This window comes from Polypterus senegalus, chromosome 11 (genome assembly GCF_016835505.1).
Source record: "Polypterus senegalus isolate Bchr_013 chromosome 11, ASM1683550v1, whole genome shotgun sequence".
Classification (NCBI taxonomy): domain Eukaryota; kingdom Metazoa; phylum Chordata; class Cladistia; order Polypteriformes; family Polypteridae; genus Polypterus; species Polypterus senegalus.
The window spans coordinates 61075596-61147684 of NC_053164.1; the positions used below are offsets into that span (position 1 = coordinate 61075596).

Below are 72089 nucleotides of genomic sequence, written 5' to 3' on the forward strand. Positions count from 1 at the left end.
ACATAATAGAAGTCTGACTGAAGCTGATTCAGAAAATCTAAATTTGATGTCTCACAGATCTCATTAGAAAATTCATAGGCAGGCTTTTGAATATAAAACAGCAAGCAAACCTTGACCTAGTGACCAAAAAAGAAAGGAGCTAGACATTTATTAATAACAACCAATAGTTACAGAAAGTGTAAACTAAAACTGTCCACATAGGTGAAGAGACAGCTACATGTGAAGCACCCAGGAGTGCATTGTGTGATAATGCCAGATTATATAGAAACTCTTTACAAGAGGTTTGAATAATACTTGCTAAAATGTGGATTTAGTGAAAATGTAAGGTGCACAAAAATCAGTCTGTAAAATAGGTATAATGCCTTACAGAAGAGACAGTGTGTTTGGGTAGAAGAACAGTGTGTACATTTTATTCCTGCTAATCTGGTTGAGATGAATTCTGTCTTTGTGACTTGACTAAGGATTCTCAACAAGATATCCTCTGTTGTTAGAGAAAAGCCTTGCATCATAATTGCTTCCTTGAAGAATCACTTTTATCACTAAACACGTAGTGGAATTTGAGAAACTGCAAAAAAAGAAAAGACTTTTCAGCCAACAAAGGATCAAAAGAGCTGTTCAGATGGTAAAGGTGTAATCCAGACATTAACGGGGAGCTGTATGCTGAGAAATGTTAGTGTGGTGGAGGATACACTGATGGTATGGAAACAGGTCAAATGATTCAAAATTTATGAAGCTAATGTCTGTAATTTTGAAAATATCAAAAAGGTTATTAATGCTTCATATATCTGATGGAGGTAAGGAGAACCTCTAATTAGCCGGACAATAAACACTGTTTCAGTTTTCTGACCAGGGAAGATGTTTGTTTAGCTAGCTCCCATATTGCTACCCATAGCCAATCTGCTGTCAGGGTGATGAACGGGAGAACCAGTTCTCAAAACCTGCTGAAGGTGTGTGTTGGTGTGTGTAAGGGTCTAGGACATCATGTCTATTAATGGCGTTCATAAGTGCTATGAAGCTTTCAGCATGGGAAATTCCAGCATATAGAGAAGGAAGATTCATAGTGAAAACAAAGCAGTAAGGACAGTAAAACAGAAAGTTGTTACAGTCCCATAGAACATGATTAACATCCAAAGGAGTTATGGAATAAATTACAAGGTTGCTTGTTCAGTCCTTGACTCTGACTTACTGTGTGACCTTCAGTAAACTACCTCACCTGCTTAAGCAAAATACCTTTATATTCATAAACAGCCACGATAAAGAAAACCTAACGGTGTAGAAATTCTCTGAGGAAATTCTCCTGTTAGGTCCTGTTTTGGAGGAACATGAGACTGCAGGAGTCCCCTGTAATATCCAGTTCCTTATATCAGACCACTGTTAAAGCCTACTTTTTGAAAAATGCCCACATATATTTTAATTCCACTTACTTCCCAAGTCCCTTATGTATTACAAGTTTAATTTTGTCTTTCCTTGACACATACAGGATAACTTCAGAATTTTAGAAGTTAATATGATTTTCCCAAAGCTGTTGCTTACTCTTATTTGTTAAATGAAGCTGCATTCTCTCAATTTTATAAAATCATCCCTTTGATTGTCTTAAAATGGTAGCCAATATGACACAATTCCAAATGAGAAAATACCTTCAGAGAATCTTGTTCCATTTAGAAACCAAAATATTTGACAGAGTTGCTGCAGAAATGTTACGTTTTCTTTAAATGAAGAGTTGACGTCAGCATCTAGTTTTTCACTCACCAAGGAAACTAAGAGCAATTTGTTTTTGTGGCATCATACACACAATTAGGCTTATTATGAAATAAAATACAATGACCTTTCCTTGCGGTATGTGTCTGTGTCTTTTTAAAGAACCAAAAAACACTGAGTTGTGGAAATAAAATAAAAAAAAAAAAAAAAAGTGAATACCACAAAGAACAGGAAATGCAAAAAAGTCAGCATTCAATAAGACTGGCCTTGACAAGTCTGTTCATTAAATGAAAAAAGAACTGAGACTAAAGATTGCACAATAAATTCAGAATGTATGGTACCTTTTAAATGCATATTGGTTTCTCTTCATGCTATACCTTAAAACAATTTTCAACAAATGTATTTAATAGATGTATATTGATATTTTCTGTACAAACTGCTTAAAACTATAGTTATTCTGTCTTTCTTATATTTGCTGAGCTAGTTCCTCAGTATATTCTATCAATCATTTCATTTAGCTGATAGATAGATAGATAGATAGATAGATAGATAGATAGATAGATAGATAGATAGATAGATAGATAGATAGATAGATAGATAGATAGATAGATAGATAAATACTTTATTACTACTGAAAGAAATTGCAGGGTTACGGCAGCAGGCAAAAAAGTCACAGATATACATATATCAAGAATTGTAATAATCTCTTGTAACAAGATAAAAATACTGTATAACATGAAACATCTATAAGTAGATTAATAAAAAGGGTGTTTAGTAAGTGTAAAGTGATTAAAATTTAACATGCTTATAACTTACAAATAACTTATAATTAAAAGGAGAGAATTAAAAAGAAAAGTTGAAATATTAGGACTTCATTACTTATTTTTAAGTCTCTAAATTATTTTTCCAAAATCTTTCCAAAATTTAAGAGGCTTCCTGATATTTAGCATTAGGCTAAAGACAGTAATATAATTTAGGGGGCCAAATGTTTTCCTCTCCTTGCCCAACAGCAGCCCTGCTGTTAGTGCTCACAGCTTCACATGCTGGCCATGTCACAGTCAGTGTGTTGTTTGCATGCCCTCTGTATGTCTGTATTGTTTTCCAGTATTTTCTGCTGTAAGTTTCATATCCTAAAGAAAAAATATTGGCTTAAATGACAAGTCTATGTTTAGTGTGAGTGAATTCGTGGGTTTATGTCAGTGTACCCAGGGGTGACTAATGTCTCGATTAGTGCCTCACATCTGATGCTGCTGGAATAGGCTGCAGCCCCTACAGCTACATTAAGGGAGGAGGGTTCTGAAAATGGATATGAATTGTGGCAAAGTTATTACCTTTTTATTTACAGTAGAGGTTATTTAATTGTCCTTACATCAAAAAAGGGTACCTGTATATAGAACTCATAGAACTGTACATGCAGCTAAAAAGAGGGTTATTTTATAATACTTTTCGTATTCATTCATTCATTTTTTAATCACACTTACCCAGAGCAGGTTCACAGGAAAGCTGCAGCCTGTCCTAGCAAGGATAAGACGCAAGTTACACACAATCCCTGTATGGGGTGGCAGCCGAACATCAGGAGCCAATTTAGCATCACCAATCCACCTAACCCACACGTATTTGAACTATGGAGGGAGACTGGGGAACTCAGAGGAAATCCGTGTGGAAATGGGGGCCAGCATGCAAACTCTGTGCAGAGATCACCCACACTCTTAAAAATAAAGGTGCCAGAGTGGTTTTTCAGGGTGATGCCACAAAGGAACCATTGTTGGTTCTCTAAAGGCCTGTTCACATAAAGGTTCAAGAAAGAAACTTTAATTTATTTAGACCCATTAACTAACCATGACTAGATGGTAACTGATTTGTGAAAAACCAATGGGTCATGATTTTAAAAGGACACAATCACACAGTCTAAGTCCGGGTTTTCTTAATATCTTAGTGACCTGCTATACCATTATTTAAAAAAATCTGTTTTTTCCTACATAGCAGGAAGTTTTTCAAAGCACAAAACAACAACTGGCCCTTCTCAGAATGAAATGGTGCTTTGTCAAGCAATGGTTCCATACAACCCAGTAAAAAGCCAGTATTTTTAAGAGTGCAGGACAGGAACCCCAGTCTCCTTTTTGTGAGAAAGCAGAACTACCAGTGCACCACTCACTATCTTTCCTTGACTTTCTTAACTTGTACTGTCTAAATTTGGACCTTTTTGCTCTTTAGTTCACCAAGACATTTACTTTGCAACATTCCAGAACACACAACTGACTTTACATTATGACATTCTACACTTTATTCTATAAATTAGGAAAGTAACATTTTGAGTCACACATTATAAAGCAAACCCAAAAAGTGTGTTTAGGAAAGTATTAGGCTTGTATAAATCACTTGTACTTGAAAAATAAAGTCCTGAGCTAAGAGAGAGACACTTTAAGTAGAGTGAAAAGAAAACTGTTTTACTTCAGTACTTATGATTTTCCATTCTATAACAATTAAGACTGAAAAGCAGAAAGACTTTTTGCTCTACTTGTATCTTATTTAATGCTTATGGTGAGGCAGGGTTAATAACACGTCTTGTGGAATGTGCTCTCTTTGTTTTTCATTCAAAATGATTTTGTACAACTACCTGCCAATTTACCTTTTACTTTTATCCAAGCACATTTGCTCAAAGACTACTGAGTAATCACAAAATTATTACAGCAACTTGACACTCTAATCTAAACAGAGATAAGCAGACAATGTTTCACAACAGACAGACCAAAGCAATTTGTTGAAATGTACAGCATATCCAGGCAAGCCAAAAACAAAATAAGCCACCTAATAAGTTTTTAACAAACACCTTACAAGAAGCAGCATGAGTAACATGCATGAACCAGAATTTTAGCACTTGAGCACCGAGTTATAATATTGCACTCTTTAACTAAAAACTCATTTTCTTGGTTTCAAATCAATGTTTTTTGCAGCATACCAGCATAACTCTTCTCAAACTCAGTTCAGGAGTGTATCCTGGCAAGATCAGGAAGCAGACCCTCAGCTCAGTGCCAGTCCAACCCAATGACAATTTAGAATCACCAGGACACCTAACTGGGGTATGTCTGGGAAAACAAGAGTAACACAGAGATAGAGTGGGTAGAATGTGCAGACCAACGCAGACACTGAATGAGTGTGGGCTTTGAACCCAGGACAAAGGATCTGTGAAGCAGCAGTGCCAGCCATTGTGTCAGCATAACACTGCTCAATGCACTTAATGAAGTTATTTAATATTTAGTAATATTGTGCTGATATGTATTTTTTTCTAATTTTGTTAAGGTTTGGGAATTTCTTTACGTTGCTGTTTAACCCTTTAAACTCAGCCACATTATTTTGGAATAGTCGGCGGGCCCAAACAGTAAGGCAAAATTTAAAAAAAAAAAACACCTGCATAAAATCAATTATTTCATCATTGTTATAATTAAAGTACAGTATTTTGCCATTAAAATACCATATTACATACCCAACACCAAATTCCTTTCTACCCTCAAAGTAGGTCGAATTGCTTTATCGCAGGAACAACTGCCCAGGTTTGACTTTCTTCAACGTCCTGATTCAGTTGCATACGATTTGACACACAGACTATTATCTACAAAATGAAAGGGGGGTGGGAAGGGGTCTCAAAATTTCAAAATGACACCACATTTCAGTTTCTCTGTTTTCCACTTTCGAAATTTCATAGAAATTTTTTTGTATGGGCACAGTGGGAAGCGCTGCTGCCTCATAGTTAGGAGACCTGGGTTTAAAAAACTGCTGAAAACTCATTACTTTAACATGGCTTTCTCCTAACTTCACTTTAACTTAATACTGATACTCTGTATGTTCAATTCTTCATAATAACTATTCACAGTGGCTCCAAAATCCGTACTGACCCCAACTCTCTCTTCTGTTTCTTTTTCCGGTTTCTTTGTGGTGGCGGCCTGTGCCACCACCACCTACTCAAAGCATCATGATGCACCAACATTGATGGACTGAAAGCCAAAAGTCTACGTGACCATCATCATCAAGTCCTTCCATGAGAACCCTAAATACAAAGAGGACTGTTTGACTTATGTTAGGTAGATCGCCCAGAGGGGACTGGGCGGTCTCGTGGTCTGGAACACCTACAGATTTTTTTTTTTTCACCAACCGTCTGGAGTTTTTTTTTTTGTTTTGTTTTATCTGTCCACCCTGGCCATCGGACTTTACTTATTCTATGTTAATTAATGTTGACTTATTTTTATTGTGTCTTCTATTTTTCTATTCTTCATTTTGTAAAGCACTTTGAGCTACATTTTTTTTGTATGAAAATGTGCTATAAAAATAAATGTTGTTGTTGTTGTTGCCTCAATGTGCGGAGTTTGCATGTTCTTCCCGTGTCTGCGTTGGTTTCCTCCCACAGTCCAAAACATGCAGGTTAGGTGCACTGGCGATTGTAAATTGTCCCTAGTGTGTGCATGTGTGTGTGTGCCCTGCGGTGGGCTGGCGCCCTGCCCAGGGTTTGTTTCCTGCCTTGCACCCTGTGTTGGCTGGGATTGGCTCCAGTAGATCCCCGTGACCCTGTAGTTAGAATATAGCGGGTTGGATAATGGATGGATGGATTTTTTTGTATAGATATTTTTGAATCTTGCAACTATTGGTGTTGTAATTTGTATACAAAGCATAATTTCAATACCCACTATATGTGTTCTGATAGAGTAAAATGTTCCCTTTAAAATGTTACCTGGGCCATGGGTCTTCAGTAATGGATTTGTACGCTAATTATACTTATTTAAAAACAATAGAAGTGCAGGAAAAGAATCCTGTTTTTTATACTGCTTCAAAAACAGTAAAACAAGACATATTACTTGTGCAGACATTTTATAGCAATTTGTTTTTCTGGGTGTACCTGACACATTCACGGACAGTTTTATAGTGTTTGACAGCTCATTTCAACACCTATGGAAATAAGAATAACATTCAAAGTGCATTCTTTTGGTAAAACATTACTGAATTTTGTTACTTATTCTGCTGTAGCATATGTGCACAACATAAATTCACCAGCTATAAAAATTACTGAAGAGTAATGTCTGACCTTAATTCTAAGCAGTAGAACAAGCATATTGAGTGAAGGTTTTATGATCTTATCGCCAATTAAATCAAAGCAAAAAACAAACAAACAAAAAAAAAAACAAAAACGGAAAGAAATTAAGCTGAGTTTAAAGGGTTAATAATGAGGTAACTTTGATTATTAGTTACTTGTCAATAAAATATTATAAAGTGGATGACATATATCAGAGAAGAAAATTAATAGTTTTAAATATTTCGCTACAATATATTAATCAAAACTAGAATTTGATGAGACATAATTCCTTAAAGTTGTGTACACAACTTTGTCTTCTTTCGGCATTAGACTCTTATTTTGCATGTTTAAAGACAGATGAGCATATTGAAGATCACTGTGACTCGAAGATGCAGCCTGTGGATTGAAAAAGAGGGGAGGTAAATTTTGTAATCACATATGAAGATCATTTTTAAGATAGTTTAAAGATATAAGCAAAACTACAAAAGCACATTTACTGTGTTACATATTGCACCGTTCAGTCAAAATTAAAACACAGAAAATACAAGCAAAGATTTACTTGAGGAGATAGTTTCAAAAGAAATACCAGCAACAGGCAAGAAAGCAACACAAACTGGGTCAGACTGGTGCTCTTCATGTTTCTAACATAAACATAAATGGTTGCCTTTTACAACCCTTCTTATTTTTTAAAGTGTTGACAATGTGTTGTCAGTTAATGTTTAAAATCGAGCATTAGAAAAGCTGTTTTTATTTTGTAGTTTTCTTTTTTATTTTTCACAGGCCCCTTTCCCCTCAATCTCTCAACTGGGACCTATTTATGTTCCAAATGCTTGAGCCTTTTGTTGAGCTTGCAGTACCCTGGTTTTGTTATTCAGTTCCATTTGTGTGCTTCTCTCCATTCATTATTTTTTTGTTGTTGGTCTTTTTACATTTTTGATTGCTAATTGAGATTTTGATCATTTGGATTTCATGTTTTATTTATTCTCTTCACTTTGCACATTTGTTTTAATAATTTCTGGTTTCTTTTTTCTTTTTTTTTTCTGTTCTGGAAATTACGTTGTTTACTTTCAATGATTTGATTATTTAAATCATTTCCTTTGGAATTTGATTATTTGTCATGTTTTGCATTTTCACAGACTATTTTTTTTATTTATTTGTATTATATATATTTTTTCCATTATTGTATTTTTCTATTATGCATTTTAATAAGTAATTGCAAATCACCCAGATGCAGATCTTAGGTTTCAGATTATTTTTGAATGGTTAATCCCAGGGTGTTCTTAAAGTTTCAGGCTTTCTGTAGTTTCCCCTTTTTTAAGACTGAATCATAACAAATTGTAGGGATGTTATTGAAAAACAGTCGGCAGAAAAATTGACAAGAGCAAAGTTCTAAAGCCAGAAAGTATTTTACCAAAGGATTTGCATGCACATATAGCGATTTATTGGGAAACTTGGATGTGTTCTGCCAAAGCACAATGACTATTTATTTTGGGTTCAGAAGGTGAAATGCAAAGCAAAATGGATTATGTACTAGGGTCAAAACCAAAGATTTTTCACCAAGCCAGAAATGTGAGACCAGAATCAAAATCATAAGCCAGAAAATAAATCAGAAAAACGAGAACAAAAAAAGCACACTTGAAGTTTTTTTTAGAAATATCCAAACATTGATACTAAAATGGAACATAATATGACCTACCCAGTTTCCCCGAAAATAAGACAGTCATGTCAGTCAGTCAGTCATTATCCAATCCGCTATATACTAACACAGGGTGACGGGGGTATGCTGGAGCCAATCCCAGCCAACACAGGGCACAAGGCAGGAATAAATCCTGGGCAGGGTGCCAGCCCACCGCAGGGCACACACACATACACACCCACACAATAAGCACACACTACTCCGAAAATAAGCCCTAGGATGATTTTCAGGCTGCTCTGTAATATAAGCCCTACCCCAAATATAAGCCCTAGTCAAGATCGTCAGCTGAAAAGTAAGGTGCCTAAGGCGAGGTTTATACTTCACGTGATGAGACGCGTGTGCCCGAAACATTCATTAAATTCCAAGGACACCTTGCCACAATATCTCTGAAAAGGATGCTTAATGATTACATCCATCAATTTGGGGATGCGCCCAGTCCAGCAGCATCGGTGCAAGACAGAAACAAAATCTCTGGACGGGGCATCAGCTCATTGCAAGGTGAACACAAGCACACACATACGCTGGCGTCATTGTAGCTTCACTAAATCCCCAAACCTTCATGTCTTTGGATAGAGAACACTGTGGAAACCCACCAGGAAAACATGCAAACTCCAGGCAGAGATCACAAGGGACGCGACTCCCTGCGAGACAGCAGCGCTACCACTCTGCCACCCCCCATATGTGTAACTATTAACAGTATTTATTATTTAAACAAAGTTAATGATTTATCTGTAAAATGTAACATACATATTTTAATGCATTTCATCATAAAAGTGATATCAAGTATAAATCTAAGAATTCTAAATGTGCAAAGAGCTGGAATATCATAAATTTAATGTGTTCTGTGTGGCGATGCTGCTTGCCGCTACTGTCAGGTCAGGAGGAAGCCCCAGAAGTGCGTAGTGATTTATCAGCTGGGTGGGTTTTAAGATGACATTTACGATGGTCTGCTTTAATAATAAAGTAAACTACGAGGTTAAAGCCGAAATTTCCACTTCAATCATAGACTTTTTATTATGTCCTTATTTTTTTTCTCTGTGGCTCAGATACACCACCGTACAATTCTGATCGTATTGTAAACGTGCAAAAAAAAAAAAAAAAAGACAGCACAGAAGATGGTATGTGAGACTTTTAAAATGTATCGTGTCATTACTTTGGGGAATATGCAACGCTTGAATATCAAAGCACCACAAATGCATTTGTATGTTGGCATTTTGCTTCACCACATCAAACCATTCATCAAACATCAAAGCGCGAACCTCAACCCTGGAGGATCCTAAAAACAGCTGGAGTAGCAAGAAATTGAGGCTGAAATTCAGGGTTTGAATGTGGAGAGTTATGACGATATTCCAGAAGAAGAAGAAATGACAGTATTTGGATAAATCTATCTATCTATCTATCTATCTATCTATCTATCTATCTATCTATCTATCTATCTATCTATCTATCTATCTATTGTTGTACATGAATAAATATAAGATATCCCACGAAAATAAGCCCGAGTGCATCTTTTGGAGCAAAAATGAACATAAGACCCGGTCTTATTTTCGGGGAAACACAGTATGTAGGTTGCACCAATGATGACACGCAAGCCAGTTATAACAGGATGATCCAGAAATGTATGAGCCAACCTGCAAATGGACATTCCAGTGATGATAAATTCTGAATAATATCATTAGAAACTTCCAATGCAAAATGACCTCAAATGGCAGCACCCATACAGAAACAAACAAGATGCAATCAGAGTGTAATGCAAAACGTTTTTGACTTTTTCAAAATGCCTTTTAGAAAAAATAAATGTTATTTTCATAATCCTTTTGTGATCAAACACCTACACAAATGTATACTTCATTTAAAAGTGTTCAGGGATACCTCAAAAACTAAAATGCAGATCGTGCACACAGGTTTATTTACCAGGTGAGGAGTTTTTCATCCCACAATTGACAATAAAAAGTTTAGCTTAACAGAAATGCATGCTAGTGTCTAAAACCAGTAAAGAGTATACAAGCAGGAGGACCATATCCACCAAAAAACAAAGTATGCCTAAAAGATAAAATAACCAGATGTCACTGATTTCCATGAGCCTAATTGTTTTAATGAAGTTAATGCATAATGAGGCCATGGATAGTAAACTGGACAATGACAATTGTAAATAGAGTCTTAAAAGGCAGGAAGGAGTTAGAAGAAACTGTGCCCTAAAAGTTAACTAGCCTAATGGGGAATGGTGTCAATCAGATGACTAAAAGAAAGACAGTTAGTGGGTGTATTTTTGTGTAAATAGTTAATAAAATCTAATGGTCAATATAGTTAATGGAAAAAGCTAATACTAATGAAATCATTGGCCAGCAGAACGGGTCTGTTAACAGTTAATAAGAGTTAATTGACAATGTCTTAATGGGATGTGATGTAATGTCAGAAGGTGCTCCTATTTGATTGGTTAGATTTGGACAAAGAGACGGTTCGATAGGTACAAATAGCCGCATAGCTCAGTCACTCATTGAAGTCTTTCCTAAGGACATGCGATTGTCAAAGACCCAACTGAAACACTGCAAGACAATAGTACTGTCCTGTTGGCTTCCTCAGTTGTTATTAAGAGTAAATGCAATGCAGAATTTGAATGCAATTTTAATATATCCTTTCTTTTGTACCATAATTTGTAATATATCTGTCTTGGTTACTGGTAGGGATATAATGTTTGGAGAATGACTACAATATTAAAAGAATACATTCTCGGTGGTGCTCCCCTGATTTTTTTTTAACAAATACCCTACATGTTTCCTTGGCAAATATTTTACCTTTACATCTCTTGGTCCATTTTTTTATATTCTTTTTGCCAAGTTCATCTCTGGCAGAACACAGATGAATGAGCCCCACTGCAGGGAAGCTGAAACCTAACTCAGCAAGCACAGGGCATAAGGAAAGAGCAATCCCTGGACAGGGCGCCAGTTTATCACAGTTAAAACACACTCACACATGCACTCACCATGTACACATCACACACACTCACTGAGCATTTTCTAGCATCACCAATCCACCTAACATGAATGTCTTTAAAATCTGGAAGGAAACTACAGTAAATCCACATACATGAATTCATAAATATATATTACTAAATACAATAAGCTGGACCATAAAGCCTTATCTCAAATCCAAATTGAGAATAAGCATACTGTATATTTTGTATGTAAGAGAGTCCTCCATTTCTTAGAAGGTAATTCAATATAGGGATAATGGAATAAATTGTCAACTTCCTTACCTCAAAATTGTCCGAATGTTTTTTTCTTAAATTTCTCCCTGAAAGAACAGATAATTTGCATCATTCTCAGTCAATTATAATCCTATCTTAATCCCAGTCATTTTCGATGAAAATGTGGAATTTACACTGATAATGTCTGACATACATTTACAACTGATATTTGTTAATCACTAAATTATATGTAACATTATAATTCATAAAAACAGTGATGCTGTGTCAGTAGCAGAGTTCAATGTTCTTCAGCATGACTGATACACATCTGTATATGGACTGTACTGAGCTTTTAGTGAAGATACAAAATCCAGGATTCAATTTAAATTGCAATACTCTGTGATATTTTTGAATTATTACTTATTATGTATAAGTCTTTTTATCCATTTTCACAGATTGCCTGCCCAGGTCACTGTTATGGGTAACCAGAAACTTGTAACTGTGAAGTAACATTAGCATGGCAAGACGTCATTCCAGAACAGAAAGCAGTCAGTTTAAAATTTATTAAAATGAGTTTGATCAGACTTACTAGGCATTTGGTTGTTCTCATTCATGTTACCAGTCACTTTATGCCTACAAGTAGAATTAATAAAGGTCTGGTCAAGAAACAACAACAACAACAACCTTTATTTATATAGCACATTTTCATACAAATAATGTAGCTCAAAGTGCTTTACATGATGAAGAAAGAGAAAAAAGACAAAATAAATAAGAATTAAAATAAGGGAACACTAATTAACATAGAATAAAAGTAAGGTCCAGATGGCTGGAGAAACAAAAATAAAATCTGCAGGGGTTCCAGACCACGAGACCACTCAGCCCCCTCTAGGCATTCTATCTAACATAAATGACCTCAATCACTCCTCGTGGTAATCAGAGTTCTCATGGAAAAACTTGACAATGACGGTCATCAAGTAAAATAAATAAAAATATTTCAAAATATAAAAACCAATTTCTCTTAATAATGTCTAGCATTTCTTTGTGAAATATGATAGATGGGTCTATCTTTTGCTGAGCTCATAGTATTTGTTTAGTGTTAGGTTAATGTATGAGGTACAATTTAAGTTAAAATAAGGAGTAAGAAAGAAAGTTAAACAATATTTTTAAATTGATATGTTACACTAAGAGAGTTTTAGGCAGGCACATTTTTAGTAAATATCAATCAGTCACCATGATTACTGAACTCAGAACAAACAGTTCAGATATTAGAAAAGTCATTTAACAATTTCTTATCTAACTTATCAACAGACATTTTAAAGATGATGGGAAATGTGTATTTTCACAAAAGCAATAAAAAAAAAAACACCGAAATGAGCCTCTGCGACCTGTCGCCTTTCTGGGAGAAGATGTAGAAGTGGTGCAGAACTACAAGAAACCGGGGGCGGAGGTGAAACTGGGGGGCCTGACAGCACAGTGGTACTATATAAGAAGCACCAGAGCAGACTCTATTTCCTAAGAAGACTCCAGTCTTTTCATGTATGCAAATGTCCTATCACTCCATTGTAGACAGTATGTTGTACTATGTTGCTGGGGAAGCAACTTGAGCTCAAAAGAACCACAATGCCTGAGCAAACTTATCAGGAAAGCCTGCTCCATCACAGGGAAAAACTTTAGACACACTGGAAGCTGTTGGAAATGATGGTGGTGGATGGTGGAAATTGGATGCCATCATGAAAAATCCCCTTTTTCCCCTCGCTTCGAACACTTTTAGCCACAGGCTCATTCCACCATGATGTGCTAAGAAACACCTCTTTCCTGCTCATTGCTATCAAGCAATTCAGTGCTTCCTCTAGATAACCTCTTTAAGCTAATTTTGAAATTTCTGCACAATTTATTTTTTACTAATTTCTCAGCTGAATGCTTGATTGGCTGAATTATGTATCCTTGTTTTTCATGTTTCTGCTGCTGTATGCATCTGAATTTTCCCTTAGAATTAATAAAGGTTACCTTATCTTGTCTTGTCTCATCTGATCTTACTTTTTCTTTGCGACATCACACACTATATATGGACAATCATCAGTTGAGTGATCAATGAAAAAGTGGAATAAATGTACAGTTGTAAATGAAGCCTTCAGCCACACCTCAGTGCAGGCTGACACTTGCCTGTAGAAGCCTGACTTCCCTGTTATTTTGAATAATGTGCCTCAGGTAAATGCTCGGTCATCCATGAAAACCCCAAATAAGGCAACAGAAGAATAAAGGTATACAAAAATGCCTAAAACCTACAGAATTCCAACAAAATCAGAGTCAAAAACAGAGCATTTTGAAGGTAAGGTTAGGTCTTTGTTAGATGTTAGAAAGTTTGAATCTAGAGCTATATGTACGGTGGCAAATTTCAAAATGTTTTAAACCATGTCTAGGTTAGGTTAAGGAGAAAAACATTCTTATAATTGCTTTTATTGGGAATGATCCTGTTAAAAATCAAATGACCAAATAACCTAAATGAATCAAAGCCAGAGAATGGGCAGGGTTTTCAAAAGGTGAATGAGAAGAAGTTAGGAATAGCAGACTTTTGTACACTAAATGATCTAATAAGCACTAAACAAGAGAAATGCACAATACTAATTCAGAAGGTAAGCAAAATGTCAAAATTAAATGTAAAATAGAAACAAAATTGTTTGAGAAATTAGCCTTGCTATGTCAGTAAGATTTTCCTTTATTTACAGCAAACAGGAGATGCCTTCTGAGCCTAAGGTCCCCTCTGGCTGCTGTGATCCAATCAATAACTCTGAGCAACCTTTCTAAGGAATTGCTGCATGAAGACATCTAAAATAACTACAAACACAGTGAAAAGATAGAGCAAGGATAAAAAAAAAATAACAAAATGTTATTTTTACTGAATCATGATAGCCTTCACCTTCTTGACTGTGAACTAACTTCTTGTTTTAATAGTTTTAAAGGTTGTGTTTTTGTAGACTCTGACAAAATGGGGAAACGTCTTCTTTATTCAACATTGTTTAATAGTAATATTTCAAAAGTAGACAAAAAGGATAGTGTTGGCTACTGGGATGCAAGTAATAAAAAAAGACCTCTGTGACTTTACAATTCAGATGAACAACATTCATTACTCCCTTTTCCATTGCACAACAACAATAATTGTATTCATAATCATAATTCTTTCCTACCTTGAAGATGATGAACGAGGGCCAGACAAGTCTACAAAATAAATGCAAAAATTTTGACATGAAATTTTTGAAAATTTTTTACTTTCCAACTTCAACAACAAACGTAGGAATGATTTTTAATTTAACCTCGAAACAAATTGTGAAAAAGAAAAGAAACTTCAGAAAATACGATTTAAAATTCCATAGCAGAACAGATTGAGAATGTACTGTCAATTCATAATAGATGAAAAATCAGTAAACATTTGAATCCAAAAACTCCTGCTCATCTACAGCAAACACAGTTTTCCTGAATCATTACTGTGACTTTTAACATATGCTGATGAAAAGATACTGCTGCTGTGTCACAGCTCCAGACTCCTGCATTAGAATTCCACCTGGTCCATCTTTGTGTTCAGCTCTGTCTGGAAGGCAAATGAAGGCTGGTGCCTGGCAGCACATTTTGCAGATTAGGTCTAATACTGAGTACATGACATGATCTTTCTTTTTTGCATGTGTCATGTTTCACAGGGACATTTTATTCTGTGCAACTTTTGAGTGGTAGAGCTAAAAAAATTATGTTCTAAATAAATGTGATACATTGTCTTCCAGGTTGAAATACATCCTTCTATATAAAAGCGGTCGGGATTGCCCTTCCGTCCCGTGAGTGCTACGCAGACGCGGAGTTTTACACACGCCCCGTCCATTTTGCAATGCACGATGGGATTTGTAGTTTCGTTTTTCCAGGTAAATGATGATTTTCTACTCCAGACTGTGCAATATCTTCTTCTTCTTTCTTACTATATAAAAGCGGTCGGGATTGTCCTTCCGTCCCGTGAGTGGAAAGCGTAGCGGTATTCCGCTTATCACAGACTTACTACTTGCAGCTTGCGGTACGAAGCGACATGATGTGAGCAGAGTCCTGGTGCTCCCATCGTTCCCTTGTTTTTGTGCGCGATGCACTGGAAAAATAGACAAAATTATGTCTCTGGAAATAATTAATGTTGATGGAGTACAAATGCCTCACCGCGTTGTAAATATCAGGGGGGTTCAAAAGGGCGACCTCAATATAGAAAAAAAGTTTAAATTTCATCACAAAAATAACAGAAACTACGAGTATTAAAGTAATACCGCATAAATGCAATATAACCAAATTAATGAGTTTATATAAAATATCAAATTGATCTACATATTGAATTGCCTTAAGAAGTGGTCAACTTAAAAGTTGGTCGCCTTAAAAGGCGGGTCAGTCTAGTAAAGAACATAAATTGTGTTGAGGATAAGGCTGCTTAATAAGACACTTATTGCTCAAGTAACACTTCTGCTTCACGTTAGTTGCCTCGCTTGTTAAGATTATGAATCCTTATTGCTTATTTTAGTCTTAAACAGTTATAGTTTTGGTTTTAAATCATCCCTTATTAGTAATAAGAAGCAAATGACAAAAGAGACCAGTATTTCTCCATTTAGCCTTTTACCATTTATTCCTGTGTGTATTTATCATCCACTATTGGGTTTAATTAAATGCTTGGAAGGAAAGTGAAGAGAAAAAAGGGAAGGACTGAGAATTACTCCTCTATTTTAGCCTTCAAATCTTTTGGATGATACCCTTAGAAAGCGGAAGAAAATCTAGGATATGAGAATGACTTGACATAGCAGAGTTAAAGCACTAACAAGCCATGAAATCAAATTATTGGCAAGAATTGCTTTCTAATTAAGCAACCGGGTTAGAACAAAAACCTGCAGCCACTGCGGCCCTCCAGGACTGTGACTGAGGACCCCAGGTCTAAGGTAAGGTGATAAGAATTTTGTAAACTGCATAAAAATTATGGTACCTTTGTAATCATTGATTGTGTTTTCATTAACTAAATTAAAATTGAATAATGAACACTATCAGAGGGGTGCAACTTTTTTCTATTTGCTATGATTTTTGATTCAAAAACAATATGTATGTAATTTTAAAATATAGACTAGTAGAACTAAATATAAAGCAACAGGCATCTAATACCACAAACTACTGGACAAACAATTTTTCAACAATACTGACAAAATTAATTTGCAGTAATCAGTCATATCTTACTGAGCTGTTATACGAGAAAACCAACTCCACCCTGTTAAATAGAGTTTATGTTATATTTATAAAATTTCAGTTGTTTCCATCACACTGCATGTTTAGATTCACAACAATCCAGAGCATTAGACTAAAAATATTTTATTCCCAGTGGAAGGGTAATAAACTTTTTTTTTTTTTTTTTATTACAGTGCATTTTCTTAATTCAACATTATTATATGTAAGAATCTTACATTTCTGCTCTGCTTGTAAAAAACAATGCTGTTTCTTCTGTATCGGATTATTTTCTTGTGATCTATGGAACAATACTTTATCAGATTTCATTCTGGGATAATAAAGCGTACCTAAACATAAACCTAAACATTCAATTGTTTGAAAAGGACGAATATAGTGCAATTTCCACATGTGTGTGCCAAATGAAAAGTAGCTTTACTGCTACTTCAGTGTCTTCTTAGTACAATAGTACTTTTCAAATTACTTTCTTAGAAGTGACCGTAAACTGTATGGCACAGGTGCGTCTGATAGGAATCTGATTTAGCAGTTTTCTCCTGAGCTCTAAAAAGGAATAACTCCTTTATTTCAAACTTTGAAAACAAGCAAACAAACTTTTACTTTTGTTTGTAAAAAGTTGCAAGTAAATCATATTCAGTACTGCACTTTAAAGCCCTCAGTATGTTGAGGACTACTAAAACGCCCAGACCTGATGGGATTTTATCAATTACATTGAAAGAAATGAAACATGTCATATATGAGCCCTTATTAGAAATATTTCAGTAGTCACCTGGGAAATTTGTAAAAGTTGCAAACATGACTCCAGTCTTCAAAAAGGGAGACTAAATGGATCCTGGTAATTACAGACCAATAAGTCTTACTTCTATGCCATGAAAAATTGTGGAAACTATAATAAGAAATAAATTGGAAAAGTACCTAAATGAAAATAATATACTAAACTAGGGAGCTTCTCCCCTGCTCACCAACCCCTGGGGGCACGTGCTAGACGCTTGCTATCTCTTAGCTGAGCCGCTCGAGGGGTGTTGGGCACTCCTCCATTAGAGAAAGTAATTTTATTTAAAGAGATGATATATAGAAGAGTATGCAGGGCATGGAGGAAGACGGTTTGATGATTGATTATTACAGATAGAAAATCAGTTACTTGAGAATTTCGCTACAACTGCCTATTTTAAATACCAATGAATAATAAAACGCAGTATAAAGTAAAAGTAAAAAAGTAAAACGTAATAAAAAGTAAATAAAAAATTAAATTACATTAACGCCTCACCAAAAACAACATTATGAATTACTATATCCTCTAACTTACATTCTATAAATGTTGCTTTTTTACATTTCTGTTCACATATTGTCTGGGATATTTTTCCCTTTTTCATTTATTGGACGATTCTCTTTGTTCTTGATTTTTATTACATGCAGCTCTTTTTTGTTTATTTTCTTCTTTTGACATTCTTTATCAGCTCTTGCTGCTCTTTTTCTATCGCAATCTAAAATTCGACGTTTTTGAATAGATAATTTGCTTTTCTGTCTTGCCATTATAACCAACTGCATTGAAGGGTGAGTTAGCCCTAAAAGTGTCACAGAGAGAGGATGTGGTACGAGAGAGGATGTGCACAGTAGGAGTAATGAGTAAGTGGTACACATGAGGAAAAGGAACATCAGTTATAAATACAAGATGGAAGACACTGTCAAACCGGATGCAACATCTGAAAAGGGTTTAGGGGTATACGTTGACACAACATTTTCATTGACTAAGCAATGCACAGAATCAATTAAAAAGGCAAGTAAAATGTTAGGTTATGTCATAAAAACGATTGAATATAAGTCATCTACAGCTCAACCCTAACCCTAACCCTAACCCTATACAATGAACTAGTAAGATCACATCTGGAGTATTTTGTGCAGTTCCGATCACCATGGTACAAGAAAGACATCGCAGCACTTGGAGCTGTTCAGAGGAGTGCAGCCAAGTTCATCCCAAGATTTAAGGACCCATCCTACACTGACAGGCTCAGAGAATTAAACCTCTTCAGTCTTAAACAGAGGAGAGTGTGTTGGGACCTAATCCCAGTACTGAAAATCTTCAAATGCACTGATAAAGAAGATCCAGCAGAACTCTTTCAGCTTAAGGTTGACTCACATACTCAAAGACACCATTGGACATTAAGAGGAAGTGCATTTAAGGCTAAAGCCAGGAAGCACTTCTTTACATAAAGAATTGTGGAAACTTGGAACAAACTATTCAGACATACAGTATACTGTAGTTGATGCAGAATCATCGACAACATTTAAGAAAACAAACAGCCTTGAAAGACTCAGTGGTCTCTTCTCATTTGTCTACTTTCTTATGCTCTTATGTTCTTCAAAGCAGAACATTTCCACAAATCATTTGAAAACTGGGTTGAGGAAATTGATTTTGATATTACCTCTAGCATTAATCACTAAAGTCTTTGACTAAGCAAAGGCAAATATGATAAACCCACATGTAATACATTGTACAAAAACACAAGAATGTAGGCACACAGTCTATATTGTGTGTGCCAGCCGGTCTGTCAAACAAGATTAGATACTGTGAAAACATTATAGAACTGTTAATATCTCACCTCTTTGTTGCTTTTTCTTACAGTAGCATATGGATGATATAATCACAATTAAAATAACTGCACTTGATCCTGCTAAAATTGTAGCCAGAATGTTTATATCAAAGTTAAGTGAGTCAGAGTTACTTTGGCCCTTCGAAGTACCTAATAAAAGAAAAAGACAGTATTTAGAAAGCTAAAATAGTAGATTTTCACTATTTTATAATTTTAGTAATAAATCATTTACTGAATGCTTTCACTCTCTTTGAACAGCTCATATCATCTTGCCAGAAGAAGGGGCCTCGAAAGCTGCATATTGTAATCTTTTTAGTTAGCCAATAAAAGGTGTCATTTTGCTTGACTTCTCACTACAGCTCATATGAAAATAATACACATTACTATACTACAGTATTTTACCTAACTAAACTGTAATTTTTTCCACTTTTTGTCCTGCCAGGTTTTAGGAACTGAGATAATAACTGACCAAGTGGTATTGATACAGAAGAAGGGGTAAGTCAGGTAAGTTGATTTGTATTCTTTATTAAATAACAAAGAGCTATACATTATGCATATTACAGTTTTTCTCGATTGGTTTGGCTCATTTCTTGAAACCGAGATGACATTCTCAAAATAACATGGACAGATCTCCAAACCACCTTGCAAATGTTCACAACAGAATGGCATTTCTCATTGATTTCATCAAATTGCAAATGCCTTAGTACATGTCTCAAGTGTCTCAGTGCATCTTTGCAAATGGTTAAGTACAAGTAGCCTGCAGTTAGCACAATAAGCCCACATTTAGCACATTTTCCAAATAAATAGATCTTGCTGATCTAAACTGATTAGTTGATTCTCAGTCTAATGGTTGTTCTCTCCAAAACATGTCAGCATGATTTCATCGTGTAAGTCATCATATGCACAATAGTCTGTTCAATTGTCAAAATTAGTCAAGAACATAATACCATGAACACCATATATGAATTTCTTGGAACATTTGATAAATTCATGACAGTAATTGACAATCAGGTGAAATTAGAACTTGACCAACGAAGGAGGAGTTTCCCACATCTCAGATGACCAACCAAACAGTTTGTTTAGTTACCTGACAGGTGCTGTCTATTGTTGTGAATGCTGCCAAACGTGTATATATAGAGCTTGGCTAGGGCCAGTACCATTTGAACATGGAGGTACCTCACCAAGTAAATCAAGAAGGGCAACCTCCTGCTCGAGGAAGAAGAAGAGGAGGAGGAGGAGGAGGAGGAGGAAGAGGAAGAAGAAGAAGAGGCGGAGGAGGAGGAGTGAGGATGCGTGGTGGTGGAATAGGGGGAAGAGGCCGAGGAGCACGAAGACACCATGCTGTCCCGGATGAGATTCGGGCCACAATTGTAGACCATGTGGTTAACCATCGCCTGACAATGGCAGAGGCTGGGCGCGAGTGCAGCCTAATGTGCCTCGCTCTACTGTCTCCTCCATCATCCAAACCTTTCGCAGGGAAAACAGGTATGTACTCAGTCAATGATGGAGTCATTACAGTATACAGTACTGTGCATACTGTAAAGCAAGACATGTATAAACTCTTCATTCCGTGTGTGTGTGTAGGCCCACAGTACTGTAATATATTACCTCAATGTGATGTTGCAATATGATGTTACAGTACAGTAACTCATTCTGTAACAAATACGGCATACATTACGAATTGTCATACAGTGTTGTCCTTTGACTTCTACGTCTAGGATTGGATGACAACCTCACATGGGTGGCAGAAGAAAACTTCTCAATGAACAACAAGAACAAGAGATCTGTAACATGGTGATTGCAAATAATGCTCTCACTTTGAGACAGATCCGTGATGCAATCCTTCAAGACAATGCCATATTCCAAAATGTCAACTCTATCAGCATCTCCACAATAGACCGGGTATTGAAGAAGCATCAGATGACCATGAAGCAGATTTACAGGGTACCATTTGAGAGGAATTCTGACAGAGTGAAAGAGCTGCGGTACCAGTATGTGCATGTAAGTCAGTTATTGGTTGTCTATTATAGTAACATTACAGTAAGCAGTGGTTCCCAATTTGTTTGGTTTTCAGTATCCTCTTTACCTTTAGAATCCAGCTTTATCTGACTACAGCATTTTGCCTAAAACTGCAACAGTGTTTCTCCCTCTTTGTGTCAAATACTCCCTGCAGTGCCTCTGCATAGGCCTGTACCCCAGGTTTGGAACCACTGGAGTAGTGGCCAGTAGCAGGCTATATTGAACTTGTGGAGGAGAACATAGAACAATCCCATGTAATTTTCTATTTCTGTTGTGTATGACTCCTCTATATGACTGATTTGATTTTTTTTACTCTATTGTAGAGAATAATGGCATTGGAAGGGAATGAAACATCTCACATCCTTGTATTTGTCGATGAGGCTGGTTTCAACCTGGCCAAGGGCCGCAGACGTGGCGTAACATCATTGGTCAGCGGGCCACGGTGGATGTCCCAGGCCAGCGAGGGGGCAATTTAACAATGTGTGCTGCCATATCTGAGAATGGTGTGGCCACACACATCCCCAGTTTAGGCCCATATAACACTCAAAAGCTCCTCATTTTCTTGGACCGTCTTTATACACATCTGGTCCCAGAAAATGAGAGAGGTCTCGAAGGGCCTCACCTACCACACTATGTGATCGTGTGGGACAATGTAAATTTCCACCGTGGAACACTCATCAGGGCCTGGTTCACCACCCATCCAAGGATGCTCATGGAGCTACTACCACCATACTCTCCTTTCCTTAATCCCATTGAGGAATTTTTTTCCGCTTGGAGGTGGAAAGTCTATGAACATCAGGCTCAAGACCAGAGATCCCTGCTCCATGCAATGGATGCTGCATGTGAGGACATTACAGGGGATCAGTGTAGGGGATGGTTGAGACATTCGCGCCGTTTCTTCCCTCGCTGCATCGCAAGGGAAAATATCCGCTGCGATGTGGATGAGAATCTATGGCCAAACAGAGAGCAGCGTGGATGGCCAGGAGGATGAGGATGGTGGCCAGGAGAGGGACGGTGACGACAACAACCAGTGAAAGTTACCTTAGTTGTGAAACTTTATTTACTGTAAGCCCTACTGTAGGCTAGATATAATTTTTCTTGTTTTTTGTTTGTGTTTATATTTCGTACATGTACAGAATACTGTATACATTTTATGTACTCTAATGTATGGAAGTTACTTTATGTGTGTCAATAAAAATGATTACAATTTCCTTGGAAGTAGGAGTGCAGTGTGTCTGATGTCAAACTTTGGAGGCTGCTCTTACTGTAAAATCCTTTTTTTTTCAGTTTTATACATAATTGTATTCTGTTGGCTAGACCTCTGCCATAGTGACAAAACATCTAGGCATTTTGACTTGCAGTGCTTACACGATGCCAAAGGGACGATGCATTTTGGGGCACTAACTATTTAAATGGGAAAGGAATTTAGTTTTGACACATGGGTAAACTATTTTGGGAGAGATACGAGCTTTTGCAGGTGATCCATGGTGTTGTGCTAAACCATCCAGGTTATTTTGGAAAAACGCACTAAGTGAATGCAAATGAGCCAACGCAATTGAGAAAGATCTTTGACATTTTGATGGTACTGACTCTTTATATGGGAAAGGAATCTATTTTGAAGCATGTATGAACAGTTTTGGGAAAGATATGACCTTTTGCTAGTGAGCTGTAATGTTGCAGAACTGTAAGACTGTTTGGCCAAATGATCTTATAGTTTTAAGAATGTAATTTCTGTTTCAAGAAATGAGCCAAACCAATCGAGAAAAACTGTAATACATTGTTCATGGCTCTGAAGAAAACTGAATTCTATTTTCTGGTTGGGACAATTAAAGTAATAAAGTACATACAATTAACAAAAATCTATCCACCCATTAATCCCTTTATTGATTCCTTTAAATGCAATTTTCTTTCAGATTTTTTCTTAATACTGGTCACCCTAAAGAAGTGGACAAAAGGTAATCAACTAGACTGATTCTGGGAGTGTAAAATATAAGCTATGAATGTGAATATGAATTATGGAAGAAGTTGAGTATTTCATTTAAGTTAGAAGAATAAGAGATGACATTATTGAAGTGTCTGAAGGTATCCAAGATATTACTTTACAAACAAGTTCGTCAACAACAACATTGATCAAATGTTCAAATGTTAGGTTTGAATACACAATGGACGTTCGGAAAATTCAGAGTACACCTTATGAGAAGAATTTTGGAGTCATAGTGGACTCTAAGCTATTGACTTCCCGACAGTGTTCAGAAGCCATTAAGAAGGCTAACAGAATGTTAGGTTATATAGCACGATCTGTGGAGTACAAGTCCAAGGATGTTATGCTCAACCTTTATAACACACTGGTGAGGCCTCATCTTGAGTACTGTGTGCAGTTTTGGCCTCCAGGCTACAAAAAGGACATAGCAGCGCTAGAACAGGTCCAGAGAAGAGCGACTAGGCTGATTCCAGGGCTACAGGGGTGAATTATGAGGAAAGATTAAAAGAGCTGAGCCTTTACAGTTTAAACAAAAGAAGATTAAGAGGTGACATGATTGAAGTGTTTAAAATTATGAAAGGAATTAGTACAGTGGATCGAGACTTATTTTAAAATGAGTTCATCAAGAACACGGGGACACAGTTGGAAACTTGTTAATGGTAAATTTCACACAAACATTAGGAAGCTTTTCTTTACACAAAGAACGATAGACACTTGGAATAAGCTACCAAGTAGTGTGGTAGACAGTAAGACATTAGGGACTTTCAAAACTCGACTTGATGTTTTTTAGGAAGAAATAAGTGGATAGAACTGTCGAGCTTTGTTGGGCTGAATGGCCTGTTCTCGTCTGATTGGTCTAATGTTCTAATGTTCTAACATGGGATCAAAGTTAATGGTATGTTTTACACAATTACAAATATTGGAATGTTTTTCTTCACACACAAAAAAAAACCATAGACACCTTGGTGTGGTAGACAGTTGTAATTTGGGGACATTATAAACTCAACCTTGATGTCATATTGGAGAAATGAGGTGAACAGAATTGATAGGTTGTGACGTGAATGCCTTCTCATCAGATAATTTAATAAAACTAAAGCAAGATATGCAGTTAAAAATTAAATGAATAGTTTTAATCAAAGAAAATAGAAAATACTATAATGATCCTGTTGGCAAGAGGTTGCCAGGATTACAGATGTCATCACAGTGGCATAAGGAAGAGAAAATTAACCCACAAAATGACCAAAAGTGGGACGCAGAATGGCAGCAAAAAAAAAAACACCTCTACAAGTCAAGGTAGGATAATGGAGGCTTCCTCACATTAATGGCCATTGTCTTTACATAATAATAAACTGAGGGTGCTCTACCACAGTTTGTGTAATGTGTTCTCCAGCAGAACAATCACAACCCTGTGCCATCCTGGTGTTGTTCTTGCTGGAAACTTTAAAATATGCAAAATAGTTAGATTAATAAAAACCTTTAATGTACTTATACTGTATGGACTAGTAAGCAAATGGCTCAAAATAAGAAGATGTTAAATTCTATTGTAGCATTATAATAAGCAAATCATCTCTGCTGTTGGCACTTTAATACTAATTTGATAGAGATTTGGACAGCTTAAGGGTTTTCTAACTGGGGTGCTGAGGAAGGTCTGCTTCGGCATTTGCAAAAAAACCTGGTTGAAACCGACTATATCAAAGAGGTGATGATGAGAATGATATTGCAGAGGTGGGAAAAAAACTGTGGGTTGTTGTCCTGTTCAGACCACCCATTTTAATTGTTTCATGACCTATAAGACAATGACTGAGCAATTTTTAGCACTGCTTGTGGGATCAACAGATGCTTTCAAATTGTGATTTCAAAATTTGACTGTCTCATATTTGTGTCAGGTAAAATTATTTCCATTTGTTAATCAACAATCAATACTTTGCCACCCTTTTAGTGAGTACATTGAAATGCCATTGATTTATATTAAAACACTAAGAAAAATACCATTTTATTTATATTATTTTTTTTAGCTTGTGTCCTCAATCTGTCATTCTTTTATCAGAACCTGCTTATTTATCAGGTCAATTTCTGATGCCAAACAATTTTCTATACATTGCAGTGATGATTGCCTGCTGCTTTCCCCTGCACTACTGTAACATGGCATGAGTCACATGACACCATCAGTTGTGACCAGTTATTGCAGAAATATCACAATTGGAGTAGCTGTAACATTGGCTTATTTTGCAAACACTACATCGGGCGTCACCAACTCCAGTCCTGGAGCGCTACTATGGCTGTAGGTTTTCATTTTAACCCTTTTCTTAATTAGAGACCAGTTTTTGCTGCTAGTTGACTACTTTTCCCTTAATATAAATTGACTTTTTTATTATTCATTCCTTTGATTTGCTTATTTTTTTCTTTAAACAGCACAGAAACAGGAATGAGATGTGCAATGAGTTAACAAATGGCCAGCTAAGTCAGGGCCTCAAACTCCAACAGGATCCCTGGTTTCTTAAGCCGATTCTGGCTGTTAATTAAACCTGCTTTAAAATTCCATGAATTGTTAGAGCTCTCTTTCTGCCACAGTAGAAATTTCCAAAACAGTGTATTTTCTTTTATGAAGACCACTGTCAAAATGCTTTGTGGACCTGAGCAAACCATCATTACTGAGGCCATTACCTTTCTTTATTTTCAAATATTGCATGATGGACACAGGTTGCTAGTCATGTGTTGGTTCATTTTGTATCTCATTATTATTTGGCTGCTGTTTAAGGAAAAAGAAATACTTCAGGAGTTGGAGTCTTAAATAGCTAGTCAAATAGGAGTTAATTAAAAGCAAAAACTGGGCACTAATTAAGAAAAGTATCAGAATGAAAACCTGCAGCCACAGTAGGAGTTAGAGACTCTTATCCTACAGTCATCAAATCCTGAAGAAGCCCCAGACTGGAATCATGTAGCAGCCTTTCTCTTCACATCTTTTTATAGTTTAAAATTCAAAATCAATGTTCTTTCCTGCTGAATTGCTATTTGTGTATTCTCATTTAGAATATTATAATATTGATGCATATACCACAATTACATATGTGCACAAAACTCAAAACTACATATATTGTAAAGGAATATTAATTTTTATATACAGTTAGTCCTTGGTATCCACGGGATTGGTTCCAGGACCTTGTGTGGATACCAATAGTTGCTCAACTTATATAAAATGTTGTAATATTTTCATATAACCTAAGCACATCATCTCTTATACTTTAAATAACCTCTAGATTACTTGCAATATCGAATACATCAGCCAGTGCAGATTCTCCCATGTAGTGCTACTGCCTCGCAATAAGGAGAATATGGGTTTGCATCCTGGGTCCTCCCTGCATGGAGTTTGCAAAGCACTTTGAGGAGAGAGAATAGTGCTATATAAATGTAAAGAATTGTCATTATTATTATTATTATTATTAAGTTATTGAGGCTGTACTTTACATAACTACCCAGCCATTTGTTACTTGCCGTAAACTCCTTCCTATTGCTCTCCTCAACACTTTCACAGTAGTGCTCAGAGAGTGCTTTTTCATGTGTAATTTTTCCATCAACAAGATATGTTTCTGTTTTCTGATTCATGCCCTCTAACCACACACTTAATGTTTTCTTAGTCTTTGCAATCACTTTACCATGAACCAGAGAGATCATTTTTTCTGTTGTAAGGGCAGCACTAACACTTCCACAGATTTCAGCTTCTTTCTAAATTATTGTGTTAGTGCTCGATTCTTTCTTACCAGCCTACTGACCCACTTCAGCAAGTGACATCCCACGTTTCAAATGATCTACAATTTCTATTTTCTCTTCGAGAGGTAGCGCTTTATGCTTCTTCTTAGCCTTTGAGATATTGCTTAGCCATTTAATTGCTTTTAGGAGCCATTTTATCACAAAAAAAAAGGGTGCACACAACACAAGTAGCGAATGAATGAGGCGCGATATTCAAACAGGAAGAGCTGGAGAAAGACTGAGGATCTATGAAATGGTGTGAGGCCACAACAGAGTATGTGTACACATCACTTCATTCGTGTAGATTCAACGTAGTGCTTGGAACGTGGCAAAGCTTTTTGGAACCTTCTAGAATTTTTTTGATCTGCAGTTGGTTGAAAACACAGATGCAGAACCTGCAGACACAGAGTTCTGACTGTATATAGATAGATAGTTTACAAATCATACTATAGTGAATTGTGAATTTCCCCTTGGGATTAGTAAAGTATCTATCTATCTATCTATCTATCTATCTATCTATCTATAGAACTAATGTTCTAGAAGGGAAGTGAAATACATTATTACATTAGCATTAAGATTACATAATACTAAACAATACTTTCTGGTTAAAATTTGCATCTACAAATAATATGTGTTTTTGCATCTCCAACAGATATATCAGACATTGTACATTAGGCAGTGGAAAATTTGCACATGAATTTTTAGTACAAGGCAATTTTGATAATATATGAATGTGTTTGAGTATGGCACCCTGAAGAAAAGTAAATGAAACACTTCTTTGTCTCTGTGCAATAATGCTATTCTTTCTTTTTCATCCTATACTTTGTAGAATATGACTGATATTAAAACAGTTTAAAGGAAATTACAGCAAGCAAGTAAAATGGCAAATTACACTATAAGTATCATTCCATAATATTCTACAGACACATGTCGACAGACATTTACTCTTTATATGCTCCCTCATAGAGATATAGTGATAAGTTACTACTCTACAAAGAATGGATTGTAATAGATTATTGTTCACTAGATTTTTGATGAAAAACACAGTAAATATAGTTATGCAATAATTACAAATGTTTGAAGTTTTTTGTATATGTGGATTCTTTAGTTTGTCCAACCCATAAGTCACTGCAGGACTGAAAAACTAAACATAAAATATGTCTGTAAAGTTCTAATTTTGACATTTCACCCCAAAATGTCTCATAATTACTGCTGAAAAGACAGTCAAGTAACACAGATTTAACTATTCTCAGGGACAATATATTATCTTGCCATCACAGGATGGCTTCAAGATGAAATTGTACTGTATGTTAAATTAGCATTTCAGATGTTCTGCCCACAGGTCTTCTGGATTCTTCTAGATGTTCAACTCTCGGACTAGGATGTAAAAAAAGTAATACTTTAATTTTTTACCTTGATATTGCCTGTCATTAAAATAAAGAAATATGCCTATTAACTTTCCAAATACAATTTTAAATAATCATTTAGGTATATCCTGCAGAATATTTATATTTCACTATAAATGTATATGCATATTGTCTAGCGAATCGCTTAGCAGTCTTGTTAAATTCTGTCAAATATAAAGAAGATGTAGACCACATTTTTAAAATTCAGTCGATTCAATTAAATACACTTAAGTGTACACAGAAAAATGTGTTTTAATTTGTTTCCCGGTATCATGTGATTATAAGAGAGTATATACATTGTACAAAAAATTATTTTATTTGAAAAATGGTCAAAAAAAACAAACTTGAACACAAATGGAAACAAAAGGTAATCATACCTTCAAATCAAAATAAAATAACACTGGCTTTTTTAAAGTTTAAAAATCAACAAACTCCTCGTCCGTCAGATTCTTTCCTTCAGTACAATGTTTTGAATGTTTGGTAAATGTAAATGTTAATACGCTGACGTATTGACTTTTTTGGCATTTTAAACAAATATGGCATTTTAAACAAATAAATTAACTAAAATGACTGTGAGTTTTAGAAATCTTACCTTAATTTAGATCATGAGGTTATTATATATGTATATTTTTTGTGTTTGATTATAAGTAGCACATGTCCATAGTATGGTGGTGTGGAATGGAATAACTTGACATTTACAGTGAAAGAAAATGTGTGACTAGTTCAAACAATAGAAAAAAAAAAATTGTGCAGCCCATTTTCCTCTGATACAATTCATTTATATTAATAGCCCATACTGAAAGCTCATAGACTTCAGAGTGTGAAACCATCACACATTAACATGTTAATCAAAAGCCTTTTGGTCCATTTCCGAGGACTCTTTCTATCTTTTATCTTGGTTTTTTTTCCGTAACATACTAAACTGCTTCATGTATACATTTTACATTCTGTAGGTGCAACATGCTTTCAGAAAATTGTTTCTTTTATCTTGAGTCCAAAGTTACCCTTTAAAAAACCCTCACACCGCTCAAAAAAGGCTTCAAGGCAAAACAAAGCACTCAAGCATTAGAGAACAGCAGCCTTAGCTTAGCTTTTAATGCTGATTTAATGTGCCCACACAAACATCTGTTGAGAAAAGGGGTATAACTATCACCATCATCAAAACAAGACATCCAAAGGTTGGCATGCTGACCACTCTAGGTGTTAACTCGTAGTATGAAAGAATTAAAGAGATCAATATCTTTTGGTTTCTCCTAGACAACAATGAGGTCACAAAGAAATAAAATGGAGACATATTCTTTTGCCTTACACTTCTCAGATTTTTCTCCTGAGGAAAAGTCCCCTGGTATCCACACAAATGTCTCCCGTTGAGTTTCAGCAAAATCATACAACATCATACAACGGGCACAGATTTTACAAGTAGTGTCTTGACATTTTTTGCCATTTCAAAGTATTTGCATTATGTGCTCAGTATTATATGGTGAAATGTATGAACAGTTCCTTGTGATAATAAAACACTTTACTGTGATTACAAAACTGAAGTTGTTGCTTCTGAATAAAACTTTCAGTTGCTCTAATTCATTTTCCTGTGCTCAAATTAGGTTAAACTTATTTGGGAAGTAAAGCAAGCAGTGTGGCACAGTGGTTAAGACTACCTGCTATTGACAATGTGAGACCATGAGAAAGTCACAGCCTGTTTATACTCCAGTTGACCAAAGAAACATAACTGATCATATCTCAAATGTTGCAAGGCATCAGTCTAATAATAAGTAAAAAATATGAAGTCTTGAAAGAGATTAAAATACGACTAGAATGAGACCTAACAAAATACTGTATAACATGTTTTTTTCAAGCCAAATTCTAAAGTATGACTCATTTTACCTCAGTTGTACCTCGTGTCTCCTTTTTTCTAAAGTTACTTCTCCTAAAGAATTTTAGGAGGAACATTTGTGACAAAGTTTATTCTTAAATGAAACATACATGAAAATCTCTTTCAATTCTCATGAACTATAAAAGATCAACCTTTGAGCAGTAACATGTTCCTATTAGAAACCATGAAGGTAAACAGACAGCAGCACTCAGGTTTTTACCCATTAATTGTATTCCATCATCTTATTAGATGAATATTTTAAATATTCTCCCAATAAAGTATACAATTCCTCACACACTCCTTCTTCCCTAAATAGAAATTCTGGCACAGATTTACCTCGTCTTATTTCTGATTTCTCTGTGGATGCTTGAATTTTAACAAGAATTAAGGTATAGTTCTTATTCTCTTTCATTTTGCAATTATAGTAAAAAAGGCATTTTGAGACAGTGGGTGGTTAATTGTGTAAAATCAGCTGTACTGTACCTTCATTTACTCTCAACAGAGTCCCACTTCCATTGGCTCTTCCGATACCCAACAGGTCCACCTCACAGTAATAGTAGCCTGAGTCGTTTTGTGAAGGCTGAAGGATGGTTATTGAAGCGTTCTTATCTTTAATGAATGTTTCAATATTAGTTTTCAGAATTGCCTTGCCGTGGGTTCCATTAGATACTTCTGTCCCTCCAACGTGATCTTTATACCATTTGTAAGAGCCAATCAGTGCAACGTTTCTTGTAGTGAAACAGCAGGGCAAGTGAGCATTCTGCCCCAGATTAAAAGTGACTTTAGGATTCTGATGAACTTGAAGTTGTTCTGAGCCTGAAGAGAGAAGATATACAAGTATGCTGACTAAGAAGCACTGACAAGTTTAAAAAAGAAAATAAAATCAAATATGGAAAAGATCAGGCACCTGGGAAATATGACCAAAATAGCAAGTCACTTCATCATGTGTACCAACACTAAATATATATATATATATATGGACTCAGGTTCTCTCCTTCTGGTCATTTTCATCCACAAGTAAGACATTTGAGAAAATGAGTGTCAGGTGAAATTTAAGAAGAAAAAAGCTGCATTTTTTAAACTTTTATCTGTATATCTGAAAGAATGAGGAAAGTACTTTGTCAGTTGACAAAAGTCATTCTTTGCTAAACATTTCAGGAAAGAAAGCAGATTCATCATGGCAGTGTGCATTGAATAAGGTGAATTATGTAAAATGTTGCTGGATTCAGTTAATTAGGTAATTTCATCTATTACTCAGTACACCGTCACAGTGACCACAATCAATTCCTTCAGCATTAGTAAAAGATAGGAATCAATCCTGAATGGGGAGCCAGTCCATCACTTCATTGCACCTTGGAAACAGGCTTGGAAATCTGTCTGGGATTTGTACCCTTTGGATGTGTACGGAGTTTCATTATTTGAATTGCAACTGGACTTATATGGAAGATTATTTATTAGTATACCATTGGTCCTAATGAAAAAAAGAATGATTAACACATTTGGTATCTTAACCTAATAAATAATATGAGACTTATTTTTTTACAATTCAAACATAGCATATTTGAGTACTTTATTTTTATCAGATTTTTAAACAGTCCATTTTTAAACATTTTGACTTTTCCCATTTCTGATGCCATGTGGGCATTGTTGTTTTTCTATCCTGCTGTCATTTTGTAACCGTGGAAGGATATTTTCAGTTATGATATTCCAGCATCATTGCATGTCACATCATTGTTATGAGCACATTATCCTAGTTTTGAAATTTATTTAAAAAAAAACTTCTATCCTAACATTTTCATTAGGGTTTCGGTGCTATTAGGGTTTTTTCTTTTTACCATTCATTTCTGAGCAATGTGTTTTAGCTTAGTTGTCTGGTTACAGTTCTTTTTTCTGGTATTTCAGCCTTGGACAGTTTTATTGACAAATCAGTGATGACTTTTGCTTGCTCCTAAAACATGATTTTTATCTCTGGATCCTTTTTCACATACAACTGTTTGTGCAACTTTTCTCTGAATGATTAAAACTGTCACTTACTATACACAGGATTCAGAAAATATTCAGACTTCTTCACACTTTCTTGTGTGTGGATTTACTTTAAATGGATAATTTTGCCATTTTTGTCCATCAATTTACACTTAATAACTCATAGTGACAAAGTGAAAACATTTTTTCAGAACAGGTTGCAATCATATAGACATTATCTCTCTCTGGGTGTTTCACAAAGAAGTCCTTTGGTATCTTTTGCAACAATCGAGTCAGTATGTGCTTAGGGGTTTGTTACTAAATAAGGTCTCTAGCTATTCTAGTACTGTCATAAAAGAAAAGGAAAATGAGTTAATGGTTAGCTTTTGTTCTTCTCTCAGTCTCATTCTGTAGTGGTACTGTGGTTTGCTGGTTGGTTGCATTCTGTTTGTCTCAAAATTCTTTATACTAGGTGAGGCACCCTGCCTAAAATTAAAGTTACTTTCTTGAATTAATGTTATACATAACTGTTAATACTATTTTCTTTCATGTCTACTTCATCATATTTTACATTCAAGAATAATGAAGTTGCTGAGGGGTGGTCACCTTGAACTAACAATAATAATAATAATTGAAAACTGCTGCAGTGTCAAAAGATATTCAACTAAGAATTTGGAAGTGTTCGATGCTGGTCTTGTTTGGGGAGACCAAAACAGAGAGATTAGTGATGGGGGATTAGAGAGAGAGAGAGAGTCCCATGTATCTTTTTCTACATTTACACTGTTATTCTGACACATCCCTGTGGCTCAAGGTCTGAAACTTTGCAAAAGTGAAAAGAAAGCAAAAGACAACATAAAATAATTTTGAAATGTCACAAATTTTAAAAGATGTTTTTTTTTCTTTTTCATTTCAAGAAAAAGTATAACAGTAATGGGGAAGGAAACATTTAAGGACTCATTTGTAAAAACATTAGACACTTTAGAATGTGAAACTCAACAGGGTTGTTGCATGTCACAAATTTTAATTGCCATTAGCATTTGGCCATATTAAATGCACTTCAGAACAAGTAATCCACCTGAAGCTAAGCATGTTCAGGCCCAGCCAGTACGGGAGACAATCTAGAAAAAAGCTTGGGGTACTGCTGGACGAGGTGTTGGTGAGGCTAGCAGGGGGTGATTAACCTATGGTCTGAATGTGAACCCAGTGTAGTAATGGTGATACTGTGCTATATAAATGGTGGCATCCTTCAGATAAGATATACACTCGAGGCCATGACTCTCCCTGGCCATCCTTCATAAAGAACAGGATGTACCCTGATGTCTTTGCTAAACTGCTCACTTCAATCTATTCATTCTGGACCCCTAGTCATCCTCTGTTTCTAACTGGCAAACTGTCTCTTCACTTCACCACCTTATAACTCATGTGTGGTGAGAGTACTGGCACAAAAAAGGCTGCCATCGCATTATCCAGGTGGATGCTGCATATTGGTGGAGGTTGAAGTGACTCCCCACTCACCCTTTAAAGCACTTTGAATAGTGAGAAAAGCATGATATAAATGTAAGGAATTATTATTAATAACTACCTTGTTATTTATTTCCATAAACAATTAGAGATTCAGGGAATTATAAGGAAAGTATATGTCTATGCAGATGATACAGTGTTCTACATTACTAATACACATTCATAAATCCAGTTTGTGCCAAGTGCATGAAACTACTGTAGTTCTATAAAAATTTCACATATGTGAACAATGTGAGTAAGGATGCATTATTTCAAGTGAAGAGCACTGCTAATCATCAGTTTTCTTTAATTGCTTTGCAGCAGTTTACACATGCAGACAGTTTTCTCCCCAGATTTTTTTTCTGCTGGGTGGGATGCAGGAGTAGGTGCTCAAAAATAAATAAATAAATAAATAAAGATAAATGTGCTTTATTATAAAATCATTAAGTATTATATATTAATTTTTCTCTTCTTCATCCTTTTCTTCTAATGAATCAGATTGTCTGCATCTTTAATCAAACTGACTTGAACCTAATTTCTTTCATAGAAATTAGCCTTGGACTAAATTTTGAAAAGACTTTTTGAGCGCAAGTGTTAGCAATTTTAGCAAAATTTGTCTGGTGTCTGAATATGACTGTTCATTAGTCATTTTATTTTTAACGCACCTGCCGTCTCTTGCTCAGTATAGTCATAGTTTATAACAGCAGGGCTGCCATTTTGCATTATAGTAAGCAAATTAAATCTCGCAGCCTCACTTTTATCTTACCTTTCTGCAATGAAAAACCCTGAAAAGCAGAAAATGATTTGTATCTCAGGAAATCTCGCATCTAGGTGGTTAACAGCTGTGTTCTGTATTTATCAAAATTTGTAGTCTTAGTAGCAATAAAGTTATACCTGAACCACAGTCTGGAAATAATTGTTCATTGATTCCATAATTTAGTATCAGAATAGTCATTTGCGCATTACTCTTTAGTCCAAAACACCATAATATTTCCATAAGCAACTTATTTAGGAGTGCATAGCAACAGATAAAATATAATGCTCCCCTGCTACCACGCTAAGATGGAAATGGAGACAATTTACAAAGTTCCATAAATATTATAACTATAAAGTACTGTATACCCAAATAATGTTTCACTTCAGATATACATCAAAAATACACAACAATACATGAACTGTTGACATGTGCAACACCATAAACACCCTAAACTTAAAATGTATAAAGTATTTACTCTAACATTTGTAAGGCTGTGTATTGTAGTTGTTAAAGTGTTGGACTTCAATCCCTGAAGTTCTGGGTTCAAGTGTTGCTTTGTGACCATGAGCAAGTTGCTTCACCTGATGTGCTGAAATTGGGAAAAAAGCATAAAAATGTAACTAATTGTATCTGAAATGTTTTAAATCACCATGGATAAAGGCAAAGTCAAATAAATAAATGTAATAGTCTTTATCAATACAAAATATATAATATTAATGGCACCTAAGAAAAACAAAAGCTTTCACCAGTCAGACAGCCAATATGACAATAGCATGCATGAGTGAGCGAGTGAGGTTAGGAGCATGTGTGCTGATACAGCATGTTGCCACATTTATAATATAACTCCTCTGTATCTTCTAATGGATTATTCCTGGTATATACATATGTGAGGCACTGACTACCCCAACTGCATTAGGTGCAAGTAAGTTTGCATTCAACTACTAAAAAATAAAGTCCTAGGTTGCATTTACTTGAAAAATTGCTCTTTTTGGGAGTAATATATGTACTGTTTACAGTTAAACATGGATTTTTGAATTGTACACAATCATTTATTTTTTTATATATGTAATTCCCTTGGTATGATTCTTTAACAGAGTAGCTTCTGGTATCACTTTAATATTACAACAAATACCTGCTTTGTCTTGCAGACAGGAACACGTCTCAGTCACCCTCTGATTCCAGTACCTTTCAATACTTCTTTACTAAATGTTCATCTCATCCATCTGACCTTTTCCTTTCCTCATACTGTACATCCAAGCTTCACTCAGCAATGATAATAAATTATTTGATATTTTTGAGGTGCCTTTGTGATGTCAGGTATTATGTATCTGAAGATGTTGGGAGTGCCTGACTACATATATATGTTAGGAGTACAGGAATTACCATTACACAACAATTTAAAGATCTGTTCAGATTTAATTTTAGTATCCAAATGAAAAGTATTAAACAATTTGTTATTTGCTACATAGAAAAGCTGCAGAATGTATAAACAGAATATGGCAGGAGTAAAGCAAATTAAAACATGTTGTTTTTTAATCCTACCCTACCTACTCTCTGCATACTTCCCTCAATTCACCAGTCACCATTGATTACCCTAAACCAGTGATAGCGAACCATTTTGAAACCAAGTGCCCAAACTGCAATCCAAAACCCACTTATTTATCGCAAAGTGCCAACCTGGCAATTTAACCTGAATACCACCTAAAACTGAACACCATCATAACCAAGGAGCTGGTGGTGGATTTTAGGAGGCCCAGGCTCCTCATGGACGCCGTGATCATCAGAGGTGAGTGTGTGCAGAGGGTACAGACCTATAAATACCTGGGAGTGCAGCTGGATGATAAATTGGACTGAACTGCCAATACTGAAGCTCTGTCTATCTATCTACTGAGCTTTTAGTTTAAAAAGCAACTCATACATTAACATCTTTTGTCTTAAAAGAAAAACATAATAACAGAGCTTTCAATGATACAAACAACTTTTTGTTGAAAGGTAAAAGTTTGCATTCGGTATGCTTTTGAACAATTAATGTGCTTTTTGCTGTTGTATGCATGCTGATAATTTGTCTAACCTTGGCTCATACTTTGTAAGTTTGAGAGCAACACATGCAGCACTCAGGTCATCTGTTAGTCTGTTTCTGGTGTCAGATTTGATTTAATTCAAAGCTGAAAACAGCTGCACAAGCATAAGCTGTTCCAAACAAAGTAAGGAAAGCAATCTCAAGTGCCTTCATTGACTTAAGATTATTTGGCAGAGAATTCCACACTTTAAGGATTTCATTTTCATAACTAACTGTGCTGTCCTTTGTCATCCCTTCGATCCTCTCAAGTGTTTCACGCAGGTCTTCCCTATTAAGCTCCGCCCCAAAGCTTCCATTATATATTACGGGGTCGTGGATCAGGTGTGGCGATTAGCAACTCCGGCAATAATTGCAGATGTGGACGACTTCTTACCTGTGCGCTTAAGCGAGGACTACCTGCATCACAAAGCTCCCGGAAACCGCTCCGCCACTCTACCATAACCCCTTTAAGCGCGAGTGCGGCAATTATCTGTTAAAACTGGCCTTTTCAATTTTGAGCTGTGGACCCACTATACCACATCCCTCCAACCCCACCACGGGAATCACAGACTCAAAAGGCTGCAGTCCGTGCCGCACCCTCAAGCAGCATGTGTGCCGCCCGCCTTACCCCAGACAGGAGAGGAAGGAAGCGCTCCCATTGGGCTGCTGGGCAGAGGGGCGGGTGATGTGAGAAAAGTCCTCCGGCGCGCGTGAAGAGGGGAGCGGTGAGGGGAGCAGCCCGGCCCCGCATTCCTCTGGCTTTATAGTAACGAACTCTGTGCTCGGGCGACGGCGCGTGCCCACTGAGAGGGCTCTGAGTGCCCCCTTTGGCACGCGTGCCATAGGTTCGCCACCACTGCCCTAAACTAAGCAGAAATCTGGTGCTTCAACACAGAATTTAACACTCTACAGAATACTCTTTAAAGTAAAATTCTTTCTCTTAAACACAAACGCATTTATACTCCCACTATTCTGAAACCCCACACAGCTTATGTGCAATATGTTTTGTACTTTGTCTTTTATAGTTTATTATACTAACAATATGATTTCATCCTTTGTTGTGCTATGCTCCAAATATATTGCTATTTATCAGTACATATATTTCAAGTTGGAGGTTTTTGCTCAAAATATGTGTGCTGTGAAGTCAAATCTCCCTATTTTATCAGTTTCTTCAGTAAAGTGAAAATATGAGGCAGTGTAAAGAATGGGACCTTTCAATTAAAAATACATAATGAATGAAATATAGTAATCGATAATATTCATTCCTTAATATCCGTGTGAAACATTGTATAACTCATCTTACAATTGTGCATTGCACACATTTATTTTGATCCAACTTTTTCAAAATATACTCAATCAATATCCAAATTTTTAACACTGCCTTTGAGCTCCCGTCTCATTGGGTCACATCCGAACCATTTACCCAACCAGGATCGCACGCCTGGAATTTAAATAATTATGCAGGAAATGCTGCAAATGTTTAAAACTGTACTGTAGATCGATTGATTATGCAAACAATTTTTAGATGAAAAAATAAAGTAAAACGTGTCTGGTGTGGGCGTTTGCAATTAACGTTTAAATTATTTTCTTTTATTTTTCACGCTCATTTCTCCAGTTCAGCACTGGCGTCTGGTTTACTAAAGATTCCTAAACGATCCGCCAGCCAATCTAAGAAGACACGTAGCCAAATAACCAAACCTGCACATTTTTTATTTTGAGGGTAGAAAAATGTACACCCACAAAAAGCGCGCACAAACATTTAGACTTCGCTAAAGAAATCGTGTCAACCTATCATTTAAACAATGTTTGCTTTATAAACACCATATATAATACAAGAATTCATCAAAACTGAACCGGTAAATCATTCTTTTCTTTTCTGAAACCGCTTAACTTGTAAAAGAGTTCCGCGGAGACAAGGCCAAGCCAGGCGACATGCAGAAAAAGGAATCACCACACTGCAGGGTACGCAACTCCTTAGGTTAGTTGCATAAACTCATTTCACTCAATTTACATACATACTGTTTAGGGAATACACTTGACTACCACTACGTTGGACGGGATCCGAACCCAAGTTCAATAAAATGCCCCATCATCACTATGCCACCTCATTTAAAATGAGCTTCCAGCTTTATTAAACCCTAATTTACATTTAAATAGCACTCTTTCAATATATGATCACTGATACATTTCGAAGTCCATCCATCCATTAACTACGTCAGTTTATAGTTCAGGCTTATATATTGGCAGCACTTTGGCCAGGTTGTAGCGCTTATGGCTCGAAACAAGAAGACTGGGATCGGGGCCCTTGTGCAACCTGCGTGGAGTTTGCCTGCTCTACCCACGCTTGCGTTTGAGTTTCCTCCACGTGCTGTTAGTTTCCTCCGACAGTCCAAAGACATACAGGTTGGGTGAGCTGGCATCGCTAAATCTGTTTGTTGTTTGCCCTGCGATGAGATAGCGCCCTGTTCAGAGGTATTGTTCATGTCTTTCGCCCAATGATTGCTTGAATCGGCTCCAGCTGCCCCGAGACCCAATTTTTTAGATTGGGAGGATTATAATAACCAAATCATATCCCTGAAACAGCAGGTACAGCGCCAATTAACCGCCTACATATAAAAAACGGGTTATTTAAGAAAAAAGCACATTATGCAAACAAATACATTTACATATCTGTTAGTGATTGACGATGTTCTTTCACGAACCTTTATTAATTTTCAGCTCCGTTCCACTGCCGTTGGCTTTTCCTACTCCTGCTAAATCGACTTCACAGAAGTAGACCCCGGCGTCTTGAAAAGAAACACGGCGTATGGTGATTGAAGCGTCCTTCTTATTCAGAAATGTCTGCGTGCCTGTTCTGCTGAGTCGATTAGGGTAGCTTTTCTCGGAGACTTCTCGGCCCCCGACTCTGTCCTTGTACCACTTGAATGAGCCGAGAGTCACAGGCTGCTGGCAGGTGAAGTAGCACCGCAAAATCGCGTCGTCTCCATCGTCTGCGCGAACGTCCCTGTCTTGAGACACGTGTAGTTTCGCCAGAACAGCTGCAAAAGAGCAAATACTGTAATACTTTATCAGTAATCTAATATTAAAAAGTTTTACAGAGAGTCATGATGAGAACTGGAAAAGGATACTTAAGCGTTCAAGCGGGACCCACACCTGTTGCAAATCCAGAGCACCATAAACAACCAAACGTAATTGCCGTGAAATTCGAACACACTTTAAAAATATCATTCTTCTAAATGCTTAGTATGTTCTAAAATAACTTGTTGGTTAATTTATAAAACGTATACACCACCAGAGGCTGAAGACCAAGTGAAATATACGCTATTGAAACATTCTAAAATTCTAAGTGCGTACAGTAGCAGCCTGGGCGCTGTCAGTCAACGGCGTGTACATTTTTCCCCGCGTGTACGTTTTGTTTCAGGTATTCTGGATTTACTTCCACATTCAACTTCCATCAGAATGTATAGTTTAATTATATAATGTACATATCGTGTCTGCTTTCCTTATTCTTTATTTACTAAGTTTGTGCGTGTATGGTTTTCCTTCCACATTCCAAAGTCTTGTGTGTTAAGTTGACTGGCGTTTCCAAATTGTTAACGTCAAAGTTAACGAGATGCACTAAGATGTGACTGGACATCGTCCAAAGCTGCTTTTGGGACAGGCTCCAGACCCCGTGACCAGGTACAGGATTAAATAGGTTTGAGGTATATTTTATAATATGTCATAATCTTGTACATCTTGAATCCATGAGAATAAACGGGTCAGACAGTGGAAGACTAGCTATGATTTAACTTAATACCATTTATGTATCTGAGCATATTATGTCACAACATTTATTTATTTTAGACACATCAGTGGTGATTATTGTTTCAGACACACAGGATATCAGTTTGAAAAGCACTGATTACATATCCCTTTAAGTGCATTCACCTATCCTTGTATTTTAGAGTTCCATTGAATTCATATCAAACAGTTTTTTTTCACTTGAGTTTATGTTTTCACCATACCGTTTACCTATCCTTTTTTTTTTTGCTTGTATGTGCACTCTGGTGGAGCCGTTAGTACTCAACCTAATTGAAAAGCCATTTTAAAAAAGAAGAGATGGTATCGTTTTCTTAAAGAAATGATCTGTTACAAATGTTTGCTGTAACAATTTAAAGTTATTGACCACTGATTAGTGGACTAAAAGAAACGTGATTTGATCAATAACACGAGGGACGTTCAAAATGTTTCCGCACTTTTAAAACTCTATTCATTAAGAATTTCAAAAACAAATTACATCACTTTTCTACATAGTCACCTTCGTTTGCGGTGCAATTTTCCTAGCGTCATACCAACTTTTTAATGTCCAATTACTACTCCTCCCGCATTCACCGTTTTCAACGAAAATATAAAACTACGGAAATGTTTTAAACGTCCATCATATTTAGACATTTAATATATTGCAACTATGGACAGATCAAAAACCTATAATAGAATTGGCAGCGAGTTCAATCGGCAGTGTTAAGCCTTTATGAAGCGAGTTAGCATTAATCGCGACACAGGCTTGTCATTTGGTTTCTGAAGTTCTGCTCAACATAGAGCTATTCACGCGTTTCAGGGTATTCTCCACGAATTGGATTCTTGTTTAAAATAAAATAAAATGATTGAAATGGTATAATCGGTGTTTAAATTGGTTACTTCTAGGCCGCCAAAACAGATCGTTACTACTCTGTGATTAGGATTGATTCGTATGGATCTGTTTCGAACAGTAACAAAAATATAACTGTTTCGTGAACGTTATCATGGAAAAAGACATTTTGTGCCTAACAAATACTACTATCATGAATATATTTTAGGAATTATATTGTGTTTATTTACTTAATATTATTTAAGCTTTTTTAATAGGACTGACCAACTCTGCTTTCCGAAGAGAGAAACTGACATTTTAAAGAAAAGGTTGAAACATTTTTCCAACAGTGAAATAAAATAACAATTATCTCACCTTGAATCAGTGCTGCCAACAGCAAGATCTTTCGGGCTATTCTCGTAGATGTCATGTTGATTTGCTTTGAAAAAAATGCCATTTGTTATCAACACTGTTCAAAATATTTGTAAAGCCGCTACTCAGTGACTCATGCCGGAAATGCGAGGCCACGGAGCTGTCTGGCTCGTCTCAGCACTCCTCACTTGTTCTTTTCATGTGCCTTTTTGCTCTTCTCCTATAGAACAGGTTTGCTGATCAGACCTTTCATATTACTCTCTGCTCTAACTTGAACAGCCTAAAAAAATGGATGCGAAGACTTAAAGAGAGCTGCTGCAAATCATCTACGTGGGACGTTCAAAAAGTTTCCGCACTTTTATAGTTTCGTTGAAAACGGTGAAGGCGTGAGGAGTAGTAATTGGGCATTAAAAAGTTGGTAAGACGTTGGGAAAATTGCACCGCAAACGAAGGTGATTATGTAGAAAAGTGTTGTAATTTGTTTTAGAAATTCTTAATAAACAGAGTTTAAAAAGTGCAGAAACTTTTTGAGCGTCCCTTGTATATTTTTTCGGGATGTTCAACGGTTGAAACGAATTCCTTAGTTAATTAACATTTTATAAAAGCCGGGATTTTCGGGTAGTTAACTGGCTTTGAATAATTGCTATTTCTGATTTCTTGTCACCGTACGGCAGTTCGGCTATTCTAAATGTATTAGGAGCACGCGCTGATACACCGCATTGCCGCCACATGACAAACCAACACAGGACCCCACATTAGGGAGATGGAATTAGGACCCGAGTGCAGCCATGCAACGGGTGACAACTCAGCACCACACTAGTTCAGATAGAGTGGAACAGTGTGAGGTTTTTTTTGTGGTGGCTGGAGTGCCAATTCTGCCACCAACCCCAAGGTTTTCCCCCTGCAGGTTGGAGGGCCTACATGCAGGGCTGGATGCAGATTAACGTCATACCCAGGACGAAGCAATTTGCAGGTTAATGGCCTTGCTCAGGGGCCCAACGGAGTAGAGTCACTTTAGGCGTTTACGGGATTTCAACTGGCAACATTCCGATTACCATGTAGATCCCTACCTCAAATTTTAATAATTACAAAAGCCAAGTAGCTTTACTGTATTTTAAATATATTTTCCTTTAACTGTCATACAATATTTCTTTATTTGATTTATTCTGTCCGTATGCTGAATTGGATGTACAAACTAAATGGATTGACAGAACCTCCTTAAGTATGCAATCCGAGTAAATCTGAACATTTTTGAATATTTTTTTAAATAATGGCACATATGCATTTTGTACATTGTAATGGGTCACTTTCTATATTGACTCCAGCTGTGGCTCAGGCCTTTCCAGGACCCTCAACTCCATAACCTAATTTAATGGTATGGGATTACTCGTTCGCGCGTGTCTCGCACTGCATGTCGTCACTGCTTTGAACAGAATTGGTTTCTTTACACCTGGTCAGCCCCCTGCTTTCTGGACTACTGGACGGTGGGGAAAGAGCTTGCCGCGAATCTCGAGAGAAGTGCTTATGTAGTATTGTAGAGCTCTTACCGTAAGCTTTATGGAAACCTGCACCTTACGTTTGGGCTGTTTGTTCAGCTGTATGAGTTCGTGCCCCCTATGCTGATGGTCAAGTTAAATGTAACGCAAGTGGAATTCATATTGTTTAGAACAGTGACGAATACGTAATAACATGTAACAAATGACATTGTTTTACAGGAACTTTATAACCCTGGCGTTTCCCCGTTCTTCCTGTTATCTTCATGGGGTACTTCTTAGAATACTGCGGTTTTTTTGTCCCACATTGTTAACCTATACAGAAGTTAACTTGTGACTCAAATTTATATGCCTAAAATGTAGTGTGAGTGCACTTCACGATGAATTATTTTTTTCTTGATTTTGTTTAGCTTTATTTTTTTTATTTTGTTTCCTACCTTGTGACGAACGTTTCGGTAACACGTACGGGTTATCATTACCATAAGCAGGAGACGGAAATTCAAAAGTGGGTGGATTTGGGGATTGAATTGTGAAAGAAGTGATTCTCACCAGCAAGGTTTCTCATTTTGTTTTCTCTAATGCTCATGTGCTAGATACCTGAAAGGATTTTTTATACTGTATTAATGAATTCCGGAATGTATAAATGAATGACCAGATCACTCAGTGTATTATATGAAAAATAAATAAATGTAATAACAAGGTGATTTTGATAAACTAATGATGATAAAAACTGAAAAATATATTTCTGAGAACATTTAGTATGAATTCATTTTAATTAGTAACATTACCATATTACAATTTGACTGTTAATTTGAAGTAAACGGTTGTATCTGCATGTTATTATACAATATGTTCAATCTGTTGAATGCCACTGTAATGTGGCATTGTTTTGGAAAATAAAATTTTAAAAAGTGATTGTTTCAGATGACAGGAAATTGTGATTCCAGTCTCTTATCAGCCAATATGTATTATTATAAAAATATAAGAGGAGATGAGGGCTCATAGTTCAAATGAGACTGACATGGTATACCTTTACAAAGAACGTATGATGTTGTATCTCTACATAATGGTATCTTGTCAAATAACAGTATTCATTTAAGATTTTATTGTAAAAATGTGTGATGCCTGAAATAAAGGTTTAATGACCGGGATTAAGGAGGAACCCCGGAACCCCTGGGTTTTTATTTCAACTAACTTAATAAGCAGTTCATAAATCTTATTTTTAAGTAATTCTGAAATATATTTTTCCAAAACTTTAAATTCATATTTTTTTTTTACCATTTTCTTTTTAATTGACCATATAAAAATTCTGACAACACTGAATGCTAAATGGAAGCAATTACTTCAGTGCTGTTCGCTTGTCTGTTAATTTGTAAGAAACTTTTTTTAAAGAGCAGACAAGTGTAGTAATTGATACCCTCTCACTGAAAAAAATGTAACATTGATGTTGTTCATTCAACGTAAATTTTCTCTTTCAAGCAACTTAAGATTAGTCATTTAGTGTTGCAGCTTGAAATATTTGGTTTCAGATCTCAATCAAAGTAAAAAACTTGTTTGTACCAAATTAAGTTATGGTGGAGGGAATAAACGTAAAGATCGTATTTCATTTGGCTTAATATTTTAGGTTGTTCATGTTCCGTGTTTGAGGGGCTGTTTGTATATTCTTTCTGTCGAACTTTCCAGTTTGATGGCTTTCCAACTGGCAAAAAAGAAGAACAACTTAAAAAATAGATTTATTTCAGTAAAAAAAAAAAAACAAGTGAATTGCACCCAATCACTCTAAATGACTTGCCTCAACTTAAAAATTGTGGGATCAATAAGCTAAAAAGAATTATATTGGTTCAGATTGAAAATGTTAAGTGTGAATCAACACATTTGTTTTTCAGTGATATACCATCTGCCTGCATTACCTATTGGTAATGAACAGTATTTGGAGTCACTGAATCAGATTCAACCAAAAAGATTACACTAAAAAGAATACAGAAAAAGAAAAATGCATTTGAAATTATGGCAAATAATACAAATATTCATGAATTTCCTACAAATATTTATAGTTGTGATAACTAAACAGGTCAATTAAAATGAAGAATGAAGCACGGATATTAAGATTGGTTGGTATATATGTGAAATCTACCTCTACAGTAGATGTTGAAGTTTAGTCCTGGAGTAATAATAAAAAAAAAAGACATTTTAATTTATACTTGTAAGCCTACTCATGCATAATACAACTCATCCAAATGTTTACTTTGTGTAAATTCTATGAAGGCCATGATTTTTGCAAATCAGTCATTTAACCAGAGAATACTCATTCTTTTCTGCCTTCCACAAATCCCAATTCTGCAAATTATCTGTGTATTTACCAATCACTGGTCCTACATATGGGTGGCACGGTGGCACAGTGGGTAGCACTGCTGCATCACAGCTAGGAGACCCGGGTTCGCTTCCCGGGTCCCCCCTGCATGGAGGGGGTTTCCTCCCGCAGTCCAAAGACATGCAGGTTATGTGCATTGGTGATTCTAAATTGTCCTTGGTGTGTGCCCTGCCCAGGGTTTGTTTCCTGTGTTGGCTGGCATTGACCCTGTAGTTAGGATATAGTGGGTTGGATAATGGATGGATGGTCCTATGTATTAAAAAAAAAACCTTCTTCATTAATCCCTTCTTTCAGATAATAAAAGTATTGTTATAAAAATTCACAAACCACACCTGCAGGCTCACTAAATAATAAACAATATTAAACAAATATTACTGACTATTGTCACACATGCACAACAGGAAAATCTTCAAGGCTGTACAAGTTAAGAACAAAAGAAAGAGAGCAGGTTGGAAAAGTTGTTAACATCTCTTTGACCACAGAACCAATGATGACTTCAAAGAAGAGCTGTTATGGCATTTGGTGTTTATTCCAGTTCATTTATATTCTTACACTTCCTTCATAATGAATTATATTCCACCATTTTTTCCCAAACTGGGTGCAATTATTAATGTCCAATGGGCAAACAGTATGCCAACTTTCAAATACAAATTAAAATAATTTACATTAGAAACATAGGAAATATAAGATATATGACAAATGAAATGAGGCCATTCAGTACATAAAGCTCTTTTGTTTAGCTAACAGCTAAGCTGTCACAATATCTCATCCAGATTTTTCTTAAAGGTTGTCAGAAAGTTCCTGTTTGAACCATGGTACTACAATGGACTATAGAAAGATGCACTGGTATTCATAAAAAAGGGGAGAATCCATTGTATCAAAGGTATTCTGCCCACACTAAGATCATTGTTTTAGAAACAATTCTTCCTTTCTTTCTTTCAAATACTAAATTTATCATTCACTCACACGATTTTAGCTTTAGAGTCAATACAATGAAGTGTGATAAATTCCCTATGTGAAAATTTTAGACCAGTTCTTTTACTGAATTTTTAATAAAAACTGTTGACTAAAGCCTTAGTCTGTGGTCTTCATCGATACATATATTAGATCACACACATCAAACTGCAGTCATTCATTCCTGTCTAGCCCCAGATTGTTGTGATGGAAGAAAACAATTATATATTAAATAATAAAGAAAACTGTGACAAAAGATGATGGCAAATAACGGTTCAAAATAAAGAAGATTCTTCAAAAAGACCAAGCTTAAAACCATGAAGACAAATAACACTAAGACTAAACCCAAAATGCAAGACAAAAAAACAAGAGTCAGAGCAAAAAGAACCCTTGCTACCTAAAAATTATTTCTCTAAATAACTAGTTAGTTCAAAAATGTGTATGTTGGGGTTTGGATCTTGGATGTATGTTGTTATCCTACTTTTCAAAAATATCAAAAAGAACTGTGCAGACCTCAAGAAACACCTGCCAACCCTCCTGTTAACCTCAGGTCAGATTTAACAAGTAGGCCTCACCACGCAGACACCCTGGCATCTGCTCATCAGGCAGGTATATGACTTGCACAGGCTCAAAAATGGGGCAAACCAGATTTTAAGTCGTAAAATTAGAGGGAAAGTTAAAAACATAAAAAACCTCTTGACCAATAAAATCAAGGCAAGATAATTGAATTTTTAAAAATGTATTAAGAAGATTCAATAGAATTAAAAAATGATCACAAATAAACTTAGGCAGGCATAAAGAAGAAAACAAAAGAGGTTTTCCAAAAAGATAAACCTTCAGTGAGCAATGCCCAACAGTGAGAAATCAGGAACAGCCTCTTATACTAAGAGCAGTGGTCAAAATCAGAAATTCCAAAAATTAAAATGAAAAGCACAATACACAAGACCAGATGAACATCTAAGATGAAGCTGCCATTTCATCCGCAGCTACTTCTTAAAAAACCCTGAAGGTGATCCCTTACCTGTAGCATCAGATGGTCCCACCCCCTAGCTTGCACATAAAGTATAAACGAAACATACTTTAAAAAGCCGTATACAAGATGGAACCCTGGTTGAAACATACTAGGTAACGTTCATGCAATGTTTTTTTTTTTATAATGATGGTGTGATGCAATCATGTACACTACTCAACCTCAATATCATATGGCATTCCCACATGACCAGCAAAAGGCAGCGTTTCTATACACAAAGGAGAACTTCAAAGGAATTAGAACCTAAAACTGGCATCTGAAAGACATCCCCAAAAAGACATGACAATATATCAACAACATAATTAAAGATAGAAAACAATGGACAAAAATTATTGTTAACCACAAAAAACTAAGAATTATAACACAAACAGTATTCAAAGTTTTAAAACATGTCACTAACACAAAGCCTTCTTTTTGATATCCTGTGGTGTGTTCCTCACTGGAGGTTAAAAATGCATTTGTTTCAATGAGCTGTTCATTCCTTTGGCATATTCAAGACAAGCAGGACGTTTGTGCAGAATTTTCGAGATTGGTAAAAATGTTATATTTCACTTATAGTACAGTGCTTGTGACTGATTTCATAATCTCCTATGCCATTAACCTCATGAAATTATGCTGGCAGTGCTCTCTGCTTTCCCCTTTCCTCCTTTAGATGTGTCACTTGAGCCACTTGTTGAGATTCTGCACCGTGGACTTACAGTACTTGCCTTGTACAAAATTTCATTATACTGTATAACCCAATTAGTCTCTGTCTGTATACTGACAACATCCACCTGCATTTATGAAATATCTCTAAAGTCCCTTTAATGGTGCCACCTGTAAATTATACGATTCCTTATATTGTTTATATGTCACTTTTTGTCATTAGCTGCTATTTGTACTTTAGGGGTACTGTACTTATTGGCTGCCTGTCCAGTGAAGTAAAGAGCTAATCCTTCATATTTCCTGCTGGGAATCCTCTTTAGTTGCCATCTTCCAGGAAGGCAGAGTTTCTCTAGCATTTGGATAGTCATCTGTGACCTTTCTGGGATTTTAGTAAAAATAGATTATTTCCTCCTTCTTATTTATGAAGGCTGATTGAAAAGTAACAAGACTGTCCCCGTTTCACTTTCAGGGAAGTAGACATGGGAATGCTGTGCAGGTGTTTCAGAAAGAACCTGCAGTTTGACAGCCATATTCTTCAGCATTCTGTCACAGTGAGTGGAAGCACCTTGTTCATAATATCGTGGCAGATGAAGAAGACATTCCTGTGAGAATATGACAGAGGTGTTTGATTGAATTTTGAATTAAGCTTGGGAAGAGCAGTAATGAAACATTTGAAATGTTATGACAAGAAGACAGTGATGAAACAATTAGCCACGCTGCTGCATTTCAGTGGTGAAAGCACTTTAAAGTCAAAAACATGTGAGTGAATGACAAAGTGCATTTGGGGGAAGCCATCCACTGTAGTTATGGATGTCAACATTGCCAATGCTATTGAAGTGTTTCAAGAATACAGAAGGCTCACACATCATAATCAAGGTTAAGAAATCAGGAATCCTCTCTGACATTTGAGCAGTTTTCTTGCAACCGAATATGGTGGTCCAACTGCAAGTTCACACACGTTGATGTATGTAATTCATAAACTCCTGCACACATTCCCATGTCTGCCTCCATGAGACAGAATCAGGAACAATCTGATTACTTTTCAATCAGCCCTCATATAAGTACAGACTGCTTTTCGCACATGTTATGTACAGTAAATAGTATTTAATTTGATTGATGAAACAATATTCAACTACTGCTATTACTCCTTACCTCTTGACCAGACTTTGTCCACTTTTAACTTGAAAGGGACCAACATTGGAGAAAGGCAGTTGATCTGGTACTAGGCGATCTTCCGATAAATCGAGTTTGCTTCAGATATCTGATATTTCTGGCATAACTGTGCAAGCATATACAAAGCACCCACAATGTCCAATTGCTTTAATGAATGTGCTGCACTATGAAAGAGGCAATATGTAAATGCTTGTGAAGAATTACAGGATATTAAGCTTCATCTGGCATAGCAGCTTTGCTGAGTCTTCCTCCAACTCTCATTATTCCATCTTGTATGGACTGGGTTAAGTTTAAAATGTTGACTGTTCTTTTTCTTCAAAGCCTTTAATTCTTCTGGAAATTTTTGCAGTTGACTAAGGCATATAAGCTCTATTTTTGCTTTAGCCAAGTCTTCTGAAGAAATTGGGCTTGGTTTTAAAGTCAGTTTATACTTTTTCATGTGCTATGTGATAAGTGTTTCTTTTTCTTCTGGTTTACTCCCAGATGGACTGACTTCTAGTTGAAATGTTTTTCTTTCATTTTTAAAATGCAGCAGTATGTCTTTAAACCTGAGGAGCCAAGCCAATGTTTTCTTCAAGTGTAGCCATTCTGAAAAGTATATGATTAATGTATTGATGGGCTCCTCTATTCATGCCATGTTAACAGCATAGATTTTAATCTCTGGATCATCTTCAGAAAGTGAATTGTTCAGTTGATCTGGTCTTTTTGGCCACTCATGTTCAGGCTTCAAAAAGAAACTTGGACCTTGTGACCATGTGGTGCTTTTGAGAAAGCTTTCTATGCTTAGCCCTTCTGGATACCTGATCAGCCGAATTAAGGACAGATGTGACATACCTCCATTATGAGGGTTGTGAGTGATCTCTGATCACTGAGATTCTGTTGGCAGAAGGGCTAGAATCTAGTGCTTTCATTTGAAATGTATTTTAGCATTGTGGTGCTGTCAGTCCAAAATGTGGATTCTTGTAGAAGTATTTGAAGCTCACCTTTTAGTATTTTGTCCACTTTGACTGTCACAATGTCTGCTGTCAGCTCCAATGCTTCAATGGTTCAACTCTTGACTTGGCCGTCAGGAATGTACAATGTTTTTTGCCTTCTTCATTAATCGATAGAAGGTATGTGACAGTGCCATACCCAACTTCACTGGCATCTGCAAAATGGTGTATCTGTGCTGAATTTATGGTTTACTGTGCAGGCTTGAAGCATCTGTTCACATAGTAGTCTGCTAGTAACTGTAAGTCATCCGTCCATTTCTTCTATCTATCTATCTATCTATCTATCTATCTATCTATCTATCTATCTATCTATCTATCTATCTATCTATCTATCTATCTATCTATCTATCTATCTATCTATGTGTTTGACTTCTACTTCTTCATACCACCCACATTTATCTTTGTACAAGTCTCTCAAGATAAACTTTGCCAGCAGTATGGCAGGTGCTAAGAAGCCAAGGGGGTCATAAATTGAGCTAAAACCAGACAGAATACCATACCTTGTAGCTGGCTTGTTGTGTAACTGTATATAAAATTTGAAACTCTCTGTTTCTGTGCACCACTGGACACCCAGGGGACATTCTGTGGGAAGCAGACTGTGGCTCAAGTCTAACTCCTTTTGTTCAAGAGCTATGTGTTCTTCAGGAATAGACAATTTAACTTCTCTGTTGTTACACACCCATTTGGTCGGGTGGAATCCACCTCTGAGGCATAGAGTTTGAAGGTCCTTTGCAAGCTTTATTGCTTGTTCTTCTGTTGCCAACAACTTTAAGCAGTCATTTACATAGAAATTATTGAGTATAGTGTTAATGGCTTCCTCAGGAAATTTAAGTCTGGCATCGTCAGCTATTCTACACAAAACACAAGAAGCACAACTGAGTAAAGATGTACTGTGATTTTAAATTCTTCCAGGTCTTTACTTAGATTTCCTTCAGGCCACCACAAAAAGTGAAAGAGATCAGTGTCTTTATCTGGGACTTTAACTTGGTAGAACATTGATTAAATGTCTACTATTAATGCTACTGGCTTCTTTCTGAATCTTGTAAGGATGGCAATGAGAGTGTTAGTTAGATCAGGAACTTTTAACAGTTGTTCCTTTAAGTGAAGTCCCCTGGTAGGTGGCTTTGCAATCAAAGACCACTCTAATCTTATTTTCCTTGGGATGTTACATACCATGATCTGGGATGTGCCACAACCTGCCTTCATTGCAATTCAGGCTTTCTTTGGGTACTTTGATAGCGTAACCCTTCTCAATAATGTCTTTCATGAAGGCTTTTTAGTGTTTGGGGAAACCTGCGATTCTTCGGTATTTTAAGTATTTCATTCTTCAAAGGCAAATTTATTCAATAGTGGCCACCTACCAGTCTTGCAGATTCTGAGGCCTATGCACATGAACTTGATGTCCTCCTGTGACATTTCCTCTTTTTCTTCACAGCTGCAATTTGGAAAATCTGTGTTATACTGTTGTAGCAACATATCCTCAATTTCTGTTATTGACACACGATTGGCTGAATGTTCGGGCAGCTTACCACTTTGCTTTGTGAGGTCATTTATCTCCTTGTATGGCCCACTGACCACCCATCCAAGTGCATTCTTCACAGCATGAGAGCCATCTCCTTGGCTAGGTATGACTCGCAGCTGCAAACACTATATGAATTTAACTTTAAGCATTAACTTTCTAAAATTGGCTCTTACAACTACTTTAAAAAGGCTTGATGCAATGGATACTTAATTATATGTTAGCCTGGGCAGATGTAGAAGGATTTCTAAACCCTTGTTTATAAAGCATCCTTCAAAATTTAGTATAGAACAGAACTGAACTCAATACTTTTATTACATTGATTAAATACCTGGTTTATTCTAGTTACGCCTAATTTAGCACAAATAGACTGTAAGGCTTTATAAAGAATAATCAGTTTATCAAAGTATAACAGACAATTAACAATTGCAAGTTTTGTCATTACAGGTGATGTAAAACAACTTCTTTTTTAAAGATGTAAATGACAGAGAGAACATTCAAGCCATTCTTGAATTCATATATTGTGAGGGAGAGAAAAGTATATAAAAACAAAAGCTGTGTTTTGCTAAAGTAATTGATAGTGTAAATGAAAGTGTACAAGGTAAATGGAGACGGAAGTTACAAAATAAGTAGTAGTCATTTTGGGTTTATGCTTATCTGTTTCCTTGTCGTACCTACTTGGCTGGGTGTCTGCTCCACTTGCCCAGCCAAAATTACCTAAGTAAGGCCTCTCCTTGCTTGTTCATGTACAGTTCTTTCTCTTTCTGGCTTCTACCACAATCCATCTGACAGTTTAATGTTTGATTGGAAGAGAACATCTTAATAAAGATATTTCAGATCCAGATTGGTCATTGGAACCACAAGGGCCATTTTCCTTCACTTCCACTTAGTGACATAAAGTGTCAAAATTTCAAACTTCCAATAGAAAAGGTGAGCAACCTCCAGGTCACCTGCCCATTATAATTAGCAGCAGAGAGCATCTTAAACATAAAAGGTCTCTGTTATGGTCTATTGAACTGAACATATGTTGGATAATCCTCTCATATGATTTCATTTACATCAACACTAATTAAATGTTAAACATCAAGGGTTTCACTGTCACCATGTGTTTTATTGACAGGAGACAGTAAGTCCTGTTATCCCTCTAATCTGACAGCCCTCTAGCATCGTGGAAAGTTCTATAACTTTGACTTTTTACAAGTGCCGCCACTGTTAATCTACTGGGAGATCCCATCGAGATATTGGGAATAAAATCTACTTACACAGGTATACATGTGATTTTTAAATATCTTTGGGCACTAAATTCAAAGATGAAAACCATTTTTCTCCATGATGTACTATTTTTTTCACAAAACACATTTTTACCTATCAAATACAGTTTTTTATTGTTTCCACACTATAATTAATTAAATATGAACTTTCTTTTTTTAATAATAATGAACATAATGATTTAGCAAGAGCATTAGGCCTTCCCAAAGATTCCGCAAAGCATATGGACTCCCAATTGTAAGATAAAAACATATTGCATTCAGAAATAGAAAGTAAATACAGTAAATTTTAAGATAAATGGATCCTTGGTTTAGTGCACTGATGTAAATAGATTATGTAGAAACTTGGCAGACATTACAATGCAGAATAGAGACTATTTTTAGACTCATCTAAAAGAAGCCTTAAAGGAGTAATTCATCATAAAGGAAATTAAAACACATACAGAAAAAGCTGGAGCATTTTTGCTGCCCTAGGCGAAGTTGTAAATAGTGCCACACCACCCTCTTTGAGTGGAATCATCATTGACAGACCACTATATACAAACCCAGAGACACAAGAGGTGACACAGGACTGGGGAGAGTGAAATATGGAGGGTTTGGATACAAAACAGTGGATTGTCATTTTGAGGATGTCAAGGGGATGTTTGGTAGCCTATAGCAATGTCTATTTACAAGATGTTCTCAAAAAATACAATTTTGAGAGGGGGAATTTCAGAAACTAAATAGGAATTTACCTGTATTTGCAGGATTAATTTATTTATGTATTTATTTATTTGTATTTCACATTTCTCTAAAGAAAAAAAATATATTTTACATAATTATTTATAATTTAAACTGTAATCAGTTAACCTAGAGGTCTCTATTTAAACCTTCAGCCAAAAACTTGATGTTGAGCCTGAGTGTTCTAGGTCCGTATGTTTGTAGGATCTGAATGTTCTGTGCACCTTACTGGGTTAGCAGTCAGGGCATACACAATCCCCATATTATTCTGTAAGTAGAACAAGGTTAGGTCAGGTCAGGTTGGGGAACATCCACTGATACAGTGCATTACCGCACCCACCACACAACAAAACAGCTTGGGATCCCAGTTGGCAACCCCCGAGCAGACACGCAGTCCAATCCCACCCTCCGGAAATTACCATCTACTGTATCTGCCACAGCCAGGTGTTACGTGGGCGTTGTGGAAAATGAGCCTTGGCACAGACAGACACTGAGACTCATAAGTCCCAAAAACACACATTTTTATTTCTTTTTCCTTTATAGCACACAGTGCACAATCCCCAGCAAACACTGCTCAGTCCTTTCTTTCTTTCTTTCTTTCTTTCTTTCTTTCTGTATTCTTCTGCTGCCTCCACTTCTCTCCTCGCAAGCTCTGTCCTTCACCTCCTGACTCCGGCTCCCCGAATGAAGTGAGGCAGCCCCTTTTATGTTGCCCCTGGAAGCGCTTCAGGTGCTACCTGACAATCATCCGGCAGCACTTCCTGGTGTGGTGGAAGTGCTGCCTGGACACCCGGAATCACTGCCGGTGTCCCTGGATATACTTCTGGCAGCACTTCCAAGTGTGGTAGAAGTGCTGCCTTCCAGGGCTCCACAATTTTCCAGCCACCCCCTGGTGGTGGCCACAGACCGCAACACGGTTGAGCTTCCAAGCTCCAATCTAGTGGTCCCAATGCAGACCATGGGAGCTGCCCCCTCATATCCCGGGGTAGGTATTGTCTCTCTCCCAGTCCTTCCATCCTCCAGGTGTCCCGGCTGGACAAGAGCCCCAGCCACCCGCCACAGCGTCCCTTTGGCCTAGTCCAGCCATTCTTGCCCCCAACAATGAGGACCCTGCAAGTTGGATCACCTTCAGGGAATTGTGCCACTTGGCCATAGTGCCATAAGTGATGATCCCTCACAATGCAGATAATGTGCCTTATTTGGGACTCCATAAGCATTGCTCGTTTGACACAGTCAAATCAGCGATACTCAAACATTCTCTGAAGAGACACAGTACCAAAGAAGTCCAGTTTTTGTCTCAGCTCACACTGCATATCATCCATGTATTGCAGCCATATAGCAAAACAGGAAGCACCAGGACTCTAAACACTTGGGCCTTCAACCTTTACAACAGATATGGGGAGTGCCACACACGCCTTTCCACTGACCTCATTACCCTCCATGCTCTCCCAAATGATCTACTGACTTCATAGGAAGAGTCACCAGAGACATGAATGTCTCTGTCGAGAAAAGTAAACCTCTCGACGAGGTCGACAGTCTCCCTGCAGACATTCACACTGCTGATAGCTGTGCCCAAGAGGTCATTAAAGGTTAGGATCTTGTTTTTTTTTTCCAGCACACTCGAAAGCCTAGACACTCCGATTACTCGCTCAGTCTCTCAAGAGCCCCGATCAGAGCCTCCATTGACTCTGCAAAGATCGCCGCAGCATTGGTCAAGATCATTGAATCTTTCTTCACCAACAGATGTCCCACAGCTGTTGGACCCCACAACACTCAGTACATGCAAGAATTTAAAAGAGCAGGAGCAAAGACACACCCCCGATGAACCCCAGAATCAACTGGGAAAAACACAGAGGTTCTGCCTCCACTCTGCATAGCACTCACAGTACCAATGTATCCCGTAAAGTCTCAGAATGTCCCACAGGGCAGCTTGATAAACTGAGTCGAACACTTTACGAAAACCAACAAAGACTTCAAAGAAACATGTGTGCTCAATGAGAACCCTCAGTTCTAGGATGCAGTCAATATTAGACTTCTTAGATGTACAACCAGACTGCTTTGGTCTCTGGTAGGTGAACAAGTGATCACAGATCCTATTGAGAATGACCTTATCCGGCACAGAGAGCAGTGTTATTCCCCTGTAGATTTTGACAAATTCCAGGCGATCACCTTCCCTTTTCTGTTTTCCAGTCAATTGGGATGATGCCTGTCTCTCAAATGGAAGCAAGGTTTTCTTGCAAATCCAGGAGGACAGCCTTACCATCAGCCTGGAGATGTTCACCCTGGATACCACAGATCCCAACAGCCTTCCCTATCCTCAGGTGGTTCACCACCTGTGCAATCTCAGTAAGATTGGGTGGTTCACAGCTAATCGAAAGATTATCTTCAAGATCTGTGAACCCAGAGATGTCCAACGTCCTAGCTGGAGGATCAGCTTTAAACAGCAGCATCATCTGTAAGGACCATTCCATCACCTGCCCTGAATGCGACTCTCCAAGAATCAAGTGTGCGTAATGCTTGGATTCCTCTGTAAGCAGGACGTGGGTCACTAGACCATAGATGGTGTGTCACTTGCTTATAGATTTCTCTAACAAACAAGTAGAACATAAGAGCCAAGAATTTACATTGGGCTCAGAAAATATGACCAAGCTAGAAAAAAAAACTACAGCTTTTTGCCAAAACGATCTTAGACCTAGCCTGGCTGATCCAGATAAAATGTTGTTATCATCTCTTGGTTTAATGAAACAGTTGTCAAAGCCCAATCAAATGATGGAGGCTGTTTTATGTGGTTGTGTTGAAAGTTTCTGGGTTGTCTGAGGATAAATTGAAAAAATGGACCTGATAATAGAAAACTGATTTTTGATGTAGAATTTCATGGTGTCATGAGCAAGACGTTTGGCTGTCATGTAAAGAAGTAATTTCTAAGTTTTTATGTAACAATAAATACCCAAATTATAAGGAAATTGAGAAAAATTGATCAGTTAAGTTTAAGACATTGGATTGCAATATGACTCTTAAAGTTCACCTTTTGTATTTGCATTTTTAATTTTTCCCTGAAAATCTTAGAGTGAGTAAAGAATAGGGTGAAATATTCCATAAGGATATCAAGGACATGGAAAGAAGGTACCAGGGACGTTGGGAAGTTAGCATGATGATGACTTACTGCTGGATGTACAAACGACAGGACACCAAACATAGTTTTGGATGAAAAAAATGAATAAGTGACAAAAAATAGAGAAGTTTATATGTAGCATATATCCATCCATCAATTATCCAACCCGCTATATCCTAACTACAGGGTCACGGGGGTCTGCTGGAGCCAGTCCCAGCCAACACAGGGCACAAGACAGGAAACAAGCTATTAGATTGACCCAATGTTTTCAAGTTAATTTGATTAGAATAATATTTAATGCATTCCTTATAATGTCTAATTTATTCAATTTTAATTAAATTCAATTTCAATTTTGTATTTAAATGTGTTGTGATGGAAACATTCCAACTATACCAGTTTACTTTCTAATAGCACTTCTCTTCTGAATGATATAAAGCTGCTTGTAGTTCTTGTCCCAACAAGGTCTTCCTCTATAAAAATTGCAAATGTTCTTTGTAGTGTAGATTTCCCATTACCATATGAGACAAATCAACAAAGGCCAAGCAGGGAATGGAGGAGGCTGCTTAGATAGACATAGTTTGTAATTTAATGTTTTCATGTATACGTTTAATACACTGTATTATAAAATAAAGAAGACGAATGGTTACATGTATTTTAATGATATACTGGGAACTGCTAAGATAAACCATACTGGTGATGTAATGTTTTCATAAAGAATAGAAGTTTAATATACTATATGGTAAAATTAAAGAAGACAAATGGTTACAGATATTTTCAATGCTGTACTTATAATATGTGGCAAATTAGCACAGACAATTAACAGATTCAGAGAAAGTTAAACTTATGAACATTTCTTAACAACCAATAGAACACACACTTCAATCGGGACAAAGATGACAAACAACAGTTTTGTGCAGTTTAGGATGGCATCAGTGAAACGCCGCATGCACAGAATATCTGCAAAAATAAAAATAAAAAAGTAATTTAAATTAGTGGGTAAGTTTCCATTGGCAAACACATGAACCATTAGTAACTAAGTAATTGCGCAATACTGTTAAACAATAGAGAAGTTTGGAAGACATGTTTCTGTCCATGGTGCTGATCTTTCAGATTCAAAAGGTGTCTGACTTTTTCTGCTTGATAAATAATCTTAATGGGATTTGCAAACACTGATTTCTCCATTTCAAAATCCACTTAGCTCATTACAGAGACACAGAGAGAAAGAGTACACCCTGGTGGAATCTGGTGCAAGACATGAAGCAACTTTTGCCAGTCTGTCACAGGGTATACCTACACACAGCCTCACTTATGCAAGGTCAACTTATTGGAAAGTATTCTGAGTATTAGGAGGACAAACCCACAAAAACAGGGAGAAAGTGCAGATGTCTCTCTCACACTGACCATTCTGTGATTTGAACTGAGGCTCAATGCCACATTGTTCTGTCCCTTTCTAGAATATAATCTTGTGTCACAAATCTGAAAGTGGCGGAAATGTTGCTTATGTCTTGCAGTTTCCTGCATGAACACTGACTGTGTAGAGTTTGCACATACTCCCCATGTTTATGAGGATTGATCTGTGGTTATTCTGGTTTTGAACCCACATTCTTGCAACATGTACAACCTTTTTGATGTCTGCTCAGTAGAATGATAACCAACAGAGTAGATCTAAAATAGAAATGACTTGATGTGAATCTTCCATTCATAGATTTGTCTGTCGGATTTTTCAACTGTTTTCTCAAACTTGTTTTTATTTATTTTCAGATTCTGTTTATTTCAAAATGGAGTACAAAGCTTGGGGGAAATTTTAAGTAGAACATTTGTTAATCCAGAGGCATGAAACAAACAAAGGATTAAAAATTAGAATTAAACATATATTTGTAAGCCAATGTAAAATATAAATTTCATTGTAATGTTGTTTGTTAGCTAGTAACAGACAAAGAAGTGCAGGTTATAATAAATGCAAAATATAAACTGATCTGCCAAAAAAGAATTAAAGAAATGTTTTTGTTTCATCCTGCTCATTAACTTGGACACTTCAGTTTCCAATAAGCCCTAATAAACAATCATTATTTTCATATTGTAGGAAATTTTATTTATTGATTGGCAAAACAGTTCAATTCCTATGTATCCATACATCCATCATATTTTAAATGAAAATGTCATTTCCATTATAGGGATCCTAATAGCCCATGTATACAGTGACAGCATTGGGTTGAACATAGGAACTAACATGGGTATGGTACCAGTTCTATAAGATTTAGTTCATATAAATATTTTAAAATAAAGTGAAGATATATGAAATAGATCAGGTACAAAACAATATTTACTTGCTGCAAAATGTTTATTCTAAATTTAACAACATATTAAGCTAATGTTTATAAACTATGATTCACATATTTTAATAAAACTTCTGTATAAAAGTGGAAATTATATGTATACTAAATTACATTCAAAGTAATGCATTAACAAACAAAAGAAGCTTAAGGGAAAAAACTTGCATATATATATAATATATATATATATATATTTTTAAATAGATTTTAATAGAGCGTATTTGGATATAGTTTGTCTAATGCTCTTTGTCATTGCATACTCCACTGTTTGCGGCTATGTAGATTTGTGTGCCAATCCATAAGTGACTATGACTGAGGTGACAATTAGAGGCTAAATAATCCTGTCCTGATGATAATCCCAGCATCTTCAATGGTTCTTTTTGAGCAATCTGAATTACCTGTCTTTCCTTGGAGATCTACAAGAAAAAAATAAAGTATAAATATTATTTCCGATATTTTGTGGTGCCAGTGCATTTTTTTTTTTTGAAAAGAGAATAAATCACATGTTACTTTCATTTATTAAACAGGTTGTGTTTTGTTATAATAAGTATAGTTTGTGCTTAATAAATAAAATTATATTGTAACATTTAAAGACAAAGAAGTAATTTTATATCAAAAAATAATTAATAGAATAGGAATAATAATTATCTTAATAGTTCACTTATGATACTGAAATATTTTAAACTGTGTGGAATGCACCAAGTTAACAAAGCACAAGTCAATCACTGAGAAACAAAGGCGTTTGAGTAGCACATATACCCTTCTGTTCCCTGAGCAGAGCTCCTGGTAGACCAGATTCATAACAGATAAGTCCTAGAGAAAAATTGAATAGGAACTTTTTTGTTGTTATAAAAATAGGGGGCTTCGGCCCCTGCTCGCTTCGTTTGCCAACCCCCAAGCCAGTGTTACGTGCTAGCCTCTTTGTGGTTCTGCCGCTTGCATATTGGGATGTGGATGTACAATTTAAACAGATTTTAATTTTCATGTGAAGTGTTACATTTTCATCAAAGCGACGTATAACTGCCTGTGATTGAATTTCGTTTCTTTCTCATAGTTAAATAAAACAACTTTTTCGAATGTTTGGCTCTGATATTTATTAATTGTCTTTGCAAAAACTATTCTAACGGGAAACTGTTAATGTTTTAATACGAATGGCATATCAAGATTTTCTTTGTTGTCTAAAGTTATCTGCGGAAGATGTACTATACAGTGATCCCTCGCTATATTGTGCTTCGACTTTCGCGGCTTCACTCCATCGCGGATTTTAAATGTAAGCATATTTAAATATATATCATGGATTTTTCGCTGGTTCGCGGATTTCTGCAGACAATGGGTCTTTTAATTTATGGTACATGCTTTCTCAGTTTGTTTGCCCAGTTGATTTCATACAAGGGACGCTATTGGCGGATGGCTGAGAAGCTACCCAATCAGAGCATGTATTATGTATTAAATAAAACTCCTCAATGATATACGATATGCTTCCCGTGTGGAGCTCGATTGTTTGCTTGTCTCTGTCTCTATCACTCTCTCTGCCTGACGGAGGGGATGTGAGCAGATGGGCTGTTTACACAGAGGCTGTTTGCCTAGAGGATACGGACACTCCTCTAAAAATTGCTGAAAGACTACCTTCACATTGCTCCCTTCTTTGCGTCGCTTTATCGCGGTGCGCATACTTAAAAGCCCAAAAGCATGTATTGATTTTTTGATTGTTTGCTTTTCTCTCGCTCTCTCTCTCTCTCTGACATTCTCTGCTCTTGACACGCTTTCCTTTGAAGAAGAAGATATGTTTGCCTTCTTTTAATTGTGAGAAAGAATTGTCATCTCTGTCTTGTCATGGAGCACAGTTTAAACTTTTGACTAAAGGGTGTTATTTCATGTCTAGAGGGCTCTAATAATGTTAACAGTGTGGGAGAGTTTATAAGGGCTTAAAATATATAAAAATAACCACGCAAACATATAATTTCTACTTTGTGGATTTTAACCTATTGCGGGGTGTTCTGGAACGCAACCCCCGCGATCGAAAAGGGATTACTGTATTGCCTTTCTTGGATACATCCTTTTTTCTACAGTAATTCGTGCAGTTGAATACCGGATGGTGTTAATGGTTGTAGATATACTTCGTGATATTTTAAGTTGTTTTCATCTTCTGCATGATCACCATCAACTGTTTCAGCATAGTCTATTGATATGCATTTAACCAATTTGCAGTGTAACTGATCGACAATTTTTGCGTTAATTTGTTTGACTTCATCGTTATTTGGTTCTAGAATTGCCCATGTACTCATTTCATCTGTTGATAACCCTTCGGGATGAAATTCTTTAATAAGATTTGGACATAAAATGTCTTTTTTTAATTGGGAACTTAAAGTTAGGAAAATGTTAAAATTTATAAGAACTGAGAGCGCAGGAAGTGTGTCTGACAAAAGCATTCACAAGACTGAGAGATGAGAGTACTGTGGTCTTGTTTGAAAATGGTTGATAGGAGGGAGTGACTTGAAAAAAACTCATGGCCAAAGTCTTTTCCAAAAAGTCTCGTCTCCTAAAAAAAGTCTTGTTGCTTCTAAACATGTTTTTATATAATAGAGTGTTAAGCATTCAGATAAAGTTCAAAGGACACAATGATCCAATGGAAATGGTAAGATTTAGTGAGGTTGTCTCAGTTTTTTATTTTTTTAAAGATATGTATATGTGGGACATTGAAAATAACTGGAAAATGTTGTAGAAATAGGTGCAGTGGTTTTCACAGAGAGAGAGAAACTGGTATATATGCACAACATCTCCCTTAATATGCATACCACTCAGTTCTTGTTTTTGGTTTGTTGTGTAACCAATAAAAAAGCACTTTGACATTTCATTGAGAACTTAATTAATTAAACCATTAAAGCTATTGCAGTAATGCAATTAGACAGGGCTAGAAGTGTATCAAGGCACTTATTCCTGTAAAGATATTACACTTTTATTAGGAAATATTTAATTGCAAAGCAGTTTAATCTTTTTCAATTATTTTGTTCTATTCACTATATTATGTAATATTATATTTAAATATATAGAATATCAAAAGAAGCATGTGTTATCATTTAATAATACTGTAGAAATGTAGTATATCTTAATCAAAATATTTTTAGCATTTTCAGTACAGGTAAAAATAATATGGCTTAACTAACACAAAATATATGTCAAAATATTTAAATTGAAATTCTAAACAAACCTGGGTTGTCATGTCTTTTTATAACCTTCAGCTTAGTCCCATTCCCCTTGAGCTTTGATCCTAACAGTTCCACTTCACAGATGTATATGCCAGAGTAGGCCTCCAGAGCACTGAGAATAACAATGGAAGCAACTTTGTCTTTGGAGAATGTCTCAGGGTGCACCTTAAGTATGCCAGTTGGATGCGTTTCATTCGAAACTTCTTTTCCTGAAGAGCCATTTTTATACCATTTGTAAGAGCCAACAAGTCTTTCATTTGTGTGGTTTACGCTGCACCACAACTCCACATTATCTCTTTCATTCACTTCTAATTCTGGATGTTGGTAGACCACTTGGCTGCCAGAGAATTCTTCTGGAAAGACATGCCAAAAAGCAATTTTCTCATTAGCATTATTTATTCTATTATTTACCCTTTTTACAATATAACTCTGATATAAAAATATTTTTCTTACTATACGCTTGCAATATCCTCCATAATGTTTGAGACAAAGAGACATTTTCCTTGATTTACCTGTACTTCCTACTCCAAAGTTTAACATTACAAATCAAATAATTCAGATGTGATTAAAACGCACATTGCAAATTTTAAGGGTATTTGCATACATTTCAGCCTCACCATGTAGAAATCAAAACACTTTTTATACATGCCCCAACCCCCCTTCATTGCACTATAATGTCTGGGACAATTGTTGTCACGGGTGTTTGTGATTACTCAGGTGTGTTTCACTGCTTCATTACTGCAGACATAAGATATGTAGGTTTGCTTCTACCCAGTGGAGTTTGTAGTTGCCATTGTTCAACATGAGGGCAAGAGCTATGCCAAATGTAAGTCGAAGAAGCCATTATAAAACATTCTTAAAACCTTAGGGTTACCTAAATCAACTGTCTGGAATATCATTAAGAAGAAAGCATGCACTGGCGAGCTCAGTAATTGCAAAGGGACTGGTAGACCAATGAAGACCTCCACCGCTGATGACAGAGGATTCCTCACTATGGTAAAGGAAAAGCCCCAAACGCATGTTCAACAGATCAGGAAGCAGAGATGTATGGATCAGAGACTACTGTCCACAGAAGTCTTCGTGAAGAGAAATACAGAGCCCACACTGCAAGATGCAAACCGCTAGCTAGCCACAAGAACGGGATGGCCAGATTACAAATTGTGAAGAAGTAGTTAAAAGAGCCTGTAGAATTCTGGAAAAGGTCTTGTGAACAGAGGAGATAAAGATGAGTATGTATCAGAGTGATGACAAGAGCAAACTTTGGAGACGAACAGGTTATGCTCAAGATCCATAGCAAACCACCTCATATGTTAAACAGGTGATGGTGCTTCATCCTACGGCAAGACAATGATTCCAGACATACTGCTAAGGCGACACAGGAGTTAAAGCTAAAAAATGGAACATTAAATCCAAATGAGCAATGCCATCCAGAAACAAGCAGGAAATGAAGATGGATACATTAGAGGCTTGGCAGAGCATCACCAGTGAAGATACTCAGCGACTGGTGATGTCTGTGAATCACAGACTTCAAGGAACCATTACATAGAAGGACTCTGCTTCTAACAACTAAATATGACTGCTTAAAAATACCTGCCATTGCTACATCCCAAACATTATGGTATCCTCAAATGGGGGACCATGTAGCAAAAGTGTTGTCTTTTCTACATGGTGTGACCGAAATGTATACAAATACCCTTAAATTAAAGCCTGCAATGTGCACTTTAATCACACTTGAATTGTTTGATTTGTAATTTTAAACTGTGGAGCGGAGGGGTAAATCAAAGAAACTATGGGGGCGCTGTGTATTTTTGATAATACTGCTGTTTTTATAACATACAGTATGGAGGTTCCTCAAGAAACTAAGCACATTTTATATTTCATTTCAGATTAACAGAAAACCCCAGCACCTTTTCCTGTACTTAATTTGATATGCATCACTTGTTTTTGCAGCACTGCATAACAATGTTTTTAAGCACATGCAAAGGTGGTCCTGAAAATGGTGTTGTACTGTAATGTATATTTTTAAGAAGAAGTTATTATTTAATTTCTTGTGGCAGACATGAAATCAGTAATGAACATTCACAGGTAAAGAGACAATTCTGTTTATAAAAGTACTTGTAGTCATTGGGCTTCACAAATTGTGCATTCTGAGAAAGGGCAAGTGGAGCCTTCACTAATAATCTCTTCAATATTTGCCAAAAGTAGATGTATGTTCTTGTTTCCTGTAAAAAAAACGATGAGAGTAGCAGGTTGTACTGGCACTATATTAAAAACAAAGTTTGATGGTTTCACAGTGGTATGTGCTGTTATCTTGCATTTTCCCCTTGGTGTTTCAACAACACAGATATTCATATATTGGACATTGCCTGAAGAGTAAACACTTCACTGCTGATAGTAAGTGCCATATCTGAAAGAGTTGGTAATATGCGCCCCCTTTGAGTTTTGAGATATACTTATATTAGATCAGAGAGAGCGGTGGGGAGTCCACATTGCCACCTTGGTGAATCAAACAAACATGTAATCTCAAGTGCTTGTAAATCAGGGTCTGTGAACATGGAAAAATTGTCTCACCCCAGACGTGGCTGCCCTAGCTGACCGTGCTAGTCCACCTAAGTGGTAGTGCATGTTTGTCAGCAATGATGACCACTACAACCTATCTTTTGTTAGTACAGTAAATATTTCTTTTTAACCAGTTTTTATTGAAATTGAAATGAAAAATTAAGTCTTTTTAAATAAGACTTACAAGCCACAAAATAAAAATCAGTTAAACCATTACTGTGATTTATCACTAAAATAAATGTTTCTTTAGTTCATTTCTTCTTATATGTTTTTGATTAACTTTATTATTACAAGTTATTTGAATGCTATGTCACACATGTGTGAATGGGAGACGACTTCAAGGCTTATCAACCTGTAATTCCACCCTGAGTCAAGAGTTGATGGTGTCATTTACTCACTTTCCTTCCCTTCTCTCAGAGAAGAAGATCAGCGTCATAAGGAGCTTTGGCATCACTTCTGCTTCCAGTTGTGTGAACCCCACTCCCCTCTTTGGGACCAACCTAAAAAGAATGCCATCACCAAAAGAAGTCAGTCATTGAACTCACTTCTCAGAAGACATCTCGTCACAGGACTGGCTTTTATTTCATTTTTTGTATTTTTAAACACTCTTTTCCATCCAGTGTTATGGGGTTCACCATCTGGTGACCAAAAACGTTATTGTTTGCCTGCCTTTTTTCATTTATTGCAAGTATTGTACTGGAGTTCAACATATAAAAGAATAAGTTAATTGAAAGTAATACAACCAACTGTTGTAATTGTGTTGTGTAACTGTGATTACTTTTGGTTGGTTTAACCTAAGATAGTTTAGTTGTATTTACCATTAATTATTCTTATCATCTCATTTATTTTCATGAAACTATTTGCTGAAAGAGTTTAAGGTAAATCCAGCAAACTATTTTTTTAACGACTGACTATCGTAATACACTTTAATCACATCCGTGAGCATTTTATTTGTAACCAGTCCATTTTTGTGATCTGACAGAGGCTGTCATTCTGTTCAAGGTTATTGCCTGTTGCCTTGTGCCTGATTTTTCCATGATTGAAAAACACAAGTTTTGGAAAACAATGAATTAATTAATGGCTTTCCTGTTTGTATTGTCTATGAGTACATGTGATTATTTATGCTTAGAATACAAATTATAAAAAGAAGAAAAAGATGACTAGAGGTGATACAGCATTTCTTTGGAGTTCAGGACTTGTTAAGAGTTTTCCACCTCAGAGTTCTCATTCTTCATATTTGCTAAAGTTCTCATATTTGAAGCCTAGAATAGATGAGGTGAGGGTTTCTCAAAAATGTTAAACCACAAGAATAGCATGTAAAGTACTCACTGGCTTTTTATAAATTCGAAACTCGAGATCCCTTGCATTAAAACTGGTATAGATGTTAAATGACTCCTAATGTATGGACTAGCAACCTTGAGACTTTCCTGAGTCCATTTTACAAATGAATGAGCTTCAGTGGCTACACAGTAGTGAAACCTAATAAATAAATTGTTAGGAAACTTTTAATTTGGAGTACACAAAAAAGTGACATATGGGGAATGTGCATAGGTGTCACATTTTAGCACCACTAAAACTGAAATAATAATATTTAAACCAACAAACATATTTTGTATTCAGTTTTAGTGTGAATTTGATGTTCTCACTAGATAATATTTAAAGCTATAAAAGAGAAACTTTCATTTCTTTGTGAATGCTGAGTAATGTGCAGCAAGCTTAAAAATACAGAAGTCAGGGTTTCATGAGAGCAACCTACATCTCACAAACCGCATGATTTCAGGAAATGCAGAAAATCGTTGAACACCTAAATATACAAACACGAGACATTTCACATTAAGTAGCACTTGTCAATACTAATCGCTCCACATAAATCTTGGTGACCTCAAAAATGCATTGTTTTGAGCTTGCAGAAGACAGGTTGTGGTTTCTTATTTTACAAGCATCCTGTGGAAAGACAACTATATCTACATCCTTAATGTGGTATATTGGTTTTTAAGGCCCGTACAAGATTGTAAGAACTTCAGTAAGAACCACTTTCTGTCCTTTAGTAAAATGTAAACCATTAAAAATTCAAAAGAATTTAATAAAAGAGGTAAACGTGTTATCGCTGCAGTGATGGGGAATTCTTGATATTTTTAGAAACATCCTTCATTATTAATAGTATTTCACTGAATCTTTCCTTCTGTTTCACAGGAAAACAGAAAACCACTCAACTGATAAAACTCCTGGGATGGCAGGTTATATTTAATTTTGAGCAACAATTAAGTATCTAAAAAACAGGTGTCACACAAAACAAATTACTTAAGGAAATGTGCCAAAGAAAAGGGCAGGAACCACAGGTAAGAATCCCTTCAGCAGCAAATAAATTAAACTACATTTTTAATGAAAGACAGGTAGCCTTCTTCATCCATTCAGGACTGTGTCAACGAGTTCAACTCAATAGCTTTGAGATGAACTCTCCTGATAAAACTCACTCCTGAACACGCTGACAGCTACTCATCCTGGGTCTGTTTTGAATTAGCAATCAACATAGTCTGATTTTTTTAGTACTTTACTTAGAAATGATCCATCATATCTGTAGAAGCCCCATGAGACAAGTTTTATGAAGAGGCAGGCTGAGAATTAAGACCAAGCTACCATGCAGCTCTAATATGTCAGCATTTGTACAATTTGGTCAAAATCAGGCTATTTGGCCCAAAGGCAATTATTTCAAAAGAGATAGAAAATCATTCTACATTTTTATGGTTTTTTTTTTATTGTCAGTACATTTTCTGTTCTTTTTAATGTTACAAATTACATGCCTCTCAATTATAATTAGCTCTGTCACTTTTGAAGTCATTGCTGAAATACAGTGTATAAAAGGCCAGGAGAACGCTATGTCTTCTTTATTTTAATCCAGCCAATTCTGTATTCAAGTGTAACTACTACATTTAATTGAACTTGACACTTAATTGGTTTCTTTTTTATTCTGATTCTACAAATGGAAGAAGTATACTTCACAGTAGTCACCTAGGCAGGAATAGAAAAACAATGGATGAATGAATTCATGGTTTAGTTTATTCCAGCAGTTTGATTTAAATTTCCCTGTGTGACCCTGGAGAAATCACTCAATCTGCTAGGAAAAAGGATTTGTAAGCAATAGTATTGTATTTCTGGACTAGTAAAGTGCTTACAGAAAAGTGCTACAGTATGTCTTATAAAGCTTTTGCACTATTTTAAAATTTCATTCCTTGCATTTATTTTGAACTGTTTGCGAGTGGCACACTGGTGCAGATGTTAGTTGTCTCTGCTGGTGTATTTTGTGTATGCAGTTTGTATGTTCTCTCCAGATGACATTTACAATGATGTTTCTACTACTAATATTAGTATTACAATGCAAAATATGTGAGACTAGGCATGTGGAGAATGTAAATTGTCCTGAAATGTGGCCAAGCATCCCAGTCTTAAGTAGTTTCTGTCTTTAACTAGATACTACCTTGTGAAGCTTTGACTTGAAGTTAAATGGATGGATTTATAATCATTTTTTTATTTTGTTTATTTAATTCCATGTAGGTCAAGAGGTTACTGGAAAGAGGTGTGTGGCACTCCTGATATCTATGCAAAAGGACAAAGGTCCAAGTCTTTAGAGTCCTGGTGCTTCCTGTCTTGCTATATGGTTGAGAGACATGGACGCTATCCAGTGACCTGAGATGAAGACTGGAATTCTTTAGTACTGTGTCCCTCTGGAAAATTCTTGGGTACCATTGGTTTGACTTTGGGACGAATGAGCAGTTGCTAACAGAGTCCCGAATGAGTCACATTACCTGAATTGTGAGGGAGTGTCAGTTACGGCACTACAGTCGTGTGGCGCGTTTCCCTGAAGGTGATCCAACTCGAAAGATCATCATTGTTGGGGACCCGAGTGGCTGGACCAGGCCAAGGGGTTGCCCATGTCACACCTGGCTGCGGCAGACAGAGGATCATTTCTGGAAGGGTGGGACTGGACTGTGTGTCTGCCTGGGGGGTTGCCAACCGAGATCATGAGTTGTTTCGTTGTGTAGTGGGTGTGGCAACGCTGCCCAACTTGACTTGACTTGACTATGTATTTGAACAAAATAATGAACTGAAATCTTCAGTAACAGTCTGTCTCAAAGAACTGTTAATTCACATTTTACAATGTGGACCAAATGATCTCACAAGGTCCATACAGTAGGTCAAAAATTGAATATCCTTATCCACTAATGAAATTAATTAGAACATATATATATATATATATACACTGCTCACAAAAATTAAAGGAACACTTTAAAGAAACACATTAGATACATCAGATCTCAATATGAAGTTGGATATCTATACAAATAACTACAGGGCAATGTCTTAGGAACAAAAGGATGGCAAGTCTTTTAATGAAAATAAAAGTTTTCTGCCTACAGAGGGCTCAATTGTGTAGGCATCCCTGAGCTGTTGTACAGTCTGAGGAGCAACCTGGCGGTGCCTAATGGACCGAAACATAATGTCCCACAGATGTTCTATTGGGTTTAAGTCAGGGGACCATTCAATTGTATCAATTTCTTCATCCTCCAGGTACTGCCTGCATACTCTTGCCACATGAGGCCGGGCATTGTCGTGCATTAGGAGGAAACCAGGACCTACTGCACCAGCGTAGGGTCTGACAATGGGTCAAGGATTTCATCCTGATACCTAATGGCAGTCAAGATGCCGTTGTCTAGCCTGTAGAGGTCTGTGAGTCGCTCCATGGATATGCCTCCAAGATTATCACTGACCCACCACCAAACCAGTCGTGCTAAACGATGTTACAGGCAGCATAATATTCTCCACGGCTTCTCCTGACCCTTTCACGTCTTTCACATATACTCAGGGTGAACCTGCTCTCATCTGTGAAAAGCACAGGACGCCAGTGGTGGACCTGCCAATTCTGGTATTCTATGGCAAATGCCAATTGAGCTCCCCGGTGCTGTGCAGTGAGCACAGGGAGCAGTAGACATTTGGGCCCTCAGGCAACCCTCATGAAGTCTGTTTCTGATTGTTTGGTCAGAGACATTCACACCAGTGGCCTGCTGGAGGTCATTTTGTAGGGCTCTGGCAGTGCTCATCCTGTTCCTCCTTGCCCAAAGGAGCATATACTGGTCCTGCTGATGGGTTATGGACCTTCTATGGCCCTCTCCAGCTCTCCTAGAGTAACTGCTTGTCTCCTAGAATCTTCTCCATGCCCTTGAGACTGTGCTGGGAGACACAGCAAACCTTCTGGCAATGACACATATTGATGTGCCATCCTGGAGAAGTTGGACTACCTGTGCAGCCTCTGTAGGGTCCAGGTATCGCCTCATGCTACCAGTAGTGACACTGACTGTAGCCAAATGCAAAACTAGTGAAGAAACGTCAGAAAAGATGAGGAGGGAAAAATGTCAGTGGCCTCCACCTGTTAAACCATTCCTGTTTTGGGGGTCATCTCATTGTTGCCACTCTAGTGCATCTGTTGTTAATTTCATTAACACCAAAGCAGCTGAAACTGATTAACAACCCCCTCTGCTACTTAACTGACCAGATTAATATCCCATAAGTTTCGTTGACTTTATGCTATACTCTGATTAAAAGTTGTTCCTTTAATTCTTTTGAGCAGTATATATATATATATATATATATATATATATATGACTCAGGGCAAATACTAAGAGCTGGCTGGATCGTTGCTATCAAATGAAACGCCATTAACAGATACTTGGACATGAACCCAGCATATGCAGGCTTGAAATGAAGAACATCCAATTATTAAAAGAAACTATAAGACCATGTGCTGTGTAAAGACCATATATGCTGTATAAACATGATGTTTTAAAGTTTAATAACAAATACAACAAAAACAATATTAGCATGTTCAGTTAAACCAAAAGGTTTAATTATAGGAAGTGGAAATCAAAAAAATCCTAACCAGGACTTCTTTTGAGGCCTGAAAGAGGGAGTTTGAAACAGAGGGCTTCTTCTTCTTTTTCACTTTTTTACACTTGCTTTTTCTCAAATCTAGACTGGAAGACACCCCTTAATGAATAATATTAATGAATAAAGGTGCCTGAGTGGTTCCTCATAGTGATGTAATAGGGAACCATTTGGTTTTCCAAAAGAACTGTCCACATGAAGATTCCAGAAAGACACATTTATAATTAGCCATTAATAGATGATAACAGATTTATAAATTACCAATATTATTATGATTTTAAAATGACTTGCTGCAAATAATAAAACAGGCTCAATTCAGGTTTTCTTAAGTATCCTTCTAGGTATACTTCAAATTAAAGATTTCTGTTTTGTCCACATATTAGGATCCAAAGCCCAACTTCATATGCCAAGAAGAAACTTTGTTAACAAATGATCTATAAGGAACCACACAACAAGGTAAAGTGTCCTTAAAAAAACATTATTTTTAAAGAGTGAACTGTGAAAATTAAAAAAAAAATGCTAACTAAAAATAATGGAAAGCCAAACATACACCACCTATGAAAGAGGATTGTCAGCCATCTATTGAATCATGAAGACAGAACAGAACAAACTGCTGTCTTGCCACACTGTTGTTAATTTTATAAAATGTCTATCTATCTATCTACAATGCATCCAGAAAGTATTCAAAGCGCATCACTTTTTCCACATTTTGTTATGTTACAGCCTTATTCCAAAATGGATTAAATTTATTTTTTTCCTCAGAATTCTACACACAACACCCCATAATGACAACGTGAAAAAAGTTTTCTTGAGGTTTTTGCAAATTTATTAAAAGTAAAAAAACTGAGAAATCACATGTACATAAGTATTCACAGCCTTTGCTCAATACTTTGTCGATGCACCTTTGACAGCAATTACAGCCTCAAGTCTTTTTGAATATGATGCCACAAGCTTGGCACACCTATCCTTGGCCAGTTTCGCCCATTCCTCTTTGCAGCACCTCTCAAGCTCCATCAGGTT

The 72089-nt window shown here is 36.6% G+C and overlaps 1 protein-coding gene across 1 annotated transcript; it reads right to left on the reverse strand.

Moving 5' to 3' along the window:
- Positions 1-6979: 6979 nt before the first annotated feature.
- On the reverse strand, positions 6980-41829 carry LOC120539773. The gene is made up of 8 exons (XM_039770157.1): positions 41761-41829; positions 39479-39814; positions 30982-31314; positions 19485-19625; positions 14829-14859; positions 12233-12276; positions 11713-11750; positions 6980-7156 (listed from the first exon to the last, which is right to left on the reverse strand). Exons 1-8 carry the CDS (start codon positions 41813-41815, stop codon positions 7016-7018), a joined length of 1119 nt encoding a protein of 372 aa, XP_039626091.1. The 5' UTR covers positions 41816-41829; the 3' UTR covers positions 6980-7015.
- Positions 41830-72089: the final 30260 nt, after the last annotated feature.

What these genes read in the sequence shown, in the direction of transcription:
- LOC120539773 (XM_039770157.1), bottom strand. Translation starts at nt 41,815, where the DNA reads ATGACATCTACGAGAATAGCCCGAAAGATCTTGCTGTTGGCAGCACTG. An exon ending in TGAGAACAACCAAATGCCTA is followed by an intron (nt 11,751 to 12,232) that starts GTAAGTCTGATC and finishes CTGTTCTTTCAG; the next exon opens with GGAGAAATTTAAGAAAAAAA. An exon ending in AACATTCGGACAATTTTGAG is followed by an intron (nt 7,157 to 11,712) that starts GTAAGGAAGTTG and finishes TTCAATCCACAG; the next exon opens with GCTGCATCTTCGAGTCACAG.